This window comes from Oncorhynchus nerka, linkage group LG7 (genome assembly GCF_034236695.1).
Source record: "Oncorhynchus nerka isolate Pitt River linkage group LG7, Oner_Uvic_2.0, whole genome shotgun sequence".
NCBI lineage: Eukaryota > Metazoa > Chordata > Actinopteri > Salmoniformes > Salmonidae > Oncorhynchus > Oncorhynchus nerka.
In genome coordinates, this window is record NC_088402.1 from 85,215,214 (window position 1) to 85,286,873 (window position 71,660).

General features: G+C 41.0%; 4 protein-coding genes and 3 long non-coding RNA genes across 11 annotated transcripts in view; 4 read left to right on the forward strand and 3 right to left on the reverse strand.

Moving 5' to 3' along the window:
- The first annotated feature begins 24,379 nt into the window (after positions 1-24,379).
- Positions 24,380-26,737, forward strand: LOC115126372 (tumor necrosis factor receptor superfamily member 14-like). The gene is made up of 6 exons (XM_065021101.1): positions 24,380-24,409; positions 24,737-24,836; positions 24,928-25,053; positions 25,185-25,340; positions 25,502-25,589; positions 25,698-26,737. The coding sequence occupies exons 1-6, from the start codon at positions 24,380-24,382 to the stop codon at positions 25,942-25,944; spliced, it is 747 nt and encodes a 248-aa protein (XP_064877173.1). The 3' UTR covers positions 25,945-26,737.
- Positions 26,738-27,386: 649 nt separating this feature from the next.
- On the reverse strand, positions 27,387-32,076 carry LOC115126362 (uncharacterized). Its single transcript, XR_010464434.1, has 3 exons — positions 31,684-32,076; positions 31,275-31,335; positions 27,387-27,862 (listed from the first exon to the last, which is right to left on the reverse strand). It is a non-coding gene; the product is annotated as an uncharacterized LOC115126362 (long non-coding RNA).
- Positions 32,077-40,724: 8,648 nt separating this feature from the next.
- On the forward strand, positions 40,725-46,024 carry LOC115126364 (tumor necrosis factor receptor superfamily member 5-like). The gene is made up of 9 exons (XM_029655972.2): positions 40,725-40,811; positions 41,237-41,330; positions 41,439-41,564; positions 41,684-41,839; positions 41,999-42,086; positions 42,204-42,367; positions 42,544-42,563; positions 42,794-42,836; positions 43,035-46,024. The coding sequence occupies exons 1-9, from the start codon at positions 40,782-40,784 to the stop codon at positions 43,073-43,075; spliced, it is 762 nt and encodes a 253-aa protein (XP_029511832.1). The 5' UTR covers positions 40,725-40,781; the 3' UTR covers positions 43,076-46,024.
- Positions 46,025-49,857: 3,833 nt separating this feature from the next.
- On the reverse strand, positions 49,858-53,054 carry LOC115126365 (uncharacterized). Its single transcript, XR_003863137.2, has 2 exons — positions 52,746-53,054; positions 49,858-50,378 (listed from the first exon to the last, which is right to left on the reverse strand). It is a non-coding gene; the product is annotated as an uncharacterized LOC115126365 (long non-coding RNA).
- Positions 53,055-53,299: 245 nt separating this feature from the next.
- Positions 53,300-60,505, forward strand: LOC115126363 (tumor necrosis factor receptor superfamily member 14-like). 2 transcript variants are annotated; one of them, XM_065020928.1, is made up of 7 exons: positions 53,300-53,710; positions 56,457-56,588; positions 58,861-58,966; positions 59,059-59,340; positions 59,450-59,537; positions 59,680-59,858; positions 60,304-60,505. In XM_065020928.1, the coding sequence occupies exons 2-7, from the start codon at positions 56,559-56,561 to the stop codon at positions 60,345-60,347; spliced, it is 729 nt and encodes a 242-aa protein (XP_064877000.1). In that variant the 5' UTR covers positions 53,300-53,710; positions 56,457-56,558; the 3' UTR covers positions 60,348-60,505. The 2 variants fall into 2 exon arrangements, with proteins under 2 accessions (XP_064877000.1, XP_064876999.1); XM_065020927.1 differs by having other exon boundaries at positions 59,680-60,375.
- A 3,951-nt stretch (positions 60,506-64,456) lies between these two features.
- Positions 64,457-67,474, reverse strand: LOC135572597 (uncharacterized). The gene is made up of 4 exons (XR_010464438.1): positions 66,206-67,474; positions 65,144-65,259; positions 64,925-65,022; positions 64,457-64,655 (listed from the first exon to the last, which is right to left on the reverse strand). It is a non-coding gene; the product is annotated as an uncharacterized LOC135572597 (long non-coding RNA).
- A 2,411-nt stretch (positions 67,475-69,885) lies between these two features.
- LOC135572596 (tumor necrosis factor receptor superfamily member 5-like) overlaps positions 69,886-71,660 on the forward strand; it is a 4,756-nt gene continuing 2,981 nt past the window's right edge. For 3 of the 4 annotated variants that reach the window (XM_065020930.1, XM_065020931.1, XM_065020932.1), the window contains exon 1: positions 69,886-71,660. This exon is cut by the window's right edge. In XM_065020930.1, coding sequence (XP_064877002.1) covers positions 70,271-71,317 — 1,047 coding nt within the window. In that variant the 5' untranslated portion in view covers positions 69,886-70,270 and the 3' untranslated portion in view covers positions 71,318-71,660. The other variant, XM_065020933.1, reaches the window with a different exon arrangement.

Genomic DNA, 71,660 nt, shown 5'->3' on the forward strand with positions numbered 1-71,660 from the left:
TGTATTTTTATGAGGACTTAATTATTATTGTTTTTATCATAATTATGATAATACCAAAAGGTAATTATTTTCTGGTTTCTTTTCAACAGGTCATCGTGTAAATAGTCATTGTACTAAATCTACACATACACCTTCCTGTGTGCCCTGTATTGACTCCACCTTCCTTGATGAGCCCAGTGATAAAACAACATGCAACAACTGTACCACATGTGATCCAGGTGAGAATTCTGTGTTCTGGGCATAAACACTGAGCTACTTTACTATATCAGCTGTTGTTTTAATGAAATACATCAGGCTTAACATTTAGCTTCAAATACCAAGTGATGTGTTTTCTCTCTAGGTTTGGGTTTGAAGGTAAAGCAGCCATGTAGACCTTCATCAGACACTGTCTGTGGGACACTGGAGGGGTTCTACTGTCTAGACTCAACTAAGGATGGTTGTAGAGCAGCCCAGAGACACAGCAGCTGTAAACCTGGTCAATACATCAGCCACACAGGTTGGTCTTCTGTCTCACTAATTATACTAATTGTGTTTTCATAATTCAATTGAGTCAAGTTGTTATCTTCAGTGTGAACAATCATTACAGTTTATGGAATTCAATAAATGGGGGGAAAAAACGAATGCAATTTTTCATGAACATTTCAACATGTGTTTTTGCAGGAACAACATCTACAGATACTGTGTGTGCTGTCTGCCCTGGTAAAACTTATTCAGATGGATCATTAACATCTTGTCAAACACATACAGAGTAAGTGTGGACGTTATTAGTTAGTTCAAATGGTTATTCCCCTGAATATATCAAAAATAGTAATTAAAGGCCCAGTGCAGTCAAATAACAGATGTATCTGTGTTGTGTGTGTATATATATTTCCAAACTGAGGTTGAAATCATGTGAAAATTATGATAATTCCCTTTTAGTGTAAGAGCTGTTTGAAAAGACCGCCTGACATTTCGTCCTTCCATGGTGACATCACCATGTGGTAAATTAGTCAATAGTCCAATAAGAAAGAGTTCCAAACCTTACTGCCAATAACAGCTCATTTTCAGTTTTCCCATCCCTACTGAAACCACTCCCAGACAGTCTTAGCAAAATTGCTCTTTCTATTTTTTTACTATTTTATTTGAAAACAATGACAGTAATGTACTTGTTACTCACTAATTATTTGATATTGAGACGAAAACAGCTGCATTGGACCTTTACGAAAACATACCTGTATTTAATGTCTTTAACATAGGTGTGAATCTTTGGGACTGGAGAAAATTAATCCAATAACTCCTTTGTTGGATTCAGAATGCAGAGGAACCTCACTTCCCTCAGTTGGAATCATAGAGTGCCAAGAGTGTGCAAAGCTGTCATCAAGGCAAAGGGTGCCTACTTTGAAGAATCTCAAATAGAAACTATATTTGGATTTGTTTAACACTTTTTTTTTGGTTACTATGTGATTCCATATGTGTTATTTCATAGTTTGTACAATAATAGTGAGGACATCCAATGTAGAAAATAGTAAATATAAAGAAAAACCCATGAATGAGTAGGTGTGTCCAAACTTTGGAGTGGTACTGTAGGTGCTGGCCTATTAAAGTCTAGATAAAAAAGGGTTGAACTGTTGTCATTAAATGTGGTAGTTAAGAGCATATACAGTGTCCAGGCCTTTCTGTTCTTTTTATAACTACTTCATTGGTGACCACATCATTGGATACTACATCATTGCTTACGGTGACGGCATGATAAGGATGACTATGAATGAGGAGAGAGGTCAGTCATACCCTGGTCTGTATCCAGATTACTATGAATGAGGAGAGAGGTCAGTCATACCCTGGTCTGTATCTTCTCCAGGGCTGCTGTTGCTCTGCAAGTTCAGAGAGTCAATGGTCTTCTGACAGACTTGGGCCTCTCCTCAGACTCCTCTGGGCTTCCCTGTCCACTTTCAGCGTCCGGCTGAGCTGCTTCGTCTGACCTTTAACCTCAACTACTTCCTGTTTCCTCTGGGACACAACCTGGAGGATCACAGAATCAGTGGATCAATAACAAAAACTTGTATTGATATTGGCTTGAGATTAGATTTTGATCATATCTGTTAATGCTACTGACACTAGAGGGCAGTACAACCTATCCTATGACCGTATGTAAGCCCTGTGTTGCTGGAGATACATCATCTAAACCCTTTCTTTTACATTGAACTCAGCTGCTTCCTGTTTAGTCTTAGTTAATATATGTTAATGCTACCGACAGTAGAGGTCAGTACAACCTAGCCAGTGACCGGTTGAATGCTCTTTCTAAATAATACACTTATTTTGTTTCAACGGACTCACTAGTGTGCAGACTCACCAAAACAGATCTATTATATTCCAGCACATGCTGACATGGTGATAAGGACATGGACAGAATCAACTGATAATATGATTACATTTGTGACAATCCTCTTGTGGTTCTGTAAAATAATATGATTGGAGCTGTAACATTCTATGGCATAAGTCAGAATAAAGGATCAGTTGGAAGATTGTTTCACTTGACTCAACCACTTTCAGGATCTCTCATTGAAGACATGTTTATTATGATCCCCAGTAGCTAGTGTTCCTGGGGAAGCAGGGATTCTGAGCCTCCAAACTACAAGATCTAACGATCATATTTGATTTTGATGATGATCACTGAATGATTCCCTTCACAATTCAGAGTTAAAGACAGACCTGTTTTCCTGGAGATACATGATCTACACCAGTGGAGGCTACTGAGGGGAGGATGGCTCATAATAATGTCTGGAACGGAGCAAATGGAATGGCATCAAACACATGGAAACCATATTCCGCGCCAGCCTTTACCATGAACCCATCCTCCCCAATTAAGGTGCCACCAACCTCCTGTGATCTACACGATTCTTTTACATTACCTGCCAATCTTTGAGGTTTCTCATGGAAACATTCCTTGACATAATCAATGTACTTGCACTAGTCTATTTTCTTAGACGTCCATAAGCAAAAGTTACATCACCCTATTATCTATTTTGGTGAAATTAAGAACTTTGCAAGGCTTCTCTCTAAGAACCACAAAAACCTGACTCAAGCAGAAAGAGGTGTAACCATGTTTCAGACTGGAAATGTAGGGTTTGGAACACTTCTGTTCTGTGGTTAGAAAGAGAGTGTTTTTTCAAATTTCTCATCAACTTCAACTTTCAGCTTTGTCTTATTGTAAGTCACAAACACAGAAAGTTTCCAACCACACACAGTAGATATGCTGTATTCTATTCTAGTGTACATTACAAAGACACACAAGTATTTAGGTTTCCTAGCAATGATTCAGGCATTCTAACGTTGTCTCCTTAAGAGGAAGTGTCACGTATAAACAAAGTTATCTGATTAAGTAACAGGGAAGGTGTGTCCCAACCTGCCTCAGGGTGTCATTCTCCTCCTCCAGCATCACCATGAATTCCTCATTGGTTTTCCCATCACATAAAGAGGTGAACTGAAAGTAAAGGTAGGTCATAGAGAAGCCACATTAAATTCTTGAGGTGTCCTTGATTTAGCTTGTGTGGAACCCATAGTCTCACACGTAGCCTAATATGTAAATCTACCCACTCAAAGCATGTTCATACCTTCCTAGACATGGCCTGTAGCTGGACCAACCTGTCCTTCACTATCTTCCTGGACATGGCCTGTAGCTGGACCAACCTGTCCTTCACTACCTTCCTGGACATGGTCTGTAGCTGAACCAACCTGTCCTTCACTATCTTCCTGGACATGGTCTGTAGCTGAACCAACCTGTCCTTCACTACCTTCCTGGACATGGTCTGTAGCTAAACCAACCTGTCCTTCACTATCTTCCTGGACATGGCCTGTAGCTGGACCAACCTGTCCTTCACTACCTTCCTGGACATGGCCTGTAGCTGAACCAACCTGTCCTTCACTATCTTCCTGGACATGGTCTGTAGCTGGACCAACCTGTCCTTCACTATCTTCCTGGACATGGCCTGTAGCTGGACCAACCTGTCCTTCACTACCTTCCTGGACATGGCCTGTAGCTAAACCAACCTGTCCTTCACTATCTTCCTGGACATGGCCTGTAGCTGAACCAACCTGTCCTTCACTATCTTCCTGGACATGGCCTATAGCTGGACCAACCTGTCCTCTGCTGTTGTCTCAACTCATCCTGCTGGCCTTTAGCAGTGATCAGCTCTCCTTCCTTTATGGACAGAGTTCTACACAAGGAACTCACTGTACCTGCAGAGTACAAATACAAATTTGTACAAATTGATTGGGATTACATACAATAAGAATCATCTGTTCAAAGTGTTCGTTTCAGCTATCCAATCCTGTCAGATCTACACCAGTCATAAGGGGGTAGGGGAAAGGAACTAGGGGCAGATTTGGTATTGGGGGCTCATCCTCCCAAAGTTTTGGCTCTACAGCTGTGTTTGATACTGTATCTCTATGAGAACACACCAGAATAGATCACATGATTCTTCCTGTCCTCCTCTTAACTCATCAGTTGTTCATTGTTTCTCTTTACTTCTCATCTGTTCAGTAAGTGATACTCTGTCTTCCTCCTCACTGTCCACAGAATTCTCTATCTGAAGAGCTGTGCTTGTGACCATGTTCCAAGACACAGACAAGGCCACCATACAAGATTAGATCAGTTTTAGGTCATATTTCAGCAAATACCATTGCGTGCAGCCTTTATATCAATTTCAAATGCTAACAAATTATTAATTCCTAACTCTGTCCAAGTTAACTAAGGGTTAACCTCAGGCTGTGTGGCTTGGTGTTCTGTCTCAGTGAGTTGCTTCTCTCTCCAACAGGGCTAGGAACCCTTCATGTTCAGGACCCAACACAGGGCTGGCCTCACCCTGTGGAGCTCCTCTTCTAGTCTGGCTATCTGCTAGCTTTTCTCCTGCTCCTCCTTTTTCACCTCCCTCCGATTCCTGACCTCCTGACAGATGCACTATCAACTCCACCTTCAATACAAAGAAACACACAAGTATGAGTTGACCAAGGTTACTTCAGCTATGCATTTTCACTTTTTCTATACAATTTTGGCTTTTCATGAGTTTTATTTTAGTGTGACAGGTTTTATATTTAATAATAGATGTGTGTTGTGCTCTGTTGGTTCTGGTATCAGTTTGAAGAGTCTTGTACCCTGAAGTTTCAAGTTTTTACTTTATTTTGTTTATTTTTAATTTAGTTTTAGTTTAAATGTTGGTCCACCTTTATGGTTCAAAGGCAGATGGATAGATGGCACTGCTATAGTTAGAACGCTGCTGTGGTAATCAGTATATGGCTGTATACACATTAAACCTTATCAAATGGACAAAGGACACAACTTGTTGTTCAGTACATGAGCTGAAATACTCACAGAACTCTGAAATATACAGTACAGAGAAGTTCCTACTTCCTACCTGACCTCTGACCACATCCTCATTATGAGAAATTATCAGTTCTGTCAGCTCCTCTTGAAGCACAGATCTCTTGGTCTTTCTTCACCTCTTCAAACTGACAGATGAGTGATTTCCTCACCTACCATCAGTATGTTCTGATCCTTTAAAGAGAGGGATTACAATACTACAACTACCGTCAACCTCCAATATGGTGCACACCCCACTGAGCCAAACATATTTTTTATTTTATTTTATTTATTTCACCTTTATTTAACCAGGTAGGCTAGTTGAGAACAGGTTCTCATTTACAACTGCGACCTGGCCAAGATAAAGCATAGCAGTGTGAACAGACAACACAGAGTTACACATGGAGTAAACAATAAACAAGTCATATTTCAACCTGCGTGTTGTGATCGCATTTGGTGTGGGAGGACAAAATCAACATGTGGACGATGGTGCACTCAGAAGCGCTCGTGCGGTCTGGTCAGTTAGCTTCTAGTAACCTCTTTCCTTCAGGCTGCTTCTTCTTTGAACTTTATATGGCGGTTGACGATGCATTACCACAACCGACTGGAGTGTGGGCCTCAGTTCATCTTCTAAATCACCCAGGTGGGTATATGCTCCTAAAAACCAATGAGGAGATGGGAGAGGCAGGACTTGCAGCGTGTTGAGCATCACAAATATAATCAAGTTCTATTTCATTTAACTAGGCAAGTCAGTTAAGAACAAATAATTATTTACAATGACTGCCAAACCCTAACCCGGATGATGCTGGGTCAATTGTGTGCCGACCTATGGGACTCCTAATCGCGGCCGGTTGTGATACAGCCTGAAATCGAACCAGGGTCTGTAGTGATGCCTCTAGCACTGAGATGCAGTGTCTTAGACCACTGCGCCACTCAGGAGTTACACAGACGGTCGTGAGCAGTGTGGGTGCAATGATTGAATAACATGTATGTGCACATATATTTTGCAGTGCTCATGCACGCGACTTGTCCTGTCTGGTCAGCATGTTTAAAGCATTGCATCGCTGTGCTAGAGGCGTCACTACAACACACGTGCCAATATATCCTCCAAACACCGGCTTCTCTGGCATTATCACTTAAATACACATTCTACAGACCCTGAGTATTCCCTACAATTTTACTTCGGCACCTAGAATAGTTTTTGCTTTAAAAGCCAATATGTATTTCAAATAGTGATTTGCACTGGCATTTATTTGACCTTGGAACATGTTTTAAAACCCATATTTGTTGCAAATGTCACTTAAATATGAAAAAAATTGCAATTATTTTTCATATCATGAATAAAAGGTTGACACTTTTCTATTATTAGGTTGGGAACTTTTATTTTGAAAATTGCCTAAATGACTTTGTTACACTGATCATAAAGTGAACGTAAAACTAGTCCAGGGCCCTACACTACTGCGATCAAATGTATTTATAAAGGCCTTTTTACATCAGCCGACGTCAAAGTGCTGTACAGAAGCCCAGCCTAAAACCTCAAACAGAAAGCAATGCAGATGTCTAAGCACGATGGCTAGGAAAAACTCCCTAGAAAGGCCATAACCTACGAAGAAACATAGAGAGGAACAATGCTGAGGGGTGGCCAGTCCTCTTTTGGCAGTGCCGGGTGGAGATTATAACAGAACATGGCCAAGATGTTCATAGATGACCTGCAGGGTCAGATAATAATCACAGTGGTTGTAGAGGGTGCAACAGGACGGCACCTCAGGAGTAAATGTTAGTTGGCTTTTCATGGCCGATCATTCAGAGTTAGAGACAGCAGGAGGGAGAGACAGAGTCGAAAACAGCAGGTCCGGGACAAGGTAGCACGTCCGGTGAACAGGTCAGGGTTCCATAGCCGCAGGCCCTGTCTGACGATACCCCCGAACAGGGCCAAATAGACAGGATATAACCCCAACCACTTTGCCAAAGCACAGCCCCCACACCAGTAGAGGGATATCTTCAACCACCAACCTACTACCCTGAGACAAGGCTGAGTATAGCCCATGAAGATCTCCCCCACGGCATGAACCCGAGGGGGCATCCAACCCGGACAGGAAGATCACATCAGTGACTCAACCCACGCACCCCTCCTAGGGACGGCATGAATTTATCACTGCTGAAGTGAAAAGTCATTGTCTCTTGGAGAATGCTGCCTTTTAGTTAGCTTTGTGACAGTATTAGAAATACATTTGTGTTCTTATTCTCCTCAATTAAGTTGGAAAATAGGATGATCGAGCAGCAGTGAGGGCTCAGTCAGAAGACTTCCAGTTTGGTGTGGCGCCATTTCCGTTTCAATTTTCTGGAAGCCTGCTTCAGAGCTTGGGTATTTTCTGTATACCAGGGAGCTAGTTTCTTATGACAAATGATTTTAGGGGTGCGACTGCATCTAGGGTATTGCTCAAGGTTAAATTGAGTTCCCCAGTTAGGTGGTTAACCGATTTTTGTACTCTGACGTCCTTGGGTAGGTGGAGAGGGTCTGGAAGGGCAACTGGGAATCTTTGGGTTGTCTGAGAATTTATAGCACGGCTTTTGATGATCCTTGGTTGGGGTCTGAGCAAATTATTTTTTGCGATTGCAAACGTAATAAAATGGTGGTCCAATAGTCCAGGATTATGAGGAAAATATTTACTCCACGGGACAAAACTAGGTCCAGAGTGTGACTGTGGCAGTGAGTAGGTCCGGAGACATGTTGGACAAACCCCACTGAGTTGATGATGGCTCCGAAAACTTTTGAGTGGGTTTGTGGACTTTCCATGTGAATATTAAAGTCACCAAAAATATGAATTATGCCACAACTACTGTACAAGGTCCGATAGGAACTCGATGTGGAACACTGTATACGGCCCAGGAGGCCTGTAAACAGTAGCTATACAAAGTGAGAGTTGGCTGCATAGATTACGACTAGAAGGTCAAAAGATAAACTTCTTTTTTGTAAATTGAAATTAGCAACACCTCTGCCTTTGCGGGATGTGAGGGAGCTAACATTTTGAGAACAAATTCAATAATGACAGGAATAGGTCTTTATTCCAGTGAGATTGGTAAAACGAACACCGCTATGTTTAGTTTTGCCCAACCTAGATCGAGGCACAGACACGGTCTCAATGGGGATAGCTGAGCTGACTACACGGACTGTGCTTCTGGCAGACTCCACTACGCTGGCAGGGTGGCTAACAGCCTGCTGCCTGGCCTGAACCCTCATTGTGGAGTTACAGTGCTCTATGTTCATAGATCAGATGAGAGCACCCCTCCAGCTAGGATGGTGTCTGTCACTCCCCATCAGGCCCGTCTTGGTCCTGTTTGTGGATGAGTCCCATAAAGAGGGCCAATTATCTAGAAATTCTATATTTTGGGAGGGGCAGAAAACGGTTTAACCAGCGATTGAGTCGAGACTGCTGTAGAGCTCATCACTCCCCCTAACAGATGGGGCCAGAGACAATTACGCGATGCTGACATCTTTCTAGACAATTTACACGCTGAAGCTATGTTGTGCTTGGCTATGTTGCGCTTGGTGATCTCTGACTGTTTCATCCTAACATCGTTGGTGCCGACGTGGATAACAATATCCCTATACTAGCCAATTTTAGCTTTAGCCAGCACCATCTTCAGATTAGCCTGGGCGTCGGTAGCCCTGCCCCCTGGTAAACAGTGTATGATCGCTGGATGATTCTTTTAAAGTCTAACACTACGGGTAATGGAGTCACCAGTGACTAGGGTTTTCAATTTGTCAGAGCTAATGGCGGGAGGCTTTGGCATCTCAGACCCCGTAACGAGTGGAGGAGAGACCAGAGAAGACACGGACTAGTTGCTTAATGGGGAGAACCGGTTTAAAGTTTGTCGGCTGAATGAGCGACACCGGTTGAGCATTTCCTCCCAAAATTGTCAGGCTGCGGGGACCGTGCGAGGGGATTTTTACTACTGTTGATGATGGGATATGTAGATAGGGCGAGTCGGTCAAGGATCGATTCGGACAAGGTGGTCAATTATATGACAAGCGACAGTTTGTCCTCAGTCACCTGCATAAGAAATAGCACTTCCTTACAAATCCCTCTCTTCACATCTCCCCAGAGACGTGACACAACCTAACTAGATCCAGACACAAAAAGAAAACTTTTCCCAGAAGGAAAAGTTTTGTGATTCCCTCTCTTCACATCTCCTAAGAGATGTGACATAAACTAGGCAAGTCAGGCGGAATGGTCCACATGCCCCTTCTTCCCAATTCAGAAGAGGCACGACATAGAATGGAGAAGCTCAAAAAGCAGTAAAAGCAACGGGATCCTCCTCCTCATATTCGGGTTCCGTATCCCCTAAAAGGGGTACATCTGGGAAGGGCTTGTTGGGAATACATGGAATGCAGTAGCAGCCGCACAACACTAAAATGGCTGCAAACATGGAAAGATGGGTCTCATGCTCCATACCGTTATCTCGCACCTGGCTCCTGTTATCTAACAAAAGACCGCTTGTTCTCGCAACCCCACGCTCTGAATGTGCCCTCCCTTCTGTATTTTTCCAGCATGAGAAAGTGCCCTGGCCCTGATACTTTTAACAATGTTTCAAATCAGCTAGGTTGCATAACACATACATACATCCACACAAGGCAGCAGCAGATAATATTCAATCATATATATGGTAATGGCTATAATGTAAAATAACCCCAAGGGTGTGAACAAAAATTCAGCAATGAATCATATAACAGTTACAAAGTTTAAAATACCGTCATGTCCTCCATTCGATCCCACTATGTACTAGATTGGCTACCAGCCACCTAGGAACTTACAACCCTCATGTCAAAAGAGAACAACAGCTCATTCAAAAACAGAACAAAAGAAAATGGTGTGAAATTTAAGTCCCCCTTTTGACACCCGCTGGGTGTCACTCATTATCCTTATTTCAGCAGTCATAGCATTTCATGAAAATAATAAAAAGTTTATTATTAATAAAACAGAAAAACAGAAAAGAAAAATCAACCAAGAAAAATAGAAAAAAATGGACAAGTGATGTATGCTTTTGTTTCCCCCTTTTGTCACCCACAAGGGTGTCACTTATCAAAAACAGGATACAACTTTATTGTTTATTGACATGTAAGATGTAGGATAAAACTTTGGTCATGGAAAACAGAGTAAAGAATTATTAGAAACCATCTGGTCCTCTCAGCTACTCCTATCCTGTACCAGGTGGGCTCCTTGCCACCCAGGGACTCTAAACCTTCACAACAGGGAGAACAAACATACTGGAAAGAAAACCTATCATAAAAATGTATAACAAGGAACTGTGGTGGTGTAAAATGTATTCTACTACCTCACCCACAGCATACCATGTGTCATCCTCAGTCAGTCCCATCCTCCCCTGAAAGCATGCTTCAGTATCGGCATCTCCAACTGGAGCATCAAGCAAAGGCATCATGGCTGAAGCCTTCACCACATCTGTAACAGACTTCTTAAAACACGGTATGATGCAAGCAGCACATCACATCAATAACAAATAATACAAGAATTAGGGTCAGAAATCCAGTAACCACCATACCAGTGTACTTACCAAAACAGGCTCCCAACTCATTTGAACAGTCAGACTCCTCCGCCATGGACCTCATCTTAGCAGATAGTGCATCAAGCCCGCCTTAGATATACTACCATCTGGACTGGTATTATTAGGAATATATGTGCAACATTGTTTACCGAACATCTTGCAGACGTCCCCCTGACTGGCAAGAAGCATATCCAAGGCAAGTCTATTCTGTCTGGAAACCCCAGATGTGGCCTCAAGCTGTTCAGACATACCAGTGAGTGCATCACGGGAGTAATTCACAAAACGCTGTTGATTATAGTAGATATAGTTAATCCATGCAGTCTGTCTAACATCCACTATGGCTGGACCCATAGTAGGTAGTAAGTGCCAGAGTCCATCATTCCTACCCAAGGCCTGAAACTCATGAGGAACCCCCACTGGCACTCCCAACAGGTTAGTGTGTATGTCAACTACATCCTCTGTCCATGGAGCACTACATCTATGTCTCCCATGGGATGGAATGTTTTCAGGTCCCCTGGATACAGAACCCAACAGCTGTTCAGCAGTAACATCAACAATGGTCAGTGGAATTATCAAACTGGTCAGACCACACGTACCTTGCCATTCTCCTCTAAGAATGGGTCTCAGCACTCTTTTGGCTCCACACATCCACCACACATCAGCCAGACCACTAGTTTGGTTTAGGCCTGTAACTGGCCAAGTGGAATTAATGGTTATGTTACTACTGCAATCAGCTTCAGGCAATCTCCCATAATCAATGCCATTACCTGTACCCGTGATGCAACTGTAATTGCCCCCCTATGCCTCAACACCCCAAGAGGCCCGACGAGGAGGTACTGCAGGAAACACAAGGCTCAAAGAGGAACAGAGGGTTGAATTGGGCTTAACCTGGTAAAAACTTCTCAGAATACACAACCACCCCTCTCCTTCTCCTACAGCAAATGGGTGTGTAGCCAGAACAGGTCTAGCATGACTACAAATAATGCAGTCCTTTCTTCTCAGGGTTTTAGCTGTGTACCTCATATAAGACAGCCACAAATTGTCCCTACCATCCAAACCAGTCTCAGTGCCTAATTGATCAATAGCTGAATAGTCTCTAACATTAATTACCTGAATGGTATTTTTAACACAGTGGTGGTAGAGGAGTGTGTCCGGTTCGTCTGAGACCTCTGGTTTTGGCAGTACCTTAATAGAAAACACACCCATCATGTCTGTCCTCGTCCTTTGTAGTCCGAGGGTGTAAGTGCCTGCATCAGAGAGCTTAATAGTTTTGATGGTTAGTAGGATTTCATCACCTTTACAAAGTTCAACAGTGCTCCCAGGTTTCCCCATATCATGGAAAACCTATCCACCTTTGTGGGATCCCCCATGCTATAAGGATACCCTCTTCTCCAATCCTAGAACTGTCCGAAGTCGGTTATCATGTAATCTCTACTCTAACTTCCTGTCTACCCAGATGTAGGGATCTCTTATGCTTATTTTGGAACAAAATACACATCACTTAGCCAGAGCCAGACACATCTTCACTTCTATGAACAAAAACAGGGGTGACAGGACAGGGAGGGTTACTTCATTCGAGAGATGGCCCCCGGAATTCTGTTAATTCCAGTTCTCCTCCCGAACACTGTTTATTGTCCGACAGTGAAAAAGTGTCTTACCCTCCCGCCGTGCGATATGAATCTGGGTAGCTCTTTCAGCTAGCTGTCACCAGGGGTCTTCTATGGTCCCCAAGCCTCTGGGACTGGATTGAGTGACTTCACCTGTAGTTCACCTGTAATGCATAAAATCCTGGACATACAGGCTTGGTTAACAAACAATTTCTCATATGTTTTATCTGATTATATCTTTAACTTTTATGCCCATTTGTTAGCTACATTTTTAAATTATTAGTTTCTTATCCAATAGTCCCCATCCTATCCTAGACCACAATTTACCCATCCCCCTTTTGATACCTGGCTCTGCCCAGGTAACCACCTTACCTACTCTAAATAATGACTTAGGTAAGATTAGTATATTATCCTTCTGTTCTGACATTATCCTGTAGGAGCGCCCCCATCATTTTCCACATGTCCAACTCTCTCCCCTGTCTCCACTCAGCAACTGCTATCTTTGCCTATCCTGGCCCCCCTTCCAAAACTCTCCTCTCTTCTCTCCAACTTTCAAGGTCTCTGCAGTGCGGGGGAGGGCCCCTCTGCCTGCCTTTTCCCCTATCTGTCTTAACTACCCAGCCATTAGACACACACACAACTGTGATAAACGTGCACTGTCCCTTTAACATAAAAACCTCAGCCTGCAATCCCCTCTGCGGGCCTTTCATTGTTCCCCATAATGAAAACAGATTCTAATGTTAGTCTACCTTAACCTCCTGTTTAATTTCAGTGGTGTTATCTGAACAATCAAACCAAAATCAATAACCGGGAAGTACCTGTGTAAATTAATTAAAAGAACAAAATAAATCTACCTTATTTCTCAGCACTTGGTTAGAACACCACTCCCGTCTTACATCGACCACACCCGTCGCCCCGTACCTAGTGTATATCTTATCTATTACTCAGTGGCTCAATTAATGTTTAACGTAAGTATGTTCAGATGTTGATTATGTAATTCTACAATATTAGTATAGTTCAAACCTCATAATATAAATCTACACACAGAATTTTACGTTAATAGAGTTTAACACCTTTTCCAACAGTCATGCACACCCCCTCAATATTCTATGATATAACTCTCATCAGCAAGCCTGCGACTTTTTTCAACATTCTCACCGGTACCAGCTCCAACTGAAATACCTAATGTACCACACTCGCTTGGTCCCCGACCTCATTCATACCGAATATCAAGCGTATTTCATGCACACGATTTGAGTCTCACAAATCTTCATTTACGCCAGTAAACTTCAATTTACATTACACACACAAATCTTCATTCTCCCCAGCAAGCAGACCAGTAGGAGATGCAATGGCCCCGCCTTCTGTCCATTCTCTGTACAGCTTCTCACCCCGTCTCCTCCACTCCTTGCCCTCTCTGCCTTCATTTAATTCTAGAGTGGACTTCAGCGTTCTCAACACCTTTTCCATTTCCAACGACATTCCATGTACACTACAATACTGCCAACAACCCACTCCTTTACTAAAACCCAAGTGGTACCCTTTCCCTACGGCTAAATCGGCCCCCAATTATGTCTAAAGTAAGAACTCAATTATGCACTGTGGGTCCCCTAGGGTATTAAGAAGTCTAGTGTCCCCCGGATCATCCCCTTTACTTCACTACCCAATGTACTTCACACACACCTATGCTTTGTTAGGACCTTAGAGAGACCCTTTCCCGAAGGCTAAATCGGTCTCAAGTCCGAGTAATCAATTTAAATATCCGTCATTCACACTTGGCCCTGCCTAATACATCACGTTCGCATCATATGGCTTTCTATTCGCACTTTGGTGATCACTCGTTACCCACCACTCATACATGTAGTCCCAGACTATCCATTCAAGCTTTGGTGGTCACCCGTTACCCATCATTCATACATGTAGTAAGTGTTCTCTGTTACCACCTACCAGCCAGGCATACTAGTACATCCCATACACAATGCACCATTAAGTATGGTTGATCAATAATAAAATTGCAGTTGCCAATGGAGATATTACTTTCTCAACTATTTTCCAATCTCACACATCATTGTAGTTTAAATTTAGTAACTTACATCAAACAGGTGTCTCACAAAACTAAATTTGGATAACTCCAATGTGCAGAACTTTAGTTTTTCACAACAGGTGTCTGCTTACCCTTTTTATTTGACCGGTCAGGATTTTGAGACACACCGTCCGACGACAGTACTGGCCAATCGGTTGGCACACCAATGTCCAGCGATGTCCTTTTACCAGATCACGTCGGGGTCACCATTTGTCATGTATTGTATGTTTTAGTAAATATATATGTATATTTTGACCAATTGAAATATATATTCAGACTATCTGAGTATACTTAGCCCGTCACTGGTAAATACCCGTGATGAATTCCTGGAGCCACGTACTCTGCCTTATCTCAGAGCTGCTCCCTCGTAAACTCAGAGTGGTGTGTGTGTGTATTTAATTTCATTGGCGTTGTGGAACGTTGCCAGTTTAAAACACTTTCTCAAAATATTGTTTTCAATACAGTAAAATATTGTTTTTTTAATACAGTAAACCGCTGGAATCTATTTGTTCTAATTGTTAAATCAGTTCATACATTCCACATAACACATTCATTCACATTGACTGCACATTAACCCCTCAGATATTGTTATCAATATCTCCCCTTTTTGTACTCAGACAGACCGGCCGCTACCGGTTTAAATGGATAGATTTACACAATAGAAATACAAATTAAATCTATCACCTACTGTTCTCAGACAGGCCATCGGGCAGATTTATACAATAGACAAACAAATTAAATCTATCCCCTACTGTTCTCAGACAGGCCATCGGGCAGATTTACACAATAGACATACAAATTAAATCTATCCCCTACTGTTCTCAGACAGGCCATCGGGCAGATTTACACAATAGACAAACAAATTAAATCTATCCCCTACTGTTCTCAGACAGGCCATCGGGCAGATTTACACAATAGACATACAAATTAAATCTATCCCCTACTGTTCTCAGACAGGCCATCGGGCAGATTTACACAATAGACATACAAATTAAATCTATCCCCTACTGTTCTCAGACAGGCCATCGGGCAGATTTACACAATAGAAATACAAATTAAATCTATCCCTACTGTTCTCAGACAGGCCATCGGGCAGATTTACACAATAGACATACAAATTAAATCTATCCCCTACTGTTCTCAGACAGGCCATCGGGCAGATTTACACAATAGAAATACAAATTAAATCTATCCCCTACTGTTCTCAGACAGGCCATCGGGCAGATTTACACAATAGAAATACAAATTAAATCTATCCCCTACTGTTCTCAGACAGGCCATCGGGCAGATTTACACAATAGACATACAAATTAAATCTATCCCCTACTGTTCTCAGACAGGCCATCGGGCAGATTTACACAATAGAAATACAAATTAAATCTATCCCCTACTGTTCTCAGACAGGCCATCGGGCAGATTTACACAATAGACATACAAATTAAATCTATCCCCTACTGTTCTCAGACAGGCCATCGGGCAGATTTACACAATAGACATACAAATTAAATCTATCCCCTACTGTTCTCAGACAGGCCATCGGGCAGATTTACACAATAGACATACAAATTAAATCTATCCCCTACTGTTCTCAGACAGGCCATCGGGCAGATTTAATACCACATATGTTTACTTCACTATCGTTAACTTGTCATTCGTATATATACATTTTGTCAAGAATTCATACTCACTCGGTCATACTGATCAAAATTTGGGTAGACTATACGACAATATGCAAAGTTTGATTTAACAGGTTTTGCTTACCTTGTTTAAGGTCGACCCTTGTGATCAGTTTCCCGAGTTGAGCAGAATTGTTGTCCTCCCCCCGAATGTCTTCACCTGTCCTCCGCGAACCGTCCTTCCATCAACTCGCCCCCCCACACCCACATCAACCACTCTGGACTGGGTCGTTAGTTAACCATCCTCTGCTACCATTCTGTTGATGATGGGATATGTAGATAGGGCGAGTCGGTCAAGGATCGATTCGGACAAGGTGGTCAATTATATGACAAGCGACAGTTTATTCAGAGTAAAGATATCTGGTACAACGTATACGGGCTCATTCATTTGGAAAACCATCAGAAAGAGCGCCGATAACAGATTGTAAGCATGTTAAGTACAGTACAAAAAGTGGGTTGAGTCTGAAAGTCTCTGGCTTTTGATTGGCCACAGTTGAGGTGTTGTCTTCTTGGATTGGTCTTGTTGAGCCGTCTGTCGTTCCTCCGGGTCTCGTCCTCAGTCACACAATGTTCGGCTAGAAAGGAGATTAGGTGTGTGCGCTGGTTTCTGCAAGTCAAGGCTGTCTCTTCCTCCCAATGTGTGGGTGTATGTCTTATCTGTGTGTCCTCGGCAGTTAGTGTGTGTAATGTGTGTGTGCTGTGTGTGTGGGTGTGGGAGCTATCCTGTATGGGACCTAACATGTTTTACTGTGAAAATACGTTGTCTCAGTTATAGCAATGTAATAGCAGTAGGCTGGTCACCTGCATAAGAAATAGCACTTCCTTACACTACTATCTGTACTTATTGGTGGCAGACACGGTTTAATCCTTTCCTACACGTAAATTACTCTTTCCTGACGACTGCATCTGAAGCTGGGCATGCAGCACGGCTATCCCGCCATAAGGTGATCGTTATCCTGTATATTAAGAGTACAGCGACTGCAATTAGAAGGCATAATGTTACTACATGGCTTCGGCTGGTGGAGGTCGTGTAGAAACATGTCCGGGGTGAAAAAAGTCGAGCGAGGGGGAAAATATAAAACAGTCATTAAAAAGTAAAAACCGTGAAGTTGGCAGGCAACAAACCACACAGCACGTAAAGAAGTCTACAAGTTGTGACCGGAAATGACGCTGATGTAGCTTACTCGTTACGAAGCCTGAGGAATCAACTTAAAAATAAAAATGAATCATAACAGATCAACAACTTACATTGATTGCTACATCATACAAAACAGAACGCAGGTATTAACAAAAAAATACTGAAACATACAACGAATCAATGACATAATAAAATATAAACAATTCTAGTGCAATTGTAATCACTGAACATATATCATAATGATTCATAAATGTTATTCACTAAGGTTAAAGTTTTAATAAGTTACATTCAATCAAATGTGTAATTTTGGAATTTGTGTATAGTATTTGGCAACAAGAATAAATAAAAAAACAATAATTTCAATGGTCTTGTTATCATTGCAATAGTAACATTATTCTATCCTTTATGTCAAAAACATGGGTAGTGTTCATAATGGTAAAGTGTTCTGCAAGGTTTTCCCAAAATTCGGACACAAATTTACATTCAAAGAACAAGTGAGACAGATTCTCACCTTTTTCACAGAAAACGCAGATATCATCCATCAATAGCCACATTTGGATAACACAAAATATATCCATGTAATTATATGTCAAATTAAAGTGCACTTCCCTAAATTTGTTTGGTATACACTATTTGTAAGGCCTTAACCATGGTTTTTTCCCCCAGACAATGTCAGGAATAAACATGTTCCAGAAATATTCCTCTCTGTGTAACTTGGTTTTGTGAATGGAGAATGTTTCTTATATATTTATTACAACAAGATCTCAAGTAAGCCCACGCCAATCTGAGTTCTGGATCAACTGTGTGATCATTACTAAAGCTAAAATGAGTTTTCATTAGTGTAGTTAGACCACTGGTAACGGCTTTGATCACAGAAATAAACTCTGAAAGGTATTGGAAACTGTTTCAATGTTATAAATTGTTCATATGTAAGAATATTACCCCTGTTGTCAAACATCAAGAACAAAGTCAATATTCCTCTCATGCCAGCTGGGGTAGAACAATGACTTATTCCTTACAGTTATGTCTGAATTATTTCACAAAAGAGCTTTGTGGGGAAAGATTGTGCAGGAAACATTTCAGGCCATTAAAGCTTGTTGGTGAAACCTAGCCAATTTAGCGGGTGATCTTTCAGGAATATAATTACGTTTCAGTAAAAATTGAAGACCTCCCAACTTATTAAACACATTTGGAATGAAATACCATATTGAATCAGTATTGATCAAACATCTCTTCAACCAGTTAATCTTGATAGTATTATGTCAAAATCCAACACTTCCAGACTGCCTTCAGCTCTTTTATTAGAGGACTGACGGTTTTTAGTTTGACTTATTTTTCCAGATGAAGTCAAGAAAGGTCTTTTTGATCTTTTTACAAGTAGAAGGATTTACAAATAAAGACAATGAGGGGTACACAAAACGAGACAGCCCTTCTGCCTTGGACAGAAGTACTCTCCCAAGTATAGAAAGATCTCTTTGTAGCCAATTATTAAATACATTCTTAATTTTAGGAGAAATTCAAATGTCTGACTACGTGGTGTTTTGACAGATGTATTCCTAAATATTTAACACAGTCCTTTACAGGAATATTTTCTATTTCTTTATCAGAGTCAAATAAACGTAAGATTTCACATTTAGAAACATTCAGAATGAATCCTGATGCAATAGAAAATTCTATTTTAGCATTAAGGGCATGGGCGACCTGGTCTTTGTCTCTTAAAAAAAGAGTAGTATCATCAGCCAGTTGGGAAATGTAGATTTCTTTGTGAAATGGTTAAGCCGTACAGATTTGCATTATTCAGAATATCTAGAGATAGAAGTTCAACAACCAAAATGACTATAAATGGCGAAATTGGGCATCCCTGTCGTACACTTCTGTTGATACTGAATCTTTTGGACGTATTAAGGTTTAACACAGAACTATTTTATATCTTTGTAAAACATGCGAATGACTTCGACATAATTTTCACAGAATCCAAAAAGTTTAAGTGACCTAAAGAGAGATTCATCTTCAATTATGTCAAAGGCTTTACAGAAGTCCAGAAATAAGACAAATGCATCTGAGTCCATTGCATCTTAATAATCTATAAGGTCCAAGACTAAACGAATGTTACGAGTTCATGTGACGGCCCTTCATAAATCCTGTTCCGAGTCTCATTTATAATGGTATCTATTCCTTTAATCTTTTAAAATAAACCAGAGCAATCCATTAGTAATCAATATTTAATAAAGTAATTGGTCTCCAATTATCAATGAGAGAAGGGTCTTTATCGGGTTTCGGGATCAGTGAAATAAGGCCCTGTTTCATAGTGGAGACCATTTCCCCTTTTTTAATGCAATCTTAAAACATGTTAAAAATAGGGTCTTTCTAGTAACTCAAACTGTCTACAGAATTCAACTGACAGGTCATCCAGGCCAGGTGATTTCCCTTTTTTCATTGACACAGGTGAATCGCAAACTGAGTGGGAATCATCCTCAATTACAGGGACATTAATTCTGAATGTGGCAGATGTAGCTTTCCCAACCATCTTCCTGAAATTGTGAGTTGTAAAGGTTTCACAAAAATAATTTACAAATGTTATTATAATGGGATCTTTGCATAAAACATTAATTTTGAGTGCAGTTATAGATTTTTTTTGTATTTTCTCTTTTCAAGTGCAAAAAAGTCACTAGTGTTTCTTTCCCACTCTTCAATCCATTTTGCTCTTGACTTTACAAAGGCACCCTTTGCCAGGTCCGTATAAAGCTGTTCTAATTCTAGTTGTAAAGACTTAAATACAGACTCTTCAACTTGAGTTTTCTAAAGAAAGGTAATCTGTCAAGCTTGCTCATCAACTCCTTTTCTCTAAGGTTCTTTAAGTGCATCAGCTCTTTGGCACGTTTAATGGCAACAACTCTGACTTTATATTAGAAAAATTGACAAATACTTCCATAACCCAAGACTTTACTTGCAAAACAATTTGATGTTTCCAATGAGCGTAGGATCTTTAAGTGTGTTTAATCTCCAATATCCTCCAGTAGCTTTTAGATTTTTTTAGTAGCTTGCAAGTTCAGGGAAATCAAGTGATCAGAAAAGGGAGCCAACTGATGATCTACATCTATAACAAAATGGGAGAAATGAGGAATAATCTATTCTAGATTTACGTGACATAGTTTTGTTGGTCCAGGTATAACCCTTTGTATCCGGATTGAAATAACGCCAGGCATCATCAACAGAGATCCTTGCATAATGTAGTGATGATATTGCTATTTTGAAGGCTTTGACTCGTTCTAGGAGGAAAACGATCAACAGATGCATCAGGTGTTTAATTAAAATCCCTTGAAATAATTAGAAAAGCCTCTGTGTATTTGTTGCGTAAATCCTGTACTTTTCTGGTAAATTGGGTCTTATTAGGAGCATGTGAGTTATGTCCATATACATTACAGATGAAAATAACATTGTCAAGTTTAACAGTTACTATGACCCATCGCCCATCCTGTGAAGATGTGGATTCTAGAATGTCACCTTTAAACTTGTGAATGTGTCAGTGTCAAAACACCAGAAAGATTTGATCCATGACTGAAATAGACCATATCTCCCCATTGTGATTTCCAAAATTTCAAATCACTTGCACCCGAAATGAGTTTCCTGCGTTTACAGTATAAAAAGAAGGCTTTCCTTTTTTGTAAGATCTCTCAAACCCCTAGCATTCAGACTAAGGATATTGAGTGAGTTGAAAACTACCTCCTGCATTTAAAAAAAAAAAGAGAAAACAAATGAGATAACAGAAGTGGTAATGTGAACAATAAAACAGTGAACCTTGAGGGATTACTCCGACGGAAAATTACGCACAGCTGAGGTAGCGGTGGTTAACAGCAAAAATATGTTCATTTCCTTTTTTTTGGCAAGTGTTCATGGGTTAACTTAGTTCATGCCGTACATTTACTCATGGCAGTACTCACAGTTCCAGTTCGGTTAATGTCAACAGAGTTACCCAGTAATCATTATTTTTTCGATAAACGCGTGTGGGCCCTTGAACCCAGCCTTCTTTTCCTCTTGTCGTGCCTTGCCTTCTGTATAAGCGGCCACACTTTCTCCCTGGCAGCCTGATCCTGCGGTATCAGAGCCTCTTTGATGCGGAGCTTCTTCTCGTCCAGAAACGTGTTCCCCTTGGTCATTTTCCAGATTATGTCCCTGTAATGGCGCATAGTTAAGCGCAAAATGATATTGCGAGGTGGTCCATCATATCTTCGTTTCCCAAGTCGATCACGTCTCTTAGCTTGTCTTTGATGCACGGAGTCACCTTTCCCAGGATATTAATGACTGCTTCCCTAATATTCCTCTACCTCTTTTACACCTTGGATTTTCAGATTCCACCTGCGAAAGTACCTTTGAAGTTCAGCTACATTCTCACAGGTCATTATTTGGGGGTTTCAGTTTCTAAAACTCATTCTCTAGGAACGTTATATTTTTCCTCGTTTTCGCTCACAATTTTGTGAAACTGACTGACAGTTTCTGACAAATGATCGATCTTTGATGTTTTTTCTGTGGCCCCGCTCTGATGGACTCACTGGAGAACGTGGCGTCTTGTTTAGTGGAAAGGGACTGGATTGCAGAGAAAAGTTCAGACATGGAAATGTCTTACTTTTTTCACCGGTGGATTTTTAACTGGAGTCTGAGGTAAAAAGGTCGCAGGAATTTCATCCTGGTCTGTTTTGTTCTTTCTCTTGCTTGAGCTCGCAGCATCTTGTGTATCCATACTGCTTTGGTTCTCGTCGTGGCCAGCTAGCATGTCTGCCGTATTCTGTGAGGCTTGGATATTCCGTTTATTATTGTCTTTCTGTCGTGTTCTTCCAATTCAACTTGACAAAAACGAAATATAAACTTATCCTATGCCGCTTAAACAAGTTGTAGTTAGTTTCTTTCAACAGTGATAGCCAATGAAAGACTTACAACCTAACCCTCAATGTTGCTTTGACAAGCGAGAGAACACGCCCTCAGTGACGCCATCTTGGACATCCTGAGGAATCTACTTCGACTGCGGTAATATAAATATGACGTATTTACGTAGAAATAACCGACTTTACATGTTCCGCGTTGTAGCATAACTTTAAGAATAATGTATTTTCATATTGATGAATGATTGTGTCATTTTACTACAACGAATAGACAGGCCTACGCTATGCTGTTTTCTCGCTTTCGTTTTCAACATACTGTTTGTTCTACCTCTGAATCTCCCGTAACTCCCTTCTGATTTTAAAAGTGCCCTGCTAAACTCACTCGAATTGTCACAGTTCTTGAAATATTAAACGCTATGGCCTTGTCATTATTCATGAATGCTTTCTTGTTTGTTTGCAACTGAATAAACGGACAAAATAATATAAGGAACACAACATCACATGATTGCCCGTCAGCAGCCCAGACAGACTTTGCCCTGGTGTGGTAGAATGCTTGCGAAACACACCAAACAGACCTGGGGCCTCATTTATAAACCGTGTGTATGTACAAAATAGACCCCAAAACATGCACACTTTTACTGCGGCACATAGAATAGTTTTTGCTCTAAAGCCCATATGTTTTCCATATAGAGTGAGTTTATTTGTGGTGAATAATGGGTGGAGTTAAAGGCCATCAACACTGTATTTATTTAAGCAGGGAGTCATGCTGAGACCATGGTCTCTTTTGCAGATGAGCCCTGCATGAACATCAATCAACAACAATTACACTAAACATATCTATATACACCAATTACACAATAAATGAAAAGCAAACACAAAAATCTACCTGATGATGATTTCAGCAACCATATTGATTAACTGTCAAGTATTGCCCCATCAGTGCAGATGAAAGGGGTGGAGAGAATAGATCCTCAAAACAACATTTTATAAATAATTGACTAGGAAATAGATGCCTATGTAATTATTTTAAAATGCAAAGATTAACTAAATAGATTCTCTCTTCTAACTAATGGCAAATTATTGTATTTTGTTATTAACCTTATTGTTATGAATAAACCTGTCCATCATATCCCCCCCATTTGCACACAATTACTAGTCTACTTGCCTATTTTCAATGCTATACTTCACCAACTAGAAACTTTGCATAGGCATGGTCTAAAGTTTGTGGGAAGGTGAGCACATTTTCAAATTCAGATTTTATAAATTACAATTTTTGTTTTAAAACTGTCACACGCAGGTTTTATGGTCCATTTTGTACATATGAACGGTTTATAAATACCGTTTTTGAAAAATTCCGCATTAGTTGGACATTTTCTCAATCTAAAAGGCACAACCTAGATTGGAGCCAATGCCTTAAGTATTTGAACATGTTATTTCTTCAACCTCGTGAAAGTGACAAATTCACACGTTTTCATTTTCGTCAAAAACAATTCTATATCGAAGTTGATATTTTGCACATGCGCAGTTCAGCTCTACGACCGTTACACCCGATGACGTGTTGCTACGCAGGAGTTTGGCAAGCCAAAGTAGCCATGACATCGCCTACAATTGTGATCGAGGATTTCTATTGGTGAATCAGTTTGTCTGTCTTCATACTGTGCTGTCTTTGGTAGAATGGACTTTACTCAATGTACCAGGCTACTTCACCACAAGATGGCAGCATTCTCTAATAATAATTAGCCAATTTCTGTTTCACACTTCTCAGATGAGCTTATTACAAACTTTTTTCTATGATTTAATCAAGATCATCATTTACAAAAATAAAGGTTATTTTTATTATGATTCAGTAAACTTTTAGTCACCACCATCAATGTGAATAACTCAGGGGTAGCCAGCCAACGTACATTACTATATTATATTTATTAACTGCGCAGTGTATGCAATATTTAAGCAGAATACAAGAGCTATTACTATACAGTGCATGTACTAAAATACATTAAGTCAACAGGTCTGTTCATCTCAATACTTCGAAACTCCTAAACACGTCACAAATCTGGTACGTGGGTCTTTCCAGTGAGTTGGGGAAGAATGAGGAACCATGGCACAGTTTGAAAGCCTGATATGGACTGTAAGAGAAACATTTCTGACTTGCACATTTTGTGGCTTTGAGTCTTTTTACTAGCCTTGTACGCCGTGAAACAGAATGTAAACTCATGAGATCAGGATGGTTTGTACGAGGCTCTTTTCACGCAACAGAAATTCCTGGCACCAAACAGTGTGCTCAATTCACAGTACGACACCACATTTACAAAAGCCAGTTTAAAAAATAGTTCTATATAATTACACATTTGAATAGTGAATATTTTAGTTAGGAAAATTAACTTGTTCTGTAAGTTTTATGAATACACATCAGTTTCATTTTGAGTGAATAGTGTATTTCTTTCTCTACTTCCAGATAACTATTATATTGGTGCTTGAAAGCATCGGATCCTGTATTGCATGTGGTAGAGCTGAGTACAGAATAAGGGATGAATGTTGTCCCATGTGTTCACCAGGTAAGGACCCTCTCTTTACATCATATGATTCAGACCTTAATACATCATCAACACTAACAGAAAAACATGACATTGATTCTCTCTTCCCCAGGAAATCGTGTACATAGGCATTGTACTGAATTCACCAGTACCAGCTGTGTGCCCTGTGTTGATTCTACATTCCTTGATGAGCCCAATGGTCTCATAAAATGCAAAGTGTGTATCAACTGTGATTCAGGTAAGAGTGGTGCTGTGTGTCTGCAATGAAACTCTGACACAAACACTGATATGTTAGTCTGTGTTGTTATGCTATGAGGATATGTCAGTTGTATTCTGCATCAGATAATAGATGACATGTTCTCTCTCTAGGTTTGGGTTTGAAGGTAAAGCAGTCATGCAGACCTTCATCAGACACTGTCTGTGGGACACTGGAGGGCTTCTACTGTCTAGACCCAACTAAGGATGGTTGTAGAGCAGCCCAGAGACACAGCAGCTGTGAACCTGGTCAATACATCAGTCACAAAGGTTGGTCTTCTGTCTCACCTCATTATACTAATTGTGTTTTCATAATTCAATTGAGTCAAGTTGTTATCTTCAGTGTGAACAATCATTACAGTTTATGGAATTAAAAATAAAGGGGGGAACAAATGTGATTTTCATTAATATTTCAACATGTATTTCTGCAGGAACAACATCTACAGATACTGTGTGTGCTGTCTGCCCTGATAAAACGTATTCAGATGGATCATTAACATCTTGTCAACCACATACAGAGTAAGTGTGAACATGATTAGTTAGTTCAAAAGGTTATTCCCCTGAAGATATAAATACATTAATATACTCAAATAGAAACTTTAAAAAACATACCTCTGTCTTTAACAGATGTGAATTCTTGGAAATTGAACCAGGAACTCCTTGGTTGGATTCAGAATGTGGAGTATCCTCACTTCCCACAGCTGGAATCATAGCTGGTGTTCTGATAGGTGTTCTATTTTTTCTGACCATAGCTGTTTGTGTTTGTTTATTTATGAGAAGAAGAAAAATGGTGAGAACAAGACACAACGTAGGTAAGATGACTGGAATTGTATTTGTACCATTCATTGTTTTTTTTAAACCTTTATTTAACTAGGCAAGTCTGTTAAGAACAAATTCTTATTTTCAATGACGGCCTAAGAACAGTGGGTTAACTGCCTGTTCAGGGGCAGAACGACAGATTTGTACCTGGTCAGCTCGGGGTTTGAACTTGCTACCTTCCGGTTACTAGTCCAACTCTCTAACCACTAGGCTACCCTGCTTTCATTGCCTGTGATATTCAGTTTACTCTGTGAATGCTAAATGTTCTCATATAGTATATATTAATACTGTTTGTTATCGTCATGGTTACATGGTATGTTTATTACAATATTGAACATCTGTCTTTTTTATAGGCCCTCAAATACCTACACAGGTATGTTTGGAAATCTATGAATATCTTTCATCACATTGTACTACTTTGTGCTTTCTTCTGTGAAACTTGAATTTATTGAGCCAGTTTCCTAGACAGAGATTACGCCTAGTTTTTGAATAAAAAGCACTTTAAAATGGAAAATCTTCATTGAATGTGCTTCTTTGTCCAGGACTGAGAGTAATCTCTGTCTGGGAAACTGTCCCAATGTGTTTTACTAATTACTGTTTCTATTTGATAGGCATCCCCAGATCAGGAAATATCAATGCTGTCTGGGGGAAAGGGAAAATGAAACGGTAAGGCACACCTAAATATGTGTACAGAATAGTTTGAGTTAAAAGAATTTCAAACCTATTCATAAGTAAATGCTAAGACCAATGATATGATACAAGAATATAGGACAAGATATTGTACTACAAAACATTGTCCAGAATATAAATTAATTACTGATAAATTACAAATGACTTCTCTCCCCAGATTCAAGCCCCCATCACAGCCAGTGACTCTGCATTCTGTACTCTGTGTACCACTGGCTGGCTGGTCCAGCCATCTATAGTGTATCTTAACACTACATGTTAAATGTGGTATTGTAGAATCTGGTTGATATAAAAACAGGATTCTACAGCACATTCAATTGTAGTGTAAAGAAATTAAACACAACCTCCAGTAATTAGAATGACTTCTAGATACTTGTTGGGAGAGGACCACTGTGTCTTTGTATCGCATGGGGATGTTTGAAACGTACTCCTCAGCCTTAACTGTTCCCACTTGGGTCACCAAATAGCTAGCTTTTCATGTGGGCACCACTGGTAAGATGCTTCGGAAGGGTGGTCACATATCAGCTTCTGCCTACAACCTGTTCTAAAATGGAAAGGACCATGTGATGAGTATAAATTAGCTTCACCTTGCTAGGTAACAGCTTAGGTAGGTGAGAACCCTCTGCTCTTCCCAGGGGAAAGTCAAATGTGTTCATAACTTCAGGACCACAACATCTATGTCATTCAAGATGATGGAACTCCAAATGGGACTTGATAATATCTTGAGACACAGATTACTGGATACTGGTGCAGGATGCAGCATTCGTTTGGAGAAGATTCCCCAGAAATGAGAAACATCATCAAACATGGTTAAATGGATAACTTTACACTACAAGAACATCAGGATCAGGCTCATAGAAGTAGACGAGGACATCAACAAACAGATACAACTTCACTATAGACTGTATGGATCACAGAAGGGTGTAAAGACAATATTTCAGGAACTATCCTGAATGGCTTCCACTCTATCTCACATTAAAATGCAGAATAAGTATTGTAGAAGAGTGCAGGTCCACTCAGTCACCTGTGGTGTCCCCCACCCTGTTCATCCTCTGCCTACTTCCACTTGGTCATGTAGTCAGGTGACTTGGGGTCCTTTTCCACAGTTTTGCGGATGACATGCATGTCTACATCAAAATGGCCCCAAATCCCTCAAAGTACATGCTTGGTTAAAGCTCAACATTCAAAAACATGTAATAAGCTGTCCTTCAGGGGGCAGTCTGGGGGTGTTTGGCTCCAGGAGAAGAGAACACCGCCTGGATGATCTTCAATCTCAGCCTCTTATGCTGGAAGACATGACAAACTCTTTAAATTCTTCATTAAGTATGCCTTACTATTAATGCCTTGCATGATTGCTATAGAAATGTTTGTGGTCATATGCACATCCTTTAAAACTTACAGTACCAGTCAAAAGTTTGACACCTACTCATTCATGCATTTTTCTTTATTTTTACTATTTTGTCAATTGTAGAATAATCAATATTTTGAAATAACATCAAACCTATGAAATGACACATGGGATCATGTAGTAACCAAAAACGTTTTATCCAAATGTAAATCTATTTTAGATTCTTCAAAGTAGCCATCCTTTGCCTTGATGACAGCTTTGCAAACTCTTGCATTCTTTCAACCAACTTCACCTGGAATGCTTTTCCAACAGTCTTGTTGGCTGCATTTCCTTCACTCTGCGGTCCAACTCATCTCAAACCATCTCAATTGGGTTCAGGTGATTGTGGAGGCTAGGTCATCTGATGCAGCACTTCATCACTCTCCTTGTTGGTCAAATAGCCCATACACAGCCTGGAGGTGAATTGGGTCATTGTCCTGTTAAAAAAATAATGATAGTTCCACTAAATTGTATTGCTGTAGAATGCTGTGGTAGCCATACTGGTTAAGGGTACCTTGAATTCTAATGTCCATTGCTTGTGTTTCTTGGCCCAAGCAAGTCTCTTCTTCTTATTGGTGTCCTTTTAGTAGTGGTTTCTTTGCAGCAATTCGACCATTAAGGCCTGATTCACGTAGTCTCCTCTGAACAGTTGATGTTGATGTCTGTTACTTGAACTCTGAAGCATTTATTTGGGCTGCAATTTCTGAGGCTGATAACTAATGCACTTATCCTCTGAAGAGTTAACTCTGGATCTTCCTTTCCTGTGTCCTCAAGAGAGCTAGTTTCATCATAGCGCTCTATGGTTTTCGTGACTGCACTTGAAGAAACTTTCAAAATGTTCCGTATTGACTGACCTTCAATGTTTGTTTTAAAGTAATGGACTGTCGTTTCTCTTTTCTTATTTGAGCTGTTCTTGCCATAATATGGACATGGTATTTTACCAAATAGGGATATCTTCTGTATACCACCCCTACCTTGTCACAACACAACCGATCGGCTCAAACACATTAAGAAGGAAATAAATTCCACAAATGAACTTTTAACAAAGCACACTCCAGGTGACTACCTCAGGAAGCTGGTTGAGAGAATGCCAAGAGAGCAAAGCTGTCAAGGCAAAGGGTGCCTACTTTGAAGAATCTCAAATAAATTATATTTGGATGTAACACTTTTTTGGTTACTACAGTGCCTTGCGAAAGTATTCGGCCCCCTTGAACTTTGCGACCTTTTGCCACATTTCAGGCTTCAAACAAAGATATAAAACTGTATTTTTTTTGTGAAGAATCAACAAGTGGGACACAATCATGAAGTGGAACGACATTTATTGGATATTTCAAACTTTTTTAACATGTCAAAAAATGAAAAATTGGGCGTGCAAAATTATTCAGCCCCTTTACTTTCAGTGCAGCAAACTCTCTCCAGAAGTTCAGTGAGGATCTCTGAATGATCCAATGTTGACCTAAATGACTAATGATGATAAATACAATCCACCTGTGTGTAATCAAGTCTCCGTATAAATGCACCTGCACTGTGATAGTCTCAGAGGTCCGTTAAAAGCGCAGAGAGTATCATGAAGCATCATGAAGAACAAGGAACACACCAGGCAGGTCCGAGATACTGTTGTGAAGAAGTTTAAAGCCGGATTTGGATACAAAAAGATTTCCCAAGCTTTAAACATCCCAAGGAGCACTGTGCAAGCGATAATATTGAAATGGAAGGAGTATCAGACCACTGCAAATCTACCAAGACCTGGCCGTCCCTCTAAACATTCAGCTCATACAAGGAGAAGACTGATCAGAGATGCAGCCAAGAGGCCCATGATCACTCTGGATGAACTGCAGAGATCTACAGCTGAGGTGGGAGACTCTGTCCATAGGACAACAATCAGTCGTATATTGCACAAATCTGAGTGGCAAGAAGAAAGCCATTTCTTAAAGATATCCATAAAAAGTGTTGTTTAAAGTTTGCCACAAGCCACCTGGGAGACACACCAAACATGTGGAAGAAGGTGCTCTGGTCAGATGAAACCAAAATTGAACTTTTTGGCAACAATGCAAAACGTTATGTTTGGCGTAAAAGCAACACAGCTCATCACCCTGAACACATCATCCCCACTGTCAAACACGGTGGTGGCAGCATCATGGTTTGGGCCTGCTTTTCTTCAGCAGGGACAGGGAAGATGGTTAAAATTGATGGGAAGATGGATGGAGCCAAATACAGGACCATTCTGGAAGAAAACCTGATGGAGTCTGCAAAAGACCTGAGACTGGGACGGAGATTTGTCTTCCAACAAGACAATGATCCAAAACATAAAGCAAAATCTACAATGGAATGGTTCAAAAATAAACAGATCCAGGTGTTAGAATGGCCAAGTCAAAGTCCAGACCTGAATCCAATCGAGAATCTGTGGAAAGAACTGAAAACTGCTGTTCACAGATGCTCTCCATCCAACCTCACTGAGCTCGAGCTGTTTTGCAAGGAGGAATGGGAAAAAATGTCAGTCTCTCGATGTGCAAAACTGATAGAGACATACCCCAAGCGACTTACAGCTGTAATCGCAGCAAAAGGTGGCGCTACAAAGTATTAACTTAAGGGGACTGAATAATTTTGCACGCCCAATTTTTCCGTTTTTTATTTGTTAAAAAAGTTTGAAATATCCAATCAATTTCGTTCCACTTCATGATTGTGTCCCACTTGTTGTTGATTCTTCACAAAAAAATACAGTTTTATATCTTTATGTTTGAAGCCTGAAATGTGGCAAAAGGTCGCAAAGTTCAAGGGGGCCGAATACTTTCGCAAGGCACTGTACGTGATTCCATAGGTGTTATTTCATAGTTTTGATGTCCTCACCATTATTGTACAATGTAGAAAATAGTACAAATAAAGAAAAACCCATGAATGAGTAGGTGTGATCAAACTTTGGACTGGTACTGTAGTTGCTGGCCTAATAATGTCTAGATGAAAAAAGATTTAACTGTTGTCATTAAATGTGGTAGTTAAGAGCATATACAGTGTCCAGGCCTTTCTGTTCTTTTTATAACTACATCACTGGTGACCACATCATTGGTTACGGTGACAGCATGATAAGGATAACTATGAATGAGGAGAGAGGTCAGTCATACCCTGGTCTGTATCCAGATTACTATGAATGAGGAGAGAGGTCAGTCATATCCTGGTCTGTAATTACCCCAGGACCACTAGGCTGCTGTTTCTCTCCAGGTTCAGAGAGTCATTGGTCTCCTGGCAGACCTGGGCCTCTCTCCTCAGGGCTTCTCTCTCCACTTTCAGTGTCCGGCTGAGCTGCTTCAACTGACCTTTAACCTCAGCTACTTCCTGTTACCTCTGGGACACTTCCTCAGGCAGCTGGACTACAACCTGGAGGATCACAATCAGTGGATCAATGACAATTTATTTGTGTTGATATTGTTATGTTTGTTCCTTATATAATGACAAACCGGAGCAAAGGTTTAACTACTTTTAACAAACATATACTTCAGCTAGAAAACTCCATGTTTAGCCATGCAAAGCATTCTTTAATCAACTCCCGCGCCCGCATAGCCTGCTGGGTAACGTAGTCTAAAAGTTAACACATAACACAGATATTGGATTGACATTTGACTTAGTTCTTAGCACATTATTACATTGTACACTTTCTGCCTGTGGACATCTGTTCTACAATGTGTCAGAAAAAGTGAGAGGGAAAGTGTGTGGTGTTCCTTTCACCTCTATAGTGGCATCCAGTTTAAGCCAGGCCCAGCTCCTGCTCCACGTGATCCCTAAATCCACTTGTTTAACAAACAACGCCTCAGTTTCACCTAAATTCTCTCATTCTGAAAATTAACCACATACTGTACAGGGAAAACATTAGTTAACAGATCGTGGTTAGCTAGTTAATGTTTCACACAGGGTCCAGTAAGCAACTAACGTTAACGCGTTATAACTTGAGGAACGGCAAGGAGACGAATACCAAAACCGCGAATTTCGCAGAAAGGTGACTAGTTTGCGTCACTGAACTACTAGCTATGTAAAAGTTGAACGGAAGAACACTATTGGTTGTAGCCAAACTGACACTCAAAAAATGGCTGACCAATGGAGAAGCATCCTCCACACCTCCCACTAAAGCCCTCCCACAGCTGTGGGGTCAAAAGTGCAAACGAAGAACTGGTGTTTCAATCAACAGTAAAAACGTTTCAAAAACAAAGAGCCACTGCAAGCAAAGAGGGCAGTCAAGCCAAAATGGAGGGCGGTTGATTGCGAAATTAAATTGGAGTTTAGTTTTCAAATACATTTTCTGTTCTTCAAATATTTTTGTGGAATAACGTTTTGCGCTCTATTAGAAAATATTTGATTGCACATTTGTAATTTTTTTCTTTTCTTTGAAGCTTCGTTTTTGCTTTCAAAACAATTATTTTTGATTGAAAAGTTAAATGTTTTGCTCTCGAAAAAATACAAATGTAAGCCCATAGCTTGTGCCCATAGAAATAGACGGGGGGCGCGGGATGTTACACAATGCTGGAAAGGGAGTCAGAGTTAAAACGTTTGGGAGCACCATTGTACCAGAGACCATTGTACCATCTAAACCACTGGGAAATATCTTCTCCATACCCGAAAACATTGTATTTTCAAAACTTAAAGTTAAAGACGCAAAACATTTACTTTAAGCAAGGGAAGCATAGAAATAGTGAACATACTGTATAACAGATCTACCGCTTCTTAAACGTGCTTTAAATTATGACAGAACTATAACTCAAATTTATATGCGAATTTGGTCTGGTCACACAAAAAAGTGACATATTACAGCTTTAAGGTTAGAAGATTGGGGTTGAGAGCATTGACGTCCCAAGGATTCCATATAGTACTAACCATACCGCAATTGGATTATTTTATACCTGGGTTTATCTCTGTGAGAAGTGATAGAATAGAGGGTTTGGGTGGTAGGTGTGCTACATTTATCAAAGAAGGTATAGCACAGAGAGATTAATAGTTCCAAAGAACATGAATGTGTGGCAGTGGAGATTTGTAGAAAAGGGAGTAGTATTTCCAAAATGAAAATAAAAGACACTCAAGTAAAACATTTATTTAAACATGAGAAGCATAGAAACAGTGAACATACTCTGTATAACAGATCTGCCGCTTATTAGACTTGCTTTAAATGAGAATGACGGATCTATAACTCAAATTTATATGCACATTTGGTCTGGTCGCCCAAAAGATACATACTGCAGCTTTAAAGGTTAGGGACGTCCCAAGGATCCCAGATAGCACTGGCTAGATACTGGATAGTATCTCCTTCATAAACGAGTGTTAGCTACTCCGACTTAATCTAACAGGTAAAACAGCTCTGTTACATGTGTAAGAAAAGTGTATTCAATATTGATTAAATATGTATAATATCGTATTTTGAAATAGGATTTTCGTATTCGAAATGAACTGTTAGCTAAAGTGTTATTTTACGTTAGTGCTAGCCCTAAAGGCCACGACGCTGTCCAGCCAAGACAATAAAAGACAAACGCCTAGACACAGGCTTAAAGGGTAACATTAAGTAGCATAACGGTTACAACATCTATAACATATGGCTTTGCATTAGTATACGCATCGTGTAGTGTCTTAACACTTGGTACTTTTTATGTAATAAGAAAGACTCTGAATACAAGCAATTGAACGGGAGCTTCACATTTACTCAAATCAAATTGTATTTGTCACATACACATGATTAGCAGATGTTAATGCGAGTGTAGCGAAACGCTTGTGCTGCTAGTTCCGACAATGCAGTAATAACCAACAAGTAATCTAGCTAACAATTTCAAAAAAAGGCAGAACACAGGATCCGCTTCGCGAAAGTCATATTCTTGGTCGTACTGATGGTGAGTTGACGCTGCTCTTATGTTCAGTAGTTCTTCTCGACTGTATGTAATGAAACCTAAAATGACCTGGGGTACCAATGTAAGAAATAACACGTAAAAAAACTGCATAGTTTCCCAGGAACGCCTAGCGAGGCGGCCATCTCTGTCGGCACCGGAACGAGTTAGTACCAGAATAACGTAGAACAACACTGCGCATGACCAAGGGTGCTCCCGCCTTGAAGGGGACATCAGTAATTAACAGAACATAACATTCCTTCTCTTATACAATCAGTTACTTTTACCAAACCACAACTGAAACATTTCCCAGAACTTGTAGTTATTTTGCATCTTTTAATTTGAACTTGAACAGTTCGTTTTTGTTTGTTTGTTTATAAGTCTCGTCTGTCTGGTGGACGGTGCCTTCGTTCTGGGTAACGCCTCAGATTGTCTGGAGGCTCCTGAACATCCTCAGTGTGTGCTTGTTCCTTTATAGCTTCTGCTATAGCAGCACCTTCATCAACATGTTCCCTTCTTTCAGCCTGGGGTCTCTTTACTGCCCCACCGTCCTCTACAGTTCCCTGTGTGTCACTCTCTGGATCTCTCTGTGCCTGTTCTCTCTCGATTGTTGTGCTGTTTTCCATGGAATGCATTTGGTTAATGTGACGCCGCCACATTATGTCTGGGCTCACTTGAACCTGGTAAGTTCTGGGTCCTGTTTGTGTCTTGTCCATTTCCCTCCTCTTCTGTAGTCTCGCACCATCACTTCCTGTCCTGTTTGGAGATGGCGCTCCTGGTCACCGGAGAGCATCTTGGCTTGTTTGTTCAGCACTTCATTACGCCTGTTTGGCTTCATGATGTCCAGCTGTGTGGGAGAGGCCTCCCGAACATCAGTGCGGTTGGGCTTTCATTTGTCGTGGCATGTGGGGTGTTTCGGTAGGAGGCCAGGAACTTGGCCAGTTTTGTTTGCAAAGTCCCTTCATCTCGTTTTGCTGCACGGAGTCCTTGCTATAAGGTTTGCACAAAGCGTTCTGCCAGCCCATTGGTGGCAGGGTGGTACGGAGCTGAGGTTGAGTGTTTGATTCCATTTACTGACATGAATCTTGTAAACTCGTCACTTACAAAACCTTGCGCGTCGTCACTTACCAGCTGCAGTGGCAAACTGAAGCGTGCAAACGTTGTTCTGAGACACTCTATCGTCTGAGCTGAGGCGGAGGAGTCCGTGCAAAACACCTCTGGCCATTTGGAATGGGCATCCACTATAACCAGAAACATGTGCTTTTCAAAGGGACCAGCGTAGTCCACATGAATTCTCTGCCATGGCTCTGCGGGCCATTCCCATGGGTGGACTGGGACAGGAGCAGGCATGTGAAGGGTTTCCAAACATCCGCTACAGTTCTTCGCCATGTTTTCTATCTGTTGATCCAGACCTGGCCACCAGAAGTGGCTCCTTGCGAGCAGCTTCATTTTGACAATTCCAACATGACCTTCATGTAATTGCTGCAAAACTAGATGTTGGCATTTCTGGGGTATCATGACTCTCATTCCCCACATTAAACATCCTTGGTACGTTGTAATTTCGTTTCTCCGATGGAAATACGGAGTCAGCTCCTTTCTGCCAGTAGCTGGCCATCCTGACATGGTGTAGGTGTACACTTGTGACAAGGTCACATCTTTCCTTGTCTCCTGTTTGATAACTGTGCTTGTGACTGGTAGTGCCTCGAGCTGAGCGGTATGGAACATGTCCACTGCATCCACCCTCCTTTGTCTTTCTCTTGTACACGGCAGTCTGGATAATCCATCTGCATTTGTGTGGAGGGATGATGGCTTAAACTCAATGTCATACATATGACTGGCAAGGAACAGGGCATATCGCTGTAACCTGGCTGCTGTCATTGCCGGAATGCCTTTCTTTGGACTGAAAATGGAAAGCAATGGCTGGTGATCTGTAACCAGTGTGAAACGCTTGCCATATAGGTATGGGTGGAATTTCTTGATGCCCCACACTAGTGCCAGTGCTTCTTTGTCGATTTGTGAGTAGTTTTTCTCTGCATCATTCAATGTTCGTGACGCGAATGCAACTGGCCTCTCTGACCCATCTTTCAGTGTGTGTGAAAGGACTGCACCTAAGCCATAAGGGGACGCATCACAAGCCCACTTCACTGGCATTTCAGGGTCGTAATGCATCAGGACCTGTTCAGATGTTATGAGCCGTTTTGCCTCCAAAAATGCATTTTCACACTGCTCTGTCCACCGCCATGTCCTATTCTTTTCCAGGAGCTGATTTAGAGGCTGGAGTACTGCTGAAAGGTTTGGGAGGAATCTTCTGTAGTAATTAATCAGTCCCGTGAAAGATCTCACTTCTGTGATATTTTGTGGTCGTGGTGCCTGTACCACTGCCTCAATTTTGTCCTGTGTTTTGTGCAATCCATTGCAGTCAATCTCATGTCCACAGAAGACAATCTTGTCTTTGCAGAACTCACACTTCTTTAAGTTTGCCTGTAGACCATACTCTTTCAGTCTTTTCAGGACCTCTTCCAGGTTAGCCAGGTGCTCTTTGTCGGTGCGTCCTGTTATGATCATGTCATCCAGGATACACTGGGTTCCTGAGATTCCTTGCAAAATCTGGTCAATAGTTTGTTGCCAAATGGCTGGGGCTGATGCAATGCCAAAAACCAGGCGGTTATACCTGTATAGACCTTTGTGTGTGTTTATTGTCAGGTACTGTTTGGAACTCTCTTCAACCGGTAGCTGCAGGTAAGCCTGTTTCAGATCGATTTTACTGAAGTGTTTCCCACCAGCTAGTGCAGCAAAGATGTCATCCAGACGTGGTAGGGGGTATTGGTCCACATGCAACATTGAATTCACAGTTACCTTGAAGTCCCCACACATTCTAACAGACCCGTCTTTCTTCACAATAGGAACTATGGGTGTGGCCCATTCGCTTCTGTCCACTTTCGTCAGGATCCCTGTATCCTGCAAGTGATCGATTTCCGCTTCCACCTTTGGTCTCAGGGAGTATGGAACAGATCTGGCTTTGCAGAATTTGGGGGTTGCATCATCTCTTAGTACAAGTTTTGCTGTGAAGCCTTTTACTGTTCCCATCTGATCACTGAAAACTGTGTTGTATTTCTTCCGCAAGTGTTCCAGTGTTTGGTCTGTGCCTTTCTCTTTGGACTGGAACGTGTGGAGCATTTAAGTCACACCAGTTCAGCTTTATTTTTGAAAGCCATTCCCTGCCAAATAATGGGGGGCCAGTTCCAGGCACCACATACAGCTGTAACTGCTGTGTTTGCCCCCCATAATGCACTCTGACCTGCAACGCCCCCATTGGGCTCAATCTCTCTCCTGAGTATGTCTTCAGCAACACATTTGTGTTCTTCAGCTTGATAGCCTTAAAGTGCTCATTGTAGACAGTAGTGGAAATTATAGACACTGCAGATCCTGTGTCCAGCTCCATTTTGAGGGGTTTGCCTTCGATATCTGGTGTCACCCATATTATGCTACTGCTGGGAGAAGTCACTGTGTTTAACTCCATTGTACCAATTAATCGTTCATCTGAATCACTGCCACTGTTCTCTGCTAGTGCATTCAGACCCTTTAATTTGGTAAGTTTTCCTGTTGTGACTGAATTTTGCTTTGCATGCTCTTTGAATGTGCCCCCTTCTACTGCATTTGTGACAAATTTCGTCTTTAAAACGGCAGTCCTCTGCTCTGTGACCATCTGTCATACCTGTTGCATTTTTCGGCCACACGGGAGCGCTGTCGACTGCGTGAACTTGTGCAGGGAAATTTGTGACAGGTCAGTACTTTTACTTTGCAACTCAAATGCATCTTTAGTCGCGATTTCCATAGCCACAGCAATTTCAACAGCCTTTGCAAACGTGAGCTCTGATTCTGTGAGCAAACGTTTTTGAATGTGTTCATGTTTCAGTCCACAAACCAATCTATCCCTTAATGTGTCATTTAGGTTCTCTCCAAACTGGCAATGTTCAGACAGTTTCTTCAACACTGCTACATATGTACTAACACCCTCCCCCTCATTCTGATCTCTTTTGTGGAAATGAAAACGTTCCGCGATGAGGAGTGGTTTAGGTGATAGGTGATTTTGCAATATCTCCACAATCTCTGAATGTTTTATTTGAGGGCTTCAGAGGGGCAGTCAGATCTCTTAGCAGACTGTATGTTTTTGGGCCAATTAAACTCAACAACGCTGGTACTCTTTTGTTTTCAGCAATGTCGTTTGCAATGAAGTACTGTTCCAGTCGTTCAATGTAAGTTGCCCAGTTTTCTTGCGTGTCATCAAACACATCTATTTTCCCGATGCTAGCCATTCTCTTTACCCCCGGCTCCACGGGTCTTTGATCTGCCGCCTCGTTCTCGTCAGCTCTCCCCTCGTCTTCACTGCTTGCTAGCTGTTGTGCTACAGGGTCAAAATCTTCCTCTCTTCCTACGAACTCCATCTGTATTCGTGATGCACACTGCAGGTAATCAGTTTGTACCATGAACCGTGCTTGTGCCCACAATGTTCCCCAATGCTGGAAGGGGGGCCTGAGTGAAACAGTTTGGGAACTCCTGCTGTAGAGTCATTGTACCATCTAAATCACTGTGACATGCTCTACATGACCATGTGTGGACACCTGCTTGTCGAACATCTTGTTTCAAACTCATGTGCATTAATATGGAGTTGGTCCCCCCTTTGCTGCTATAACAGCCTCCACTCTTCTGGGAAGGCTTTCCACTAGATGTTGGAACATTGCTGCTATAACAGCCTCCATTCTTCTGGGAAGGCTTTCCACTAACCTCGCTTAGGGTATTGTCATGCTGAAACAGGAAAGGGCCTTCCCCAAACTGTTGCTTCAAAGTTGGAAGCACAGAATTGTCTAGACTGTCATTATATGCTGTAGCGTTAATATTTCCTTTCACTGGAACTAAGTAAAAAAACAACCCCAGACCATTATTCCTCCTCCACCAAACTTTACATTTGGGACTATGCATTGGGGCAGGTAGCGCTCTCCTGGCATCCACCAAACCCAGATTTGTCCGTCGGGACTGCCAGATGGTGAAGCTTGATTAATAACTCCAGAGAACGCATTTCCACTGCTCCAGAGTCCAACGTGTTGCGCATGGTGTTCTTAGGCTGGTGCTCGGCCATGGAAACCCATTTCGTGAACCTCCCAACAAACAGTTATTGTACTGAAGTTGCTTCCAGAGGCAGTTTGGAACTCAGTAGTGAGTGTTGCAACCGAGGACAGATTCAGCACGCGACAGTACTTTTCTGTGAGCTTGTGTGGCCTACCACTTCGCAGCTGAGCTGTTGTTGCTCCTAGATATTTCCACTTTATTTTGAAATGTAAAGATTAACTAAATGGAGTCTTCCTCTCTTCACATTAATGGCAAATGATTGCATCTTGTTATTAACCTGTTTATTGTTATGAATAAGCCTGTCCATAATATCCCCCACTTGTACAAAGTACTAGTCTACTTGCCTGTTTTCAATGCTAAACTTCAACCACTAGAAACTGTGCATAAGCATGGTCTAAAGTTTGTGAGAAGATGAGCACATTTTCATGTCAAGTTCAGTTTTTATAAAATGACAACTTTTGCTTAAACTGACACACGTGTGTTTTAGGGTCCGTTTCGTACATATGCACGGTTTATAAATGAGGCCCCAGGCCAGGGTTTGAGAAATCAATTTGAGAAGGTTGTAAATTATCTCAATCTAAAGGCACAACCTAGATTGGAGCTAATGTCTTTAGTTGAACATGTTATTACTCGAACCTAGTGAAAGTGATAAACTGACACGTTTATATTTTTGTCAAAAACTACTTTATATCGAAAGTGTCTTTGATTTGACGGCTTGCACTTGCGCAGATCGTCTTGAGACGCCAGTTAGACCCGATTTACGTGTTTCTACGCATGAGTCGCCATGACATCACCTACAAGTGTGTGTGTAGCTCCCTTCAGTAACCACGAGCACAACCATTCCTGGCGGCTTTATTCTGTAGTTTTAGTCAGAAGTATCACCTTCCGTGAGAACTATAAAGTAAATGAAAAATACAGTTAAGCACACTCTTACAACCTTATCTTAGGAGTGACTTATTAGCTTGGTATAACTCTGAAGTGCTTACATACATAACAGTTTAGCCGGAGCTTTAACAGTATCAGATTAAACACATGAATAAAGGAAAAATACCTCATTGGCTGCTTATTACAGAAGGGAGGAAATCAAACTTCACACTTATTATTCCTGGCATGAATTCACACTTCATCCTAACATACACGCTTCAACCTTTATGAACTACACCCGATGACATGAAAACTTAGCTAACACAGCGCGGGATTGCCTTCCCTCCAAAAGTGTGTTGCTACAATAAGGATCCCCGTTACAACAGTATTAGCTACGTAGTTCCGCTTGTATTATCATTTCCCCCGCACAGCGGACACATAAACAATTCAAACAAAAGACAACGACATAACCTGTAAGTCTAACTATCAGTTACAGTGTGATCGGATTTCTATTGGTGAATCAGTTTAAGTCTGTCTTCATACTGCGCTGTCTTTCGTAGAACGGACATTGCTACATCACCACAAGAGGCCACCATTCTTTAACTATTTGCAAATTTCTCAAAGTTGATAATTAGTTTATTACAGGTTTTTTTGCTGCAGTGATTCAATTCACCAAGACATAATTTTCAAATTGAAAGGTTATATTTTATTATGGTTCAGTTTCATTCACTATTGATGGTGGTGACTGATAACTCAAGGGTGGCCAGTAAACGTATATTACTATATTATATTTAGTAACAGGGCAGTGTGCAATATTTATGAAGAATATAATTGAACTATTCTTACTATACAGTACATGTACTAAAATACATGAAGTCCACAGGTCAGTTCATCTGGATACTTCAAAACTCCTAAGAACTTCACAAATCCAGTGTGTGGGTCTTCCAGTGAGTTGGAGATGATCGAGGAACCATGGCACCGTTTGAAACCTTGACATGGACTGTAAGAGAGAAATTTCTGATTTGCACATTTTGTGGCTTGTCTTGTTTAAAAAAACAAATTATCAATGTAAATATTTCCTTTATGAAATATGAATCAAAGTTATTAGCCTACTATATAGTGTAATGAAACAGGCAGGGAGCAGGTCTCGAACCCTCAACCTTCTAGCCCGAAGTCCAGCGCCCTATCGACTGTGCCCCAAAAGCAAGCTCGAACGGCAGAGTTGATATCCTCACGTATAAACCCAGAGTCATTACACTAGTCTTAGTTTCAATTTTACTGAAACCTTGTAGAAACAAACATGGTAGAGAGAAGTACATTTCAGTAACATTTATTGACTGGATTTGCAGATATCAGGTTATCTTGGGTTTGGTGTCATATCTTTAAATGTAATGTATGGTGGTGATTTATTTCTTCTCTATTTGCAGATACATTTTATACTTCTAAACATTGAACCCTGTCTCACATATGATCGCTTCATCTATAAAATAGGTGACAGATATTGCAGAATGTGTAGGCCTGGTAAGGACTTTGTGTATTTTTATGAGGAGTTAATTATAATCATAAAAACAATAATAAATATGATAATAATACCAAAAGGTCATTACTTTCTGTTTTTCTTTTCAACAGGATATCGTGTAAATAGTCATTGTACTACATCTACATTCACTTCCTGTGTGCCCTGTATTGACTCCACCTTCCTTGATGAGCCCAGTGATAAAACAACATGCAACAACTGTACCACATGTGATCCAGGTGAGAATTCTGTGTTCTGGGCATAAACACTGAGCTACTTTACTATATCAGCTGTTTTAATGAAATACATCAGGCTTTACATTTAGCTTCAGATACCAAGTGACATGTTTTCTCCATAGGTTTGGGTTTGAAGGTAAAGCAGCCATGTAGACCTTCATCAGACACTGTCTGTGGGACACTGGAGGGGTTCTACTGTCTAGACCCAACTAAGGATGGTTGTAGAGCAGCCCAGAGACACATCAGCTGTAAACCTGGTCAATACATCAGTCACACAGGTTGGTCTTCTGTTTCATCATAATACTAATTGTGTTGTCATAATTCAATTGAGTCAAGTTGTTAACTTCATTGTGAATCATCATTACAGTTAATGGAATTAAAAATAAAGGGGGGAACAAATGTGATTTTCATTAATATTTCAACATGTATTTCTGCAGGAACAACATCTACAGATACTGTGTGTGCTGACTGCCCTGGTAAAACTTATTCAGATGGATCATTAACATCTTGTCAACCACATACAGAGTAAGTGTGGACATTTATTAGTTAGTTCAAAAGGTTATTCCCCTGAAGATATAAATACATTAATATACTCAAATAGAAACTTTAAAAAACATACCTCTGTTTATGTCTTTAACATAGATGTAAATTCTTGGAAACTCCTTGGTTGGATTCAGAATGTGGAGTTTCCTCACTTCTCACAGCTGGAATCATAGCTGGTGTTCTATTTTTCCTGATAGGCACCATAGCTGGTGTTTGTATATTTATGAGGAGAAGAGAAATAGGGAGAAATATAAAAAACTTGGGTAAGATGACTGGAATTGTATTTGTACCATTCATTGTTTTCATTGCCTGTGATATTCAGTTTACTCTGTGAATGCTACATGTTTTACTTCTCATATAGAGTAGATTACTACTGTTTGTTATCGTCATGGTTACATGGTATGTTTATTACAATATTGAACATCTGTCTTTTTTATAGGCTCTCAAATACCTACACAGGTATGTTTTGGAAATCAATGAATATATTTCATCATGTTGTATTACTTTGTGCTTTCTTCTGACTGAAATTTGAATTTATTGAGCCAGTTTTCCAGATAGAGATTACGCCTTTTTAAGCATTTTGTCCATTTAATCTCCATTGAATGTGCTTCTTAGTGCAGGACTGAGTGTAATCTCTGTCTGGGAAACTGGCCCAATGTGAATGACTAATTACTGTTTCTATCTGATAGGCATCCCCAGATCAGGAAATACCAATGCTGTCTGGGGGAAACGGTAAGGCACACCTTCAAGGTTTTCTAAATATGTGTACACAATAGTTTGAGTTAAAAGAATTTCAAACATATTTATAAGTAAATGTATATGGTTTATAACTTCAAGTCATCAATGATAAGACCAATGATATGATACAAGAATATAGGACAAGCTATGTAAATGAATTACTGATAAATTACAAATGACTTCTCTCCCCAGATTCAAGCCCCCGTCACAGTCAGGGAGTCAACGGTGTGTAATCTGGCTGGTCCAGCCATCTCTAGTAAATCTTAACACTACATGTTAAATTTTATATTGTAGAATCTGGTTGGTATAAGGACCACTGTGCCTTTGTATCACATGGGGATGTTTGAAACTTACTCCTCAGCCTGAACTGTTCCCACTTGTGTCACCGAATAGCTAGCTTTTTGTGTGGGCACCACTGGTAAGATGCTTCAGAGGGGAGGTCACATATCAGCTTCTGCCTACAGCCTACAGACTGGTCTAAAATGGAAAGGACCATGTGATGAGTATAAATTAGCTTCACCTTGCTAGGAAACAGCTTCAGTAGCTGAGAACCCTCTGCTCTGCCTACAGACTGGTCTAAAATGGGAAGGACCATGTGATGAGTATAAATTAGCTTCACCTTGCTAGGAAACAGCTTCAGTAGCTGAGAACCCTCTGCTCTGCCTACAGACTGGTCTAAAATGGGAAGGACCATGTGATGAGTATAAATTAGCTTCACCTTGCTAGGTAACAGCTTTAGTAGCCGAGAACCCTCTGCTCTGCCTACAGACTGGTCTAAAATGGAAAGGACCATGTGATGAGTATAAATTAGCTTCACCTTGCTAGGTAACAGCTTCAGTAGCCGAGAACCCTCTGCTCTGCCTACAGACTGGTCTAAAATGGAAAAGAGCATGTGATGAGTATAAATTAGCTTCACATTGCTAGGAAACAGCTTCGGGAGGTGAGAACCCTCAGCTCTGCCCAGGGGGAAGTCAAATGTGTGTATAACTTCAAGACCACAACATCTATGTCAGCCCAGACTATGGAACTCCAAACGGGACTTGATAATATCTTGAGACACAGATTACTGGATACTGGTGCAGGATGCAGCATTCGTTTGGAGAAGGTTCCCCAGAAATGAGAAACATCGTCAAACATGGTTAAATGGATAACTTTACACTACAAGAACATCAAGATCAGGCTCATAGAAGTAGACGAGGACATCAACAAACAGATACAACTTCACTATAGACTGTATGGATCACAGAAGGGTGTAAAGACAATATTTCAGGAACTATCCTGAATGGCTTCCACTCTCTCACATTAAAATGCAGAATAAGTATTGTAGAAGAGTGCATGTCCACTCAGTCACCTGTGGTGTCCCCACCCTGTTCATCCTCTGCCTACTTCCACTTGGTCATGTAGTCAGATGACTTGGGGTCCTCTTCCAGTTTTGCGGATGACATGCATGTCTACATTAAAATGGCCCCAAATCTTCAAAGTATATGCTTGGTTAAAGCTCAACATTCAAAAACATGTAACAAGCTGTCCTTCAGGGGGCAGTCTGGGGGTGTTTGGCTCCAGGAGAAGAGAACACCGCCTGGATGATCTTCAATCTCAGCCTCTTATGCTGGAAGACATGACATAAACTCTTTATGAATCCTTCATTATGTATGCCTTACTATTAATGCCTTGCATGATTGTTATAGAAATGTTTGTGGTCACACGCACATCCTTTAAAACTTACAGTACCAGTCAAAAGTTGACACCTACTCATTAATGTTTTTTTCTTTATTTTTACTATTTTCTACATTGTAGAATAATAGTGAAGACATCAACACTATGAAATGACATATGGAATCATGTGTTAACCAAATTTAATTGTATTTTAGATTCTTCAAAGTAGCGACCCTTTGCCAGCTTTGTAAACTCTTGGCATTCTCTCAACCAGCTTCACCTGGAATGTGTTTCCAACAGTCTTGTTGGCTGCATTTCCTTCACTCTGCGGTCCAACTCATCTCAAACCATCTCAATTGGGTTCAGGTCAGGTGATTGTGTAGGCTAGGTCATCTGATGCAGCACTTCATCACTCTCCTTGGTCGAATAGCTCTTACACAGCTTGGAGGTGTGTTGGATTATTGTCCTGTAGAAAAACAAATGATAGTCCCACTAAGCGTATTGCTGTGGTAGCCATACTGGTTAAGTGTACCTTGAATTCTAAATAAACCACACATGTGGGAACCACACATGCAGAGATCATCCGCTCACCTACTCTGTCTCACAAAGACACGGAGGTTGGAACAAAACATTTCAGATTTGGTCTCATCTGACTAAAAGACTGATTTCCACCGGTCTAATGTCCATTGCTCGTGTTTCTTGGCCCAAAGAAGTCTATTCTTCTTATTGGTGTCCTTTTAGTAGTGTTTTTTTTTTTTGTTGCAGTCATTTGACCATGGAGGCCTCATTCACGTAGTCTCCTCTGAACAGTTGATATGAAGATGTGTCTGTTTAACTATGTGAAGCATTTATTTGGGCTGCAATTTCTGAGGCTGGTAACTCTAATGCACTTATCCTCTGCAGCAGAGTTAACTCTGGGTCTTCCTTTCCTGTGTCGGTCCTCATGAGAGCAAGTTTCATCATAGCGCTGAAAGTTTCTTTTAGTGCAGACGAGAACCATTCTAATTGTTCCGTATGGACTGTTGTTTCTCTTTGCTTATTTGAGCTGTTTTTACCTTGCCGTTCTTTACCAAATAGGGCTATCTTCTGTATACCACCCATACCTTGTCACAACACAACTGATTGGCTCAAACGCATTAAGAAGGAAATAAATTCCACAAATGTCCTTTTAACAAGGCACACTCCAGGTGACTACTTCAGGAAGCTAGTTGAGATAATGCCAAGAGTGTGCAAAGCTGTCATCAAGGCAAAGGGTGCCTACTTTGAAGAATCTCAAACATAAACTATATTTGGATTTGTTTAACACTTTTTTTGGTTACTACGTGATTCCATATGTGTTATTTCATAGTTTGTACAATAATAGTGAAGACATCCAATGTAGAAAATAGTAAATATAAAGAAAAACCCATGAATGAGTAGGTGTGTCCAAACTTTGGAGTGGTACTGTAGGTGCTGGCCTATTAAAGTCTAGATAAAAAAAAGGGTTTAACTGTTGTCATTAAAGGTGGTATTAATTAAGGAGCCTATACAGTGTCCAGGCCTTTCTGTTCTTTATATAACTACATCATTGGTTACTAGATCATTGCTTACGGTGACAGCATGATAAGGATGACTATGAATGAGGAGAGAGGTCAGTCATGTCCTGGTCTGTACTCCAGATTACTATGAATGAGGAGAGAGGTCAGTCATACCCTGGTCTGTACTCCAGATTACTATGAATGAGGAGTGAGGTCAGTCATACCCTGGTCTGTACTCCAGATTACTATGAATGAGGAGAGAGGTCAGTCATACCCTGGTCTGTACTCCAGATTACTATGAATGAGGAGAGAGGTCAGTCATGTCCTGGTCTGTACTCCAGATTACTATGAATGAGGAGTGAGGTCAGTCATGTCCTGGTCTGTACTCCAGATTACTATGAATGAGGAGAGAGGTCAGTCATACCCTGGTCTGTACTCCAGATTACTATGAATGAGGAGAGAGGTCAGTCATACCCTGGTCTGTACTCCAGATTACAATGAATGAGGAGAGAGGTCAGTCATGTCCTGGTCTGTACTCCAGATTACTATGAATGAGGAGAGAGGTCAGTCCTGGTCTGTATCCAGGTTACTATGAATGAGGAGAGGTCAGTCATGTCCTGGTCTGTACTCCAGATTACTATGAATGAGGAGAGAGGTCAGTCATACCCTGGTCTGTACTCCAGATTACTATGAATGAGGAGAGAGGTCAGTCATGTCCTGATCTGTATCCAGGTTACTATGAATGAGGAGAGAGGTCAGTCATGTCCTGGTCTGTACTCCAGATTACTATGAATGAGGAGAGAGGTCAGTAATACCCTGGTCTGTACTCCAGATTACTATGAGTGAGGAGAGAGGTCAGTCATGTCCTGGTCTGTAATTACTCCAGGACCACTAGGCTGTTGTTGCTCTGCAGGTTCAGAGAGTCAATGGTCTCCTGGCAGACATGGACCTCTCTCCTCTGGACTTCTCTCTCCACTTTCAGTGCCCAGGTGAGCTGCTTCGTTTGACCTTTAACCTCAGCTGCTTCCTGTTTCTTCTGGAACACTTCCTCCAGCAACTGGACTACAACCTAGTGGATCAATGACAAATACCTTGTATTGACATTAGATTTAGTTCATGTCTGTTAATGCTACTGACACTAGAGGGCAGTACAACCTATCCTATGACCGTATGTAAGCCCTGTGTTGCTGGAGATACATCATCTAAACCCTTTCTTTTACATTGAACTCAGCTGCTTCCTGTTTAGTCTTAGTTAATATATGTTAATGCTACCGACAGTAGAGGTCAGTACAACCTAGCCAGTGACCGGTTGTATGCTCTTTCTAAATAATACACTTATTTTGTTTCAACGGACTCACTAGTGTGCAGACTCACCAAAACAAGTATATTATATTCTAGCACATGCTGACATGGTGATAAGGACATGGACAGAGTCAACTGATAATATGATTACATTTGTGACAATCCTCTTGTGGTTCTGTAAAATAATATGATTGGAGCTGTAACATTCTGTGGCATCAGTCAGAATAAAGGATCAGTTGGAAGATTGTTATGAGTCGCTTCACTTGACTCAACCACTTTCAGGATCTCTCATTGAAGACACGTTTATTATGATCCCTAGTAGCTACTGTTCCTGGGGAAGCAGGGATTCTGAGCCTCCATACATCTACAAGGTCTAACGATCAAATCATATTTGATTTTGATGATCACATTTGATGATGATCACTGAATGATTCCCTTCACAATTCAGAGTTAAAGACAGACCTATGATGCTGGAGATACATTATCTACACCAGTGGAGGCTGCTGAGGGGAGGACGGCTCATAATAATGTCTGGAACAGAGCAAATGGAATGGCATCAAACACATGGGAGCCACGTTTTTGATGTATTTGATACCATTCTACAGATTCAGCTCCAGGCCTTACCATGAGCCCATCCTCCCCAATTAAGGTGCCACCAACCTCCTGTGATCTACACCCTTTCTGTGTAAGACTTCTCACAAAGACAAAAAGCCTGGAGGATTGCACAGTAAATGGATCAATGAGAAATATGTTTGTATTGATATTGGCTTGACATTAGACATTTGAGTTCATTTCTGTTAATGCTACTGCCACTAGAGGGAAGTACAACCTATCTTGTGACCAGATGTAAGCCCTGTGTTGCTGGAGATACATTATCTAAACCCTTTCTTTTACAATACCTGCCAGTCTTTGAGGTTTCTCATTGAAGCATTGCTTGACATAATCAATGCACTTGCCCTAGTCTATTTTCTTAGACATCCATGAGCAAAAGTTACATCACACTATAATGTATTTTGGTATCATTAAGTGTTTTGCAAGGCTTTTCACAAAGAACCACAAAGAACCAGACTTAAGCAGAAAGAGGTGTAGCCATGTTTCAGACTGGAGAGGCAGGGGTTCACTTATGTTCTGTGGTTAGAAAGAGGATGTTTTGACTCTTATTGTAAAAGTCACAAACACAGCAAGTTTCCAACAGCACACATGGTAGTTATGCTGTATTCTATTCTATTCTACACAGACACACAAGTATTCCGGTTTTCTACCTTTGTCTCTTTAAGAGGAAGTGTAGAGTATAAACAAAGTTATCTGATGAAGTAACTGGAAAGGTGTGTCGCAACCTGCATCAGGGTGTCATTCTCCTCCTCCATTACCATGAGTTAGTTCCTCATACTGTCATGTAAACAGGTGAACTGAACATAAAGTGTTGTGCTATATTTAGACACAATGGAAACAACTGAATAGTCCCAAAATTGCCAACTACCTGCCAGTTAAGCTAAATCATGAGCAGCTGTAGTATTTAAAGATAAAGGACCTAGGTCTGATTCACACATCTAGCCTCATCTACAAATCTACCCCCTCAATGCATGATCCTACTGTCCATACTGTACCGTTCTGGATAGCTGGGCAAACCTGTCCTTCACTATCTTCCTGGACAGGGTCTGTAGCTGGGCAAACCTGTCCTTCACTATCTTCCTGGACATGGTCTGTAGCTTGACTAACCTGTCCTTTACTATCTTCCTGGACATGGTCTGTAGCTTGACTAACCTGTCCTTTACTATCTTCCTGGACATGGTCTGTAGCTTGACAAACCTGTCTTCAGCTGTTGTCTCAACTCATCCTGCTGGCCTTTAGCAGTGATCAGCTCTCCTTCCTTTATGGACACAGTTCTACACAAGGAACTCACTGTACCTGCAGAGTACAAATACAGTATTGATTGGGAAAACATACAATAAGAGTGTCACCTTTATTGACAGGATTGTCCAAACATTTCAGATCTCAGGGGGTGAGGGCTAAGGGTTGATTTGGGATTGTGGGCTAATCCTCCCCCAGTTTAGGCTCAAAAGTTGTGTTTGATACTGTATCTCCATGCGTACACACCAGAAGAGATCACATGATTCATCCTAGCCTCTAACTCCCTCATCAGTGGTTTGTTGGTTCTCTCCACTTCTCTCATCTGTTCAGTGACACTCTGTTGTCTTCCTCCTCACTGTTCACAGCATTCTCTGTAACTCTGAAGAGCTGTGTTTGTGGCCATGTTCCAAGACTTAGACAAGGCCCCCATGCAAGATTAGATCTGTTTTAGGTCTTATACCAGACGATAACATTACATGCAGCCTATATAATTAAAATGTTAACAAATAATGAATTCCTAACTCTGACGAGTTTACTCAGGGTTAACCTCATTCTGTATGGCTTGGTGTCTGTGTTAAGAAAATGTTCAATCCCAATGATAATTACTAATTACTAACAATCAATAGCTTTGACTAATCCCAGAGGTTTGTAAGACCATGGGTATAATAATAATTAGTAAAAGACTCAGCTTATGCAAAAGGCTAGTACCGTTTATTCAGAGAACGTTCTAAAGTCAAGAATACAAAAACATCAATTCTATAGCTGCGCACATACTTCCACACACAAACAGTATGTATCCTAGGCACATACTGTATCACTACCCAGCCGACAAAGATTAGGGAGACCTTGAGAAGTACTCCCTGTCCTCACCCAAATCTCTAGTCAGGTCGGCACCGAATTTTGCTCTGACAGTCTGTGTTTCAGATACTATAAAGACATATTGTACAGTTATTAAATGTTTTCAGGGTGGAATATTCTAATCATTCATTTAAACATATAAATTCCATTTTCAATCTGTCTCAGATCGAGTTGCTTCTCTGTCCAACAGGGCTGGGAACCCTCCATGTTCAGGACCCCTCCCAGGGCTGGCATCTCTCAGCCTGTGGAGCTCCACTTCTATCCAAGCTATCTCCTGGCTCTTCTCCTGCACCTCCTTCTCCACCTCCCTCTGATTCCTGTCCTCCTCTGATAGACACACTATCAACTCCACCTTTAATACCAAGAAACACACAGAAAAGTATGTGAGGTGACCAAGGTTACTTCAGCTCCTCATTTGAACTATTTGATTTCTATACCAATGTGGCTTTTCATTGGTTTAATTTTAGTGTGACAGGTTTTATATTTAATAATAGATGTGTGTTGTGCTCTGTTTGATCTGATGTCAGTTTTAGTTTGAAGAGTCTTGTAACCTGAAGCTTCAAGGTTTTACTTTAATTTTGGTTTCTTTTTAATTTGGTTTAAGTTTAAATGTTGGTCCACCTTTATGGTTCAAAGGCAGAGGGATAGACACTATTATAGTTAGATCACTTTTATACTGTAGTTAGTGTCAGGGATAGAAGGATAGACACTATTATAGTTAGATCACCTTTATACTGTAGTTAGTGTCAGGGATAGAAGGATAGACACTATTATAGTTAGATCACCTTTATACTGTAGTTAGTGTCAGGGATAGAGGGATAGACACTATTATAGTTAGATCACTTTTATACTGTAGTTAGTGTCAGGGATAGAAGGATAGACACTATTATAGTTAGATCACTTTTATACTGTAGTTAGTGTCAGGGATAGAGGGATAGACACTATTATAGTTAGATCACTTTTATACTGTAGTTAGTGTCAGGGATAGAGGGATAGATGACACTGTTATAGTTAGATCACTTTTATACTGTAGTTAGTGTCAGGGATAGAAGGATAGACACTATTATAGTTAGATCACTTTTATACTGTAGTTAGTGTCAGGGATAGAGGGATAGACACTATTATAGTTCGATCACTTTTATACTGTAGTTAGGGTAAGATATAGCGGGATAGATGACACTGTTATAATTACAGTACTTTTATACGGTAGTTAGGGTAAGATATAGAGGGATAGATGACACTATTAAAGTTATAGCCCTTTTATACTGTAATATAATAATATATAATAATACTGAAAATAAGAATTTGTTCTTAACTGACTTGCCTGGTTAAATAAAGGTAAAATAAAAAATATATATATTGACTATGAAACAAATAGGACATGGCCTGCTTATGAGTTGCCATGAAAGAAAGTTATATGAATTCAACTTAAAATGGCGAAAACAGGCGATCATAGCTAAATGCTTTTGGTTAGCTTGAGAATAATAATTGCATGATTTATCATTCTACGGTATGTATGTAATATAGTATAATATTATGAACCGACACTGAATCGTAGGAGCTAACTACCAGGGATGAAACTGCGGGCCCAAAATGTGAACACTTTTTTGTTGTTGCACTGAAACATGCAGGGGGAAATGGAGGTTAACTAATTAAACAACAAAGAATATGATCTACATGATCAGTGTGTGTAAAATAAAAAGTGGTTCATGTGAATCTAACTCACAGCTATAAAATGTAAAGAAAGCAATCCAATGTTATTTGTTGCCTAGACTTTACTGCAAATGACCCTCAAGTCTTGAAAAAAAACACAATACAATAATATTGCACTTGGGGGGGAAAAAGGAAAAAACATTTTAAAGTAGAAATATTATGAACCAAATAGGCATTCTATTTTTGCTCTATTATAGTGGCCACTATAGACATTGATCAAGTGCACAAGGCTACATGTGTGCAAAAATAACTTCACTGAGTAAAAAAAGGATAATCCCCCCCATCTCTCTCTCTCTCTCTCTCTCTCACACACGTTACTGTCAAGTTCAACACAACAAAAACTATATCTTTGGGCTACACTGCACATTATTACATTGTACACTTTCTGCCTGTGGACATCTGTTCTACAATGTACAATGTTTCTCACAAAGTGAGAAAGAGGGAAAGTGTGTGGTGTTCCTTTCACCTCTATAGTGGCATCCAGTTTATGCCAGCTCCTGCTACACTTGTTTAACAAGAAACAACTCATTTTCACCTAATTCTCTCATTCTGAAAATTAACCACATACTGTAGAGGGAAAACATTAGCTAACAGATAGTGGTTAGTTCGTTAGCTAGTTAACGTTTCACACAGATTGCCAGGGTCCAGTAAGCAACTAACGCGTTATAAATTGAGGAATGGCATGGAGTCGTATAACAGTTAATACTATAGCTTATTGGTTAGGTTATTAATGTTAGCTCATCTGATGTTGTAAAGTTAGATAGCTAAAGTTAGCTGTCTGACTTTATTAGCAAGCTAATTTTCACACCATAAACTCAATTATTTGATCAGATAAATTGGCTAATGTTGCTCAACATTTCTCTGGCTAGCTAACAGAGAATTCGACCCAACTAGCAAGATACTTAACAATGCTAATATTTGTTCCACCACACTTTCTCCCTCAACTCAAACTTTCCAAATGCCAGTAGTTTTTTTCGGTTACAGCTCATGAAGTACACTTCATCACCTTCTCACCCTCGAGTCCGTGACCGACGTAAAGACAGATAATGACACTTATTAATATCCAACTTGAAACTGTCGGTGCCTCCGGTGTCAGGCTTCTCTCCTAACGTTTCCTCTTCGTTATCGTTCAGGGGACGCGCTGCTGTAACGAGTAAATTGGTTATCTTCTGTTGTCATGTGAACGACTGTCTGACCCCTGGACACAGCAGCCAGTATTGCTCCAAACGCGCATCACTCGTACGCTTACAGCCAGTTCGTTTGCATCACTGAACTACTAGCTATGTAGAGGTTGGACGGAAGACCGCCCAGTGCTGCTTACCTGAGACGCCATCACCACACAGTCCTTATTAATACCGTATGTGTCCTCTATGACTTCCTTTGTATCGGAAAGAAAGGCTGAACACTATTGGTTGTAGCCAAACTGACACTCAAAAAATGACTGGCCAATGAAGAAGCATCCTCCACACCTCCCACTAAAGCCCGCCCACAGCTGTGGGGTCAAAAGTGCAAACGAAGAACCGGTATTTCAATCAACAACAAAAACAAAGGAACTGGAAGAAAAGGGTGCAGAGAGGCGGGTGCACCAATGACTAGTGATTTAACTTGGATTTGACCTTTTGACTCGACGTGACTTGATCCCAAGCCCAGATACTAAAAATGACGCTATTAAAGAAGTATGCAGCGCATCAACTCTTCATTTAAAAGATTCCAGTTTGAATCGGACTGCAGCCAATCAAATTGTGCCAGCTGAGACAAAGTTGTGCGTGGCAGTGACGAGCAAAGTCTGCGGGTGGATTCGGTTGGAGCCCTTGGAAAGATGATACCCCAAATTATTATTTTCGGATATACAGACTATGACTTATCAACAAAAAAAACGATTGCTACTTGCAAAACACGCGGGAAGGAAATTACAGACGGAGGCGCAACATCTTCCAACTTTGTTCGACATTTGAAGCTGCACTAAGAACGGTAAATTGTGGCTAATCTAGCCAACAGCTATATAATTTAATATCTTTGCTAGTATAGCATGTAGGCTAACGTAACGTTAAATCAATGAGCCTCCACACAGACAGTCAGTGCGGGTACGTGAACATTGCACCCAAGATTGAGTTACAACTGGCTAGGCAGTTGGGCTTTGAAGCCTAAATCCTGCCGGATGTTAATGCTGTTCCTAAAACCATTGACATATGTTAGCCTACTGTAACGAGAGAGAGTTGTTCGATTGATTGTGCCCCATAGCAACTATTTCCATGGAAATATGAAGTTTATTTGGAAAGTAAAACATGTATTTTTAAAAGCATTCATGATTTGTGTAAATGTTATATTCTAACTATTACTCTTGTTAAAAAATATGAAATGGTATTTTTGGTGAAGAGCACATTATGACTTGTTTAGGATTCAGAACTCAAAGGACTTGAGATTTGTCGGTCTTGACTTGAGTGCTAAGACTTGTAAAGCAATGACTTGGTCCCACCTAACCATGGAAAGTCCCTGAAAAACAAAAATGAAAGCCTTGGAGTTGAGGTTAGGGAAGTCCCAAGGATTCCAGATTCCATGGTTATTGCTAAATCCCCCATAAACAAAAGTTAGTCTGAGTTCATACTGCAATTGGATTATATTATACCTGGGTTTATCTCTGTGAGAAGTGATGGAATAGATTGTTTGGGTGGTAGGTGTGCTACATTTATCAAAGGTGTAGCACATAGAGTGATTAATGGTTCCAAAGAACATGAATGCATGAATCCAGTTCAGGTTATAAAGAGAAAGTGTGGAGATTAATGCACATAACAGCTTGTGGGGCAGCAATAGCACAGGTTTAGCAGTTTAAGATTTTTTGGAGCGGAGGGGACTAGTTTGTATAAATGATGATCGGGGGACAAAGGTAAATGTAACTAGAGGTACATCGTCATGTTCATATCTTATATTGGTGTCCTCCATTGCTGGTATATGTGAGTGGGATGTGATGAAATAATCCACAATAGACAGTGATCACTTCCCAGTCATGTGCAACATAAGTCTTAACATATGTTTTCAGAAAAGGGAAATGGTTTCAAATTGGTGCTTTGACAAAGCAAACTGTGACCTTTTTTACACTGTGTGAAAAGGAGTCATAAAATGTCATTTGAAGGTTCGGTAGTAGACTGTGCTGCATCTGTAAATTCAGTCATATTGGATGCTGGGGATGGGATGGTAGATGTAAAATAGTTCCTTGGTGGACTGAAGCATGTACTAAGGCCATCAATAATCGTGATAATGCTTTTAAAACTTTGAAGAATTGATAGTCTTTCAGAGAGAGAGCGATTTGGCTTGGAAAGTCATTAAGAATGGCAAAGAAAGGTGTATGGCGGGAATTCTGTTCTTCAATAGCTTCGATACTCAACTGGTGATCCAGAACAGGGTAAATACGGACCACAGGTTACTACTCCAATAAATTACATTATCCAGCCGAACCTTTGCCTCCTAGGAAATGTTTGTGACCGGACCTTCTCAAATTGTACTTGAGTACCCCTGTTCTATAGTAAGGGAAACAACTGGGGGATGTGTGGAAAAGGTTAAAGTGGATGATGGGGAAAGGAAAGACAGAACAGATATCTGTGTTATATGAGGAAGATGTTAAGGCTGTTTCAAACAGAAAAAGCAGACAGTCTGGGAAGAGCTTTTTCAGCAGTGCATGAAGTTGACAATCTAAGTGATGAATGTAAAAGATAAGCTAAGAATGCATGAAGATGTACACTATAAGAAGTAGAGGTCGACCGATTAATCGGAATGGCCGATTTCAAGTTTTCATAATAATTGGAAATCGGTATTTTTAGGTGACGATTTTGTCGATATTTTATTTAAAATAAAATTATACCTTTTTATTTAACTAGGAAATTCAGTTAAGAACACATTCTTATTTTCAATGAGGCCTAGGAACGGTGGGTTAACTGCCTTGTTCAGGGGCAGGAAGACAGATTTTCACCTTGTCATCTCGGGGTATCCAATCTTGCAACCTTATAGTTAACTAGTTCAATGCTCGTAACCACCTGATTACATTGCACTCCACGAGGAGCCTGCCTGTTACGTGAACGCAGTAGAAGCCAAGGTAAGTTGCTAGCTAGCATTAAACTTGTAAAAAAAACAATCAATCTTTGACCACACTGTGTCCTTATATTGGACGCCGTGGGGGCGGCAAGTAGCTTAGTGGGTAGAGCGTTGGACTAGTAACCAGCAGGTAGCCTAGTGGGTAGAGCGTTGGACTTGTAACCGGAAGGTTGCAAGATCGAATCCACAAGGTAAAAATCTGTCATTCTGCCCCTGAACAAGGCAGTTAACCCACGAGGCCGTCATTGAAAATGTACAACGGTGGTGTCATGCTGGACGATAAATGTATGCCCTTCTGTTAAAAAATAAGAATTTGTTCTGAACTGACTTGCCTAGTTAAGTAAAATATTGGTGAGTAAAAAAATCAACCCTTTTAACAGCATGACACCACCGTTGTACTACAAATCACTGTGTAATACAAGGCATTTGGTTGCTTGGCAATGGGAGACAGCACTTTTAGGTTTTAATATGTTGGTTCCAATAACACAAAAAAATGTAACTGCTATATATGATAAAATTCCATTGAACCAAAAATAATCATTTCTAATTTAACGTTTGTTAAATAGTGTACGGAAAATATTTTAATATTGTATGATATTAAACTTTTCCAATTTTATTTGTGTGACTCAAGGTCTACATGAGGATTGACGACAACCGGGGATGTTCTTAGTTCAAATCTAAGATTCCAGGGTGGTGGACCTTCTTCCACTGAGATGTTGAGGATTGGAGAACCATGGCTCAGTTTCAAAGCTTGATATGGATAGTAAGTTAAACATTTGGGTTTTGTAAGCTTAGTAGCTTGGCATCATTTCACGCTACAGCAGTAAATGAAACCAGATAGTATGCTCAGTGTACACCAATGATGTGCATTCAGAAAGTTCAGACCCCTTCAGTGCCATTTTTTTCCCCCGTTACAGCCTTATTCTAAAATGGATTAAATCAATATTTTTCCTCATCAATCTACACATAATACCCCATAATGACAAAGTGAAAAAATATACCTTATTTACATAAGTATTCAGATCCTTTGCTATGAGACTAGAAATTGAGCTCAGGTGCATCCTGTTTCCATTGATCATCCTTGAAATGTTTTTATAACTTGATTGGAGTCCACCTGTGGTGAATTCAATTGATTGGACATGATTTGGAAAGGCACACACACCTGTGTATATAAGGTCCCACAGTTGACAGTGCATATCAGAGCAGAAACGAAGCCATGAGGTTGAGAGAATTGTCCATAGAGCTCTAAGACAGGATTGTGTCGAGGCACAGATCTGGGGAAGGGTACCAAAAAATGTCTGCAGCATTGAAGGTCCCCAAGAACACAGTGGCCTCCGACATTCTTAAATGGAAGAAGTTTGGAACCACCAAGACCCTTCCTAGAGCTAGCTGCCCGGCAAAACGGAGCAATCGGGGGAGAAGGGCCTTGGTCAGGGAGGTGACCAAGAATCTGATGGTCACTTTGACAGAGCTCCAGAGTTCCTCTGTGGAGATGGGAGAACCTTCCAAAAGGAAAACCACCTCTGCAGCACTCCACCAATCAGGCCTTTATGGTAGAGTGGCCAGACGGAAGCCACTCCTCAGTAAAAGGCCGATGACAGCTCGCCTCGAGTTTGCCAAAAGGCACCTAAAGAACTTTCGGACCATGAGAAACAAGATTCTCTGGTCTGATGAAACCAAGATAGAACTCTTTGGCCTGAATGCTAGGCATCATGTCTGGAGGAAACCCGGCACCATCCCTACGGTGAAGCATGGTGGCGGCAGCATCATGCTGTGGGGATGTTTTTCAGTGGCAGGGATTGGGAGACTAGTCAGGATCGATGGAAAGATGAACGCGGGAAAATACAGAGATCCTTGATGAAAACCTGCTCAGGACCTAAAACTGGGGTGATGGTTCACCTTCCAACAGAACAACGACCTTAAGCTCACAGCCAAGACAATGCAGGAGTGACTTCGGGACAGGTCTCTAAATATCCTTATGTGGCCCAGCCAAGATCCCGATCAAACATCTCTGGAAAGACCTGAAAATAGCTGTGCAGCGGCGCTCCCCATCCAACCTGACAGAGCTTGAGAGGATCTGCAGAGAAGAATATGAGAAACTCCCCAAATGCAGGTGTGCCAAGCTTGTAACGTCATACCCAAGAAGATTTAAGGTCTCAATCACTACCGAATGTGCTTCAGCAAAGTACTAAGTAAAGGGTCTGAATACTTATGTGAATGTGATCAGTTTATTGTTATTTTTTAAATTTGATTCTTAAACTTGAAAAACAATAATCCTGTGTTCGCTTTCACGTTATGGGGTGTTGTGTTGAGGGGTAAAAAACAATTTAATACATTTTAGAATAAGGCTGTAACATAGCAAAATTTGGAAAAAGTCAAGGGGTCTGAATACTCTCTGAATGCACTGTATATTGGAAGCAGTTCTCCATAGGAATGAAAATGTTCCATTCAATAAAATGTTTCAAGGATGAAATTACTTGTATTTGAGTATTTATTTGTCGAAGTGGGGACAGTAACATTACTACAAAAAAAAATAGTTTAATTAAAAACTTTTAACATAAAATAATTCATAAATATGCATTTAGGCGTCTGTAATAGAATATAGGCTACTTATCAAAAACGAATGTAGACATTAATACATGCATTTCTATAATTTCTAAATCTTTACCAAGATGGCTGCATGGAGCTCAATTCGGCGTCTGTCAGTCATCCTGGGTTTATTCACATTTTCTGTGTCAAATTCTAGTTTTGAAAATGGTTTGCTCTTTGAACATTGGCTTTGCAAAAACAAATTATTATATTTACTCTTTGAAAAAAAATCCATCTGAGTAAGTAAATTTCACTGACATTTATTAATCAAAACATGGAAATGTTAACTATGCTTTCTCTCTATTTGGAACTGTCCATCTGAACTCTCCTCCTGTCACATCTCTTCCCTAACCACAAACTCTCTTCAACACTGCGTTTGTCAATGTGACCCCCCCCCACACCCTATTTTTCAACCGTGGTAATGTGTTCATTTTCTCTATTTACAGATGAACCTAGCTATCATTTTGACACTTCTAACCATTCAGCGCTCTATTGCATGTGGTAGAGCAGAGTACAGAACAGGTGATGAATGCTGTCCTATGTGTTCACCAGGTAAGGACCAGCTCTGTATACTATATGGATTATTATGAAGAAAATACATTCCAATACTAATCAATCCATGACACTGACCTTCTATCCCACAGGAAACCGGGTACATAAACACTGTACAGAATTTACAAGTACTTCCTGTGTCCCCTGTACCGACTCCACTTTCCTTGATGAACCCAATGGTCTTACAGCATGCATACTGTGTACAAACTGTGACCCTGGCTTTGGTTTGAAGGTAAAGTGGTCATGTAGACCTTCATCAGACACTGTCTGTGGGACACTGGAGGGGTTCTACTGTCTAGACCCAACTAAGGAGGGTTGTAGAGCAGCCCAGAGACACAGCAGCTGTAAACCTGGTCAATACATCAACCACACAGGTTGGTCTTCTTGCAAATCTTCCATTGACATCAGTACATGATTTATGCAGTCGTGAGTTAAGCACATCAAGTTATGATCCTTAATGAATTTCACCCTGTGTTGGTGCAGGAACAATATCTACAGATACTGTGTGTTCTGACTGTACTGGTGACACCTATTCAAATGGATCATTTACATCCTGCCAGCCACACACACAGTAAGTGTGGCTCATGAATAATGATATTTTCCTTCAAAATAAAAACTATATACTGCAATATGCAAACAGTTTTCATAATGTAAAACTGAAAGTTGGATGACTAAATTGTTGATTTACCAGTGGTCTATTTCTTATATTATAGATGCGATGTCTTGAAGCTTCAGCAAATTAAACCTGGAACTCATTGGTCCGACTCTGAATGTGGACCACAGACCTCCCCTCCCAAAGCAATAATATCTGCTGTGGTGGTGGTGGTACTAGCTGTGATATCAGCAGTGACGGCAGTAGCTATTAGAATAAAAATAAAAGGTTCTATATCTGGTGAGAATATTTTGGGGAATTGTACAGTTAAATTTGTTTTAATTGCCCAGATGAACAAGTGAAAAACATCCAACACTGAATCAAATCACATTTTATTTGTCGAATACAACAGGTAGACTTTACCGCTTGCTTACGGGCCCTTCCAAACGATGCAGTTAAAAAATAAATACAAAATAGTAACGCGATGATTCAAAGAAAATACACAAGAATGGAGCTACATACAGGAAGTACAAGTAATATATCACACAAGAATGGAGCTACATACAGGAAGTACAAGTAATATATCACACAAGAATGGTGCTACATACAGGAAGTACCAGTACAAGATTAATAAAATGAAATGCACAATAATGTTCTGAATATCATGACAACACCCCTGTCAAACAGTATGTTATTGAGTTCCAAATGAGTTTCTGTCTCAATGTTGATTCTTGTACTTTTCCAGAGAGGACTTTTCCAGAAACACAAAGCCCTACAGAGGTATGTTAATGTATAATCCCCCAATACCTACTTAATACAGCAGTATTTTCTATCGTACTCAATGTGGTAAGGAGATGGCTGACAGGAATGTCTATTACCTCAAAGGTTGCACTTTTTAAAGTTGTATTGAGTTGAGGTTTCCTTTTACTAGGTATCAGACAGAGAGGGGACGTCAATGCTGTTTGTGGGAACAAGAACAGGTAAGGTAGCCTGTAACATCAGAATGGTACAGTATACTTTACTATTTCAGCCAGATTTGAACTAAAACTTCTTCTTATGAATATTATACAGATTCAAGCATCCAGGACATTCATCAGAACAATCCAGTCTAATGTGTGGTTCATTTGCTTGAAAACTAGACTAGGCAGTAGGGCCCAATTTCTGTCCACTACATGGTGAATGTGATCTAGACTCTGTTTTTAAATAAAAGTTGGAGGCTGGCACATTTGTTTTGTGGTGTAAAGATTAAAAAGGCCATGACCTTGATAGACAGCCTGTCTTCCAATACTGGGGATGAAGATAGAAACCTTAGTAGGAGCCAGGTCTGTTCTGTTCTGGGAAAGGTCAGGTGTGTCCATGATTTCAAATGGTCAGTCCAAGTCAGTTGACGGTAATTGGAATAAAACACAAATGCCAATTTGTAAGACACTGCACCTGGTCTTTGGATGCTGGTGCCAGATACATTGAGCAAATGCCCTTGAACTGAGGAAGTCTACAGATCACAACATCTCCATGGACCTTATGGAACTTGTGATGTACTGTAGATTCTGTTGACACAAACTGTGTAAAGGACATACGAATGACATTTCCTGGACACTGGTATGGGGGAAAAATGGACTCTAGTTGTTGAGTTACCATGGATTTGTATAATCCCACAGAGTAAACATCAAGAGTCAATGGTGCAGTTCTTACGATCCTCCTAAAATATATATTTTATTGTCACACTGGGATACGTGCTGTGAAATGTGTTGTTTTACAGGATCAGCCATAGTAGTACTCTGACCCTGGAACAAATTAGGGTTAAGTGCCTTGCTCAAGAAAACATTGACAGATTCTTCACCTTGATTGTATAGTTATTTGTGTTGTACAGTTCCTTTGTATTTTGTAGGTATTGTTTTATATGATGCACATTATTCATTGTTTTTGATTCCATGGGTTCAGTCTCTTCTATTGAATCCATTTGCTTCTCTGTAAGTCATGGGTTATGCTTGTTTCACCAGCCATCAGTGCTCAGCCTATTGTTGCTGTAAGTGTATTTCTGGTGACTGATCCAATGTCCCCTCTTGGGATTAAGAAATAGAGGATCTGCAATACAATTAAGCCAGCTAACTTTCTTATGTTCAAGTGTCCCAATGACATTAACTACATTGTAAAAATGCTATTGAATAAAGCAAAATGTGAAAACTGCAAGGGTGTTAGTAGGTCTGTTTAGTTCATCTGTATAATGAACCTCCTGGTATTTCACATGTGTATTATTGACTAAATTCCAAAACAATTCTTAATATCTTTAGAGATTCCAAACCAGAAGGATTATATTGACCTTCCTTTAAAAAGTGCATCCTTCCTTGAAGACTCACTGATTGGACAGGTGAATTGGCTCCACATGAGTTTCACCTGTGGAAGGACCTCAAGGAAGGATGGAAGGCAGTGGCGGTCAGTGCCATTTAAGATTAGGGAGGATGGTTTATTTGAATGAGTATAGCCTTATTTATATTACAGCATATTGATGACTGTCATTCATATTCCATTCACCCAGCTCAATGTAACAGGCTAGGTTTAGGCTACTACATAACTAATTATCCTTATACCCATCATGAGATTGCTACAACCTAGCCTACGAATGAAAGTTAAAGTAGGTGCACAAGTTGAGAAATCAAGGTGACAGTGACTCATTCAATACGGCCTTGCACACTGCCTGCATCTATCTGATCTAGGGTGTAATCAATAGTCCAAACAACTGCAAACAAGTTTCTATTGGACAAATTCAAGAATGTTTATCCTCGTTTTGTTCCGTTAGCTGCTGTTTAAGAAATGTTTTTCAACTGAATGACCAGGTTTAAGTGCCTTTGAACGGGGTATGGTAGTAGGTGTCAGGCGCACCGTTTTGTGTCAAGAACTGCAACGCTGCTGTTTTTTTTTTACACTAGTTTCCCTGTATATCAAAAATGGTCCACCACCCAAAGGACATCCAGCCAACTTGACACAACTGTGGGAAGTATTGGAGTCAACATGGGCCAGCAACCCTGTGGAACGCTTTCGACACCTTGTAGAGTCCATGCCCTGACGAATTGAGGCTGTTCTGTACACTCAGTGTATATTTGAGTGCTATGAGCGTGTACAATAATCATGCACTCATACGTGTACTGAACAAGTTGTGACCTTTGTTCATTTGATAAGGTTTAATGGGTATACAGCCATATACTGATTAACCCAGCAGTGCTCTAACTTTAACAGTGGCATCTATCCCTCTGCCTTAAAACACTCGTGGTTGAGTAAAATTTTATCTAAAACTAAACTAAGAAAGTAGAAACTTCAGGTTACAAGACTGTTCAAACTAAAACTGATACCAGAACCTCCCAAGATCTAGAATTAGACTGTTCAAAGTAAAACTGATACCAGAACCTCCCAAGATCTAGAATTAGACTGTTCAAAGTAAAACTGATACCAGAACCTCCCAAGATCTAGAATTAGACTGTTCAAAGTAAAACTGATACCAGAACCTCCCAAGATCTAGAATTAGACTGTTCAAACTAAAACTGATACCAGAACCAACAGACCACAACACACATCTAGAACTAAATATAAAACCTGTGAAACTGGAAAAAAACGAATGAAAAGCCAAAATTGTAAAGAAAATAAATACTTAAAATGAGGAGCTGAAATAACCTTGGTCATCTCAGTGTTCTGTGTGTTTCTTTGTATTGAAGGCTGAGTTGATAGATTCCTGACCTCCAGACAAACTAAGGGAGTTGGAGAAGGAGGTGCAGGAGAAGAGCCAGTAGATAGCCATGCTAGAAGAGGAGCTCCACAGGCTGAGAGAGGCCATGCTCTGAGTGGGGTCCTGACGTTATGTTATCTTGTATAAGACCTAAAAACAAATCTTATCTTGCATGGTGGCCTTGTCTGTGTTTTGGAACATGGCCACAAACACAGCTCTTCCAGTGTGATTATGCCTCTATCTGCTTCAGTCGTTTTTTTGTCATTTGTGAGAAGTCTTGCAGAGCTTTTAATGAAACCTAAAAGAATGTTGTGTAAAAGAACAGTGACACAGAGCTGTCTTCAACACTGACTTGTAAAGGAATTCATTCAGCAATCATGATCAAAAACAGATCAAAATGAAAGACCTTTTAGATGTACAGTATGGAGGCTCAGAATCCCTGCTTCAATGAGAGAACCTGAACGTGGTTGAGTCAAGTGGAGCAAGTCATAACCTCACAACTAATCCTGTATTGTTTTTATTTTTTTACCCCCTTTTCTCCCCAATTTCGTGGTATCCAATTGTTAGTAGCTACTATCTTGTCTCATCGCTACAACTCCCGTATGGGCTCAAGAGAGACGAAGGTTGAAAGACATGCGTCCTACGAAACACAACCCAACCAAGCCGCACTGCTTAACACAGTGAGCATCCAACCCGGAAGCCAGCCGCACCAATGTGTCGGAGGAAACACTGTGCACCTGGCGACCTTGGTTAGCGCGCACTGCGCCCGGCCCGCCACAGGAGTCGCTGGTGCGCGATGAGCTTCTGCTCATTGGTTGACACTGTCCATGTCACCATGTCATGACATGCTAGAATATAATATATAATCTGTTTTGATGAGTCTGCACACTAGTTAGTCCATTGTTAATTACTTGTTAGATATTACTGCATGGTCGGAACTAGAAGCACAAGCATTTCGCTACACTTGCATAAACATCTGCTGACCATGTGTATGTGATCAATAAATTTGATTTTAACAAAAGCCATGTTTATTATTTGACAGAGCATACTGTGCTTTCAGAAAGTATTCACAACTCTTGAATTTTAAGCCTGAATTTGAAATGGATTAAATATTTTCTTCCCCATCACCCATCTATACACAATACCCCATAAAGAGAAAGTGAAAACATGTTTTTTCTCATTTTTGCAAAATTTATTAAATTAAATATAGAACTATCTTAATACTTTGTAGAAGGGTCTTTCTATAGATAATGGGGCCAATGTGTGACATTGGCTTCGGTTTCTTCTGCAGGACCTCAATTAGGATGTAGACTTCAAGGCCTTCATGCAGCTGCTGAAGCATCGCCGTACGTTTTGTGGTTGCATGTAGCAAAATGTCTCTTTACAAAAGGAAACGGATAGAGACATGGACATTCATTGAGATTAGCATATCTTACTGCAGAAACCTTGGTGCTCTTGTATGAATGGTCATGATAATGTACTCGAAAAATGAATTAGTTTGAAACATATTAAATGAAATCAGTTGACACAAATTGTGGGTTGTTGCAATATAAGAATGGAATTTAAAACGTAATTTCAACTCAGATCAAATGTATCAACCCATGAAGGCTAATGGGTGCTTTGTTAAATAAGAAAACATTTCACATACCTTATCATGCTCTCCTTGTGATCCAAGTTGATGGGGCCTGTGAAGCCACAGTTGAGGATTCCTTCAGTGTAGGGTGCCAGGTCAAAGGCATCTTTGATCTGAAAGCACATTTTATTTTTCAAACACAACTAATTGCTGAAAGATTGAGAAGAATATGCTTTCAATTTCATCAACACACTGTTTTGATTAATGGGGACAACTCTGTGTCATGTACACTACCCTTTGTTAGGTCCTTCAGGGTCCCGGTCAACAGATAGTAGTAAAACCACTCCTGCATAAATCATGGAGACGGTCCACCTTGTGCAAGACTCACTGCAAATATTTCACCTGCCACTCTGGATATAAGAGAAGTTGAAATAAGAAAATGTTCCTTCATAGTATTTTTTTTTCCCACCTAGAAACGTATGTGTTTTACAGAATTGTACATGTGCCTAACACTTTTGTACAGTACTGTATGTACATACAGGTGACTATATATATCGACTATGAAACAAATAGGACATGGCCTGCTTATGAGTTGCCATGAAAGAAAGTTAGATGAATTCAACCGAAAATTGTGAAAACAGGCGATCATAGCTAAATGCTTTTGCTTAGCTTGAGAATAATAATTGCATGATTTATCATTCTGCAGTATGCATGTAATATAGTATATTATGTTATGAACTGACACTGAATCGTAGGAGCTAACTACCAGGGATGCAAACTGCTGAGGGCCCAAAATGTGAACACTTTTTTGTTGTTGCACTGAAACATGCCGGGAGAAATGGAGGTCTTAACTAATTAAACAACAAAGAATATGATCTACATGATCAGTGTGTGTAAAATAAAAAGTGGTTCATGTGAATCTAACTCACAGCTAAAAAATGTAAAGAAAGCAATCCAATGTTATTTGTTGCCTTGACTTTACTGCAAATGACCCTCAAGTCTTGGAAAAAAAACACAATACAATAATATTGCACTTGGGGAAAAAAACATAAAAAGTAGAAATATAATGAAATAAACAGGCACTCTATTTTTGCTCTATTATAGTGGCCACTATAGACATCGATCAAGGGCACAAGGCTACATGTGTGCAAAAATAACATTCACCGAGTAAAAGAAAATAAGTATAATCCCCCTCACTCACACACAAGTGTTACTGTCAAGTTCAACAAAACAAAAACTATATCTTTGGGCTACACTGAACATTATTACATTGTACACTTTATGCCTGTGGACATCTGTTCTACAATGTGCCAGAAAAAAAGTGAGAAAGATGGAAGTGTGTGGTGTTCCTTTCACCTCTATAGTGGCATCCAGTATAAGCCAGGCCCAGCTCCTGCTACACTTGATCCCTGAATCCACTTGCTTATCAAGCAAAGCCTCATTTTCACCTAATTGTCTCATTCTGAAAATTAACCACAAACTACAGAGGGAAAACATTAGTTAACAGATAGTGGTTATTTCGTTAGCTAGTTAATGTTTTACACAGATTGCCAGGGTTATAACTTGAGGAATGGCAATGTGTCGAATAACAAAACCGCGAATTTCGCAGAAAGGTGACTAGTTTGCATCACTGAACTACTAGCCATGTAGAGGTTGGACGGAAGACCGCCCAGTGCTGCTTACCTGAGACGCCATCACCACACAGTCCTTATTGATACTGACCTGACCAATGGAAAAGCATCCTCCACACCTCCCACTAAAGCCCGCCCACAGCTGTGGGGTCAAAAGTGCAAACGAGGAACTGGTGTTTCAATCAACAACAAAAAGGTTTCAAAAGCAAAAATAAAGAGGAACTGCAAGCAAAGAGAGCAGTCTAGCCAAAATGGAGGGTGGTTGATTGCGAAATTAAATTGGAGTTTAGTTTTCAAATACATTTTTTGTTCCTCAAATATTTTTTGGGAATGATCAAAAATATTTGATTGCACATTTGTACATTTTTTTTAAACTTTGAAGCCCCGTTTTTGCTTTCAAAACAATTATTTTTGATTGAAAAGAAAAACGTTTTGCTCTCGACAAAAATAAAAATGTAAACACATAGCTTGTGCCCATAGAAATAGACGGGGCGCGGGATGTTCCACAATGCTGGAAAGGGGGTCAGAGTTAAAAAGTTTGGGAACACCTGGTGCAGAGACCATTGTACCATCTAAACCGCTGTGAAATATCTTCTCCATAAGCGAAAACATTGTATTTTCAAAACTGAAAGTTAAAGACGCAAAACATTTACTTAAACAAGGGAAGCATAGAAATAGTGAACATACTGTATAACAGATCTCCCGCTTAACTCACATTTCTATGTGAATTTGGTCCGGTCACACAAAAAAAGTGATTTATTGCAGCTTTAAGGTTAGATACGATTGGGGTTGAGGGTAGTGACATCCCCAGGATGCTGGATAGTACTTAGCATGGAAAGTCCCTCAGAAACAAAAATGAAAGCTTTGGAGTTGAGGGTAGTGACGTCCCAAGGATCCCAGATTCCATTGTTATTGCTAAGTCCCTCATAAACACAAATTAGTCTGAGTTCATATGGCAATTGGATTATTTTATACCTGGGTTTATCTCTGTGAGAAGTGATAGAATAGAGAGTTTGGGTGGTAGGTGTGCTACATCTATCAAAGAAGGTATAGCACAGAGAGATGAATAGTTCCAAAGAACATAAATGGGTGGCAGTGGAAAAGGGAGTAGTATTTCCAAAATGGAAATAAAAGACGTCAAACATTTATTTAAACATGAGAAGCATAGAAACAGTGAACATACTCTGTATAACAGATCTACCGCTTCTTCGACTTGCTTTAAATGAGAATGGCAGATCTATAACTAAAATGTATACGCACATTTGGTCTGTTCGTCCAAAAGGTACATACTGCAGCTTTAAGGGTTAGGGACGTCCCAAGGATTCCAGATAGCGCAAAGGCTGGAAAGTATCTCGTTCATAAACGAAAGTGTAAACTACTCAGAGTGAATCGAACAGGTAAGACTCCTCTGTTACGTGTGTAAGAAAAGTGTATTCAATATTGATTAAATATGTATAATATCGTATTTTGAAATATGATTTTCGTATTCGAAATGAACTGTTAGCTAAAGTGTTATTTTACGTTAGTTAGTGCTAGCCCTAAAGGACACGACGCTGTCCAGCCAAGACAATAAAAGACAAACGCCTAGAGGCTGGTCAGCGTTGTTTTAGCTAGACACAGGCTTAAAGGGTAACATTAAGTAGCATAACCGTTACAACATGTAACATATGGCTTTGCATTAGTATAACTTACGCATCAAAACTCCCAAAGCAAAGTGACACCTCACTTTTATATTTTGAGTTATTACATAAATCCGATAAGAATTCCCGAAGGTGCAATTTCGAAGTTGGGTAGGACGTCTTCAGTTTTCCTTGTCAGGTATTGCATAAAAATGTGTAACTTGTCAGAAATGTCCAGATCAACTAGCCATTTCGGCAAACATTTTAGCTAGGTTTTGTAGCCCATAGATTTTGTGGTAATGTTTGAGACACTCAAAGATTACATGAATACACATTAGACATTGCAAAATGACGTTTTAAAATCTTCTCTGCACCCCGTGACAAATGTGTAGAATTGCAGGAAATATGCATAAATCTGCTAAATTATCGACACCAACAAGAGAGGTATGAACAGTTTGTGCCATGAACAGTGCTTTGTGCCCACAATGTTCCCCAGTGCTGGAAGGGGGGCCTGAGTGAAACAGTTTGGGAACCCCTGCTGTAGAGAGTCATTGTACCATTTAAATCACGGTGGCATGCTCTACATGACCAAAATTATGTGGACACCTGCTTGTCGATCATCTTGTTTCAAACTCATGTGCATTAATATGGAGTTGGTCCCCCCCTTTGCTGCTATAACAGCCTCCACTCTTCTGGGAAGGCTTTCCACTAGATGTTGGAACATTGCTGCAGGGACTTGCACTGATGTTGGGTGATTAGGATTGGCTTGCAGTCAGCGTTCCAATTCATCCCAAAGGTGTTCAATGGGGTGGGGTTGAGGTCAGTGCTCTGTGCAGGCCAGTCAAGTTCTTCCACACCGATCTCGACAAAACATTTCTGTACGGACCTCGCTTTATCCACAGGGGCATTTGTCATGCTGAAACAGGAAAGGGCCTTCCCCAAACTGTTGCTACAAAGTTGGAAGCACAGAATTGTCTAGACTGTCATTGTATGCTGTAGCATTAATATTTCCTTTCACTGGAACTAAGTAAAAAAACAGCCCCAGGCCATTATTCCTCCTCCACCAAACTTTACATTTGGGACTATGCATTGGGGCAGGTAGCGTTCTCCTGTCATCCACCAAACCTAGATTTGTCCGTCGGGACTGCCAGATGGTGAAGCTTGATTAATAACTCCAGAGAACGCATTTCCACTGCTCCAGAGTCCAACGTGTTGCGCATGGTGTTCTTAGGCTGGTGCTCGGCCATGGAAACCCATTTCGTGAACCTCCCAACAAACAGTTATTGTACTGAAGTTGCTTCCAGAGGCAGTTTGGAACTCGTTAGTGAGTGTTGCAACCGAGGACAGATTCAGCACGCGACAGTACTTTTCTGTGAGCTTGTGTGGCCTACCACTTCGCAGCTGAGCTGTTGTTGCTCCTAGATATTTCCACTTTATTTTGAAATGTAAAGATTAACTAAATAGTCTTCCTCTCTTCACATTAATGGCAAATGATTGCATCTTGTTATTAACCTGTTTATTGTTATGAATAAGCCTCTCCATCATATCCCCCACTTGTACAAAGTACTAGTCTACTTGCCTGTTTTCAATGCTAAACTTCAACCACTAGAAACTGTGTGTAAAGGTTTTCCTCCTCTTCGTCTGAAGAGGTGTAGCAATGATCGGACCAAGATGCGGCGTGGTAAGTGTCCATGGTTGTTTATTTAAAAACATGAACTGAACACTCAATGAATACAAAACAATAAACGTGAACAAAACCGAAACAGTACCGTGTGGCGAACAGACACGGAAACAATCACCCACCAACACACAGTGAAACCCAGGCTACCTAAGTATGATTCTCAATCAGAGACAACTAATGACACCTGCCTCTGATTGAGAACCATACTAGGCCGAAACATAGAAATTCCCAAAACCTAGAAAAACAAACATAGACAACCCACCCAACTCACGCCCTGACCATACTAAATAAATACAAAACAAAGGAAATTAAGGTCAGAACGTGACAGTACCCCCCCCCCAAAGGTGCGGACTCCGGCCGCAAAACCTTGACCTATAGGGGAGGGTCTGGGTGGGCGTCTGTCCGCGGTGGCGGTTCTGGCGCGGGACGCGGACCCCACTTCAACATTGTCTTAGTCCGCCTTATTGTCTGCCTCCGTGGCTTTCTCACCATGGCCACCCCTCTCAATGACCCCACTGGACAGAGGGGCAGCTCGGGACAGAGGGGCAGGAGCTCGGGACAGAGGGACAGGAGCTCGGGACAGAGGGACAGGAGCTCGGGACAGAGGGACAGGAGCTCGGGACAGAGGGACAGGAGCTCGGGACAGAGGGACAGGAGCTCGGGACAGAGGGACAGGAGCTCGGGACAGAGGGACAGGAGCTCGGGACAGAGGGACAGGAGCTCGGGACAGAGGGACAGGGGCTCTGGCGCCTCTGGGCTGAGGGGCTCTGGCGCCTCTGGGCTGAGGGGCTCTGGGGCCTCTGGGCTGAGGGGCTCCGGCAGCGGCGCCGGACAGGCGGGAGGCTCCGGCAGCGGCGCCGGACAGGCGGGACGCTCCGGCAGGAGGCTCCGGCAGCGGCGCCGGACAGGCGGGAGGCTCCAGCAGCGGCGCCGGACAGGCGGGACCACCTGCAGGGAGGAGACAGAGAGACAGCCTGGTGCGTGGGGCTGCCACAGGAACCACCAGGCTGGGGAGACCTTCAGGAGGCTTGGTGTTAGGAGGAGCCTGAAAGACTGGGCTGTGGGGGAGCACTGGAGCTCTGGTGCGCAACCTTGGCACCACTTCCCCAGGCTGGACAACTACTCTAGCCCGGACCCTCCAGAGTGCAGGCACAGGTTGAACCGGGCTGTGGGTAAGCACGGGAGATCTAGTGCTTACTACACGCACCTCTCCCTTTGGCTCCACTCCCACATTTGCCCGGCACGAGCGGAGCGCAGGCAGAGGACGCACTGCACCCTCCCAGCGCCCCGGAGACACAGCACGCAGAGCCGGCGCAGGATAACCTGGACCAAAACTGCGTACCGGCGACCAGACCCGCTGAGCAGGCACCATACGCCCTGGCTCAATGCCCACACTCGCATGGCACTCAATGCCCACACTCGCATGGCACTCTCGGGGGGCTGCCCTATAGCGCACCGGGCTATGGGCACACACTGGCGACACCGTGCGCTTAACCGCATAACACGGTGCCTGACTGTAATGCGCTGCTTATCATAAGCACGAGGAGTGAGCTCAGGTCTGCTACCTGGCTTAGTACCACACCTCGTGTGCCTCCCCCCAAAAATAATTTGGGGCTGCCTCTCGTACTGGCTTCGCCAACCTCATTCTCCTGTAGCCTTCCTTGCACTGCTCCATCGAATCCCAGGCGGGCTCCGGCACTCTCCCTGGGTCGACCGCCCACCTGTCTATCTCCTCCCAAGTCGTGTAGTCCAGATTCTGCTCTGATGCTGGCCGCTGTTGTTGCTGCTGCTGCTGCTGTCGTCGCTGCGGTTTTTTACCACGCCGCTCAGCTTTCGCTGCCTCCAGCTCTGCTTTAGGGCGGCGATTTTCCCCAGCCTGT

Bases quoted from the DNA above. Each gene is read 5' to 3' on its own strand.
- LOC115126372 (XM_065021101.1), top strand. From the start codon at position 24,380: ATGGCACAGTTTGAAAGCCTGATATGGACT. The intron at 24,410-24,736 runs GTAAGAGAAACA...CTCTACTTCCAG, and splicing joins TTGAAAGCCTGATATGGACT to ATAACTATTATATTGGTGCT. The intron at 25,341-25,501 runs GTTGGTCTTCTG...GTATTTCTGCAG, and splicing joins TCAATACATCAGTCACAAAG to GAACAACATCTACAGATACT.
- LOC115126364 (XM_029655972.2), top strand. From the start codon at position 40,782: ATGGCACCGTTTGAAACCTTGACATGGACT. The intron at 40,812-41,236 runs GTAAGAGAGAAA...CTCTATTTGCAG, and splicing joins TTGAAACCTTGACATGGACT to ATACATTTTATACTTCTAAA. The intron at 41,565-41,683 runs GTGAGAATTCTG...TTTTCTCCATAG, and splicing joins CTGTACCACATGTGATCCAG to GTTTGGGTTTGAAGGTAAAG.
- LOC115126363 (XM_065020927.1), top strand. From the start codon at position 56,559: ATGGCTCAGTTTCAAAGCTTGATATGGATA. The intron at 59,341-59,449 runs GTTGGTCTTCTT...GTGTTGGTGCAG, and splicing joins TCAATACATCAACCACACAG to GAACAATATCTACAGATACT. The intron at 59,538-59,679 runs GTAAGTGTGGCT...CTTATATTATAG, and splicing joins TCCTGCCAGCCACACACACA to ATGCGATGTCTTGAAGCTTC.